The following is a 72089-nucleotide window of genomic DNA, read 5'->3' on the forward strand; positions in this document are numbered from 1 at the left end:
TGACCCAAAGGGCTTAAGACACCCTGTACACACGTAGACACACACAGTGTGTGTGTGTGTGTCTGTGTGTACAGGTGTCTGCGCGTTTGTGTGTGCTTTTGTGTGTGTGTGTGTGTGTGTGTGTGTGTGTGTGTGTGTGTGTGTGTGTGTGTAAACAGAGCAATAATCACCGCTAGCTGAACAGTCATTGTAAAGGTGTATAATAATCGTCATGGCTAAGAGTTAGGTATGTGAAAAGTCCCCTTTTGGAAAATTGTACATGACTGTGCTTAAACTGACACACCATATTTTTAGCGCAACGCAATCTGACTTTCAAAAATCCCTACAAAAAATAGCCCTGACTAACATTAACCTATGCGTTTCACAAATCGCTTACCTCACAAAAATCTTGGTTACTCGAACTACTGCAATACAGCGAGCGCCACTACAGCCAGCTAAATAAAAGATTCAAACTACGGAAGGCACTAACTACTGATAGGAATAGTTAGCAAATGAAAGATTTTAATAGAGAACAAACAATGTATTTACCTTAATTGTCATTATATATATACCAGTTCATGACATCCAGTCTTACAAATTTCAAAACTCCGCCATCTCTCTCCCCACATCCACCACTGCTGGCGGCTCACCTCCAACTGCAGAACGCTATGCGCTGTTAACATCCAGCTGCCCAACACTACAATGGCAGACAACAATGCAAACTAGCCACAGACTGCACACAGCACAGCCAGTGATTTTCATACAGAGCGCTACGTGGCGTTACCAATAAGAAAACCTAAACAGCCTACTTACATATGTAACGGCAGTGTAGTGAGTTCTCGGTTACAGTTGCGTACTCGTGTACTCGTCCTTCTTCCTATGTTGATACTGTACAATTGTAAGCAACAATGGGCCCAAGTGATGTTCAACGGGAAGCGTCGAAGACCCTCGAGTCGAGAGTCTCTGGCATAGGGACAGTGAGTTCGAAGATGACGTCATAGAGCCCGCTGATAGTTTAAAGCGAGAATACGTAGTTCATATCTGATCTCTAGTGTTCACCCGTCGAAATATCAGCGTTTGTCGAGGTCGTTACCCAGCTGTATTTCCGCAAGTTATTTGAATATTCGATACGTTGAAAGCAGCTCAATTTAACAGGCGATTTTTTACCGGCTGGGAGTCAGCCCACCTCGAACAATTAACAAATCAGTCCTGCTGACGAAGCCAACAGCTCCCCACATCTTGATTGCAGGAGTTGGAGAGGTATGGGTCTCGAATATCGCTGCTTCGTGTGTCCTTTTCACCAGGTCCCCTACGGACGCGTTGTTGTCGCTCTGACCACCACACACAGATTCCTCACTGAACGTCACAGATCGTTGCGCAGTATGTCAGGTGACAGCGTGCAACTCTCTGTTGTCTGTGCTATAGTATCGGCAGAGTATGACGGGCGACAACTCCAGATCTCAGTGCATCTTCCGTAACGTCTTCCCGACGCTCCGTACTGACAGTCTTCCTCTGCCCGCTCTTCATCTGTTCTTGTTCGAGTTACACTCTACCAAAACTACGGTTCGGTAGTTTTCGTACACTTCATAATCGACGTAGTAAATGGTAGGATTATAAGAAGTACTGGTAGAACTTGTAGGGAAAGAAACAAATGATTGTGTAAGACAGAAAATGAGAGCCGACGACTTCTCTTTGTTTTTTGATTGGTTGTTTGTCTTGCACATAATGAAATGTCCCCTTTGGAAAATTATAAATTACTGTGCTGGTAAACCTCTTACGTTATTTGTTTTTTAAACAGCAAACTGAACTTACTCAGACATTTTGCTCTTTACTTGTTCTGATCATCACTAAACTGACACACAATATTTTTAGCGCAACGCAATCTGAATTTCAATAATCCCTACAAAAGAATGGCCGTGACTAACAATAACCTATACCTTTCATGAATCACTTACCTCACAAAAATCTTCGTTACTCGAACTACTGCAGTACAGCGAGCGCCAATACTGCCCGCTAAATAAAAGATTCTAGCTACTGAAGGCAATAACTACCGATAGGCATAGTTAGCAAATGAAAGATTTTGATAGAGAACAAACAATGTATTTACCTTAATAATGTTCAAAAGTCATCATGTATATATATCAGTTCATGACATCCAGTCTTACAAATTTCGTTTTTCTGACGGACACACGTCCAGATCGTCCGCTCTCAAAACTCTGCCATCTCTCTACCCACATCCACCACTGCTGGCGGCTCACCTCCCAACTGCGCAACGCTACACGCTGTTCACATCCAGCTGCCCAACACTACAATAGCGAATATTCCAACAATGCCAACCAGCCACCGATTGCACACAGCACAGTCAGTGATTTTCATACAGAGCGCTACGTGGCATTACCAACATAAAAACCTAAACAGACTATTTACAATAATTACAACCACACATCATTCAGTGTATCCATTGTATATTTTATACTCTTACAGAATATAAATTGCATTTTATAAGGAATAAAAATTAGTTGATCGCATAACTTTTGTGCTTTTATGTAACCAAAGCAATTACCTTTGATGCAAGTACAGTTTACATTGCACAAACATCATTTTGTTGTCATTCTGACCTCAGATGTTAAGTCCCATAGTGCTTAGAGCCATTTGTCATTTTGTCCTCAATAGAACGTTCTTCATCATCATGAGAGTTAAGGGTGTTCAGTTATTACTGATAAATGCGAAACTTGTGGAACAACAGAAACACGTTGTTTTTACCCTGAAGCGCCAAGAAAAAAAACTGGTATAGGCACGCGTATTCAAATACAGAGATATGTAAACAGGCAGAATACTTCCCTGCGGTCGGCAGCAAGTGTCCGGCGCAGTTGTTAGAACGGTTACTACTGCTACAATGACAGGTTGTCAAGTGTAAGTGAGTCTGAACGTGGTATTATAGTCGGCGTACGAGCGATGGGACACAGCAACTCCGAGATAGCAATGAAGTGGGCATTTTCCCGTACGAACACGTCACGAGTGTACCGTGAATATCAGGAATCCGGTAAAACATCAAATCTCCGACATCGCTGCGCCTGGAAAAAGATCCTGCAAGAACGAGAACACCGACGACTGAAGAGAATCGTTCAGTGTGACAAAAGTGCAACCCTTCCGCAAATTGCTGCAGATTTCAATGCTGGGCCATCAACAAGTATCAGCGTGCGAACCATTCAAAGAAAAATCATCGATAAGGGCTTTCGGAGCCGAAGGCCCACTCTGGTATCCTTGGTGACTGCACGACACAAAGCTCTACGCCTCGCCTGGACCCGTCAACACCGACATTGTACTGTTGATGATGGGAAACATGTTGCCTGGTCGGACGAGTTTCGTTTCACATTGTATCTAGCGGATGGACCTGTACGGATATGGAGACAACCTCATGAATCCATGGGTCCTGCATGTCAACAGGGGACTGTTCAAACTGGTGGAGGCTCTGTAATGGTGTGAGGCGTGTGCAGTTGGAGTGATATGGGACCCCTGATACATCTAGATATACTCTCACAGGTGAAACGTACGTAAGCATCCTGTCTGATCACCTGCATCCATTCACGTCCATTGTGCATTCTGATGCGGAATTGGGCAATTCCAGCAGGGCAATGCAACACACAGTAGTTCCAGGGTCACTTTCTGAATTTAAACACTTCCGCTGGCCATCAAACTCCATGACACTTGCAACGTGCTGTTCAGAAGATATCTCCACCCCCTCCTACCCTTACGGATTTAGGGACAGCCCTGAATGATTCATGGTATCATTCCCCTCCAGCACTACTCCAGACATTAGTCGAGTCCGTGCCATGTCGTGTTGCGTGCTAGCGGGGGCTCTACACGATATTAGGCAGGTGTACCAGTTTGTTTGGTTCTTCAGTGTAGTTTCGACGAAGTATTGGAGCGGTGTTCGATTTATCTTTGTTTTGCGTTTTTTTTTTACTTTTTGTTGAGAAAATCGCGTTTTATAGCGCTATATAATAAAATTTTATTGTTTTCTTTATTTTTGCTACAACATCACTCTGTTTCTCATTGCAAATCAACAATTTCTATGTAAAACTTAATTAAATATTGACAACTTCAGTTTTGCTATAAATACCGTTATTCTTAAGTACCAGACAGAAGCACAGAGACGAAGAACAAAAATGTTCTGTAGGCTACGATGCCCTTCACATATTCTCACTCAGTTTCTAGACGGTTAACCGCTTCTAGTTTCTAGAAGAATCTGCGAGAGTTATTCGGAAAGTAAGGAACGATCGGTCGCGAAATGGAGACCACAGTGAAAATCCGATGAAGTTTTGCACAGGTGTGTTGGGCAGTGTCTCTACTATGCTCGTCGATCGCGTTACGTCGTTCGTTTCAGTTCTGAGCACACAGGGAGCACATCAAGATACCTAGGACAATAGTGTCTCCCGCCAAGTACGAAGGCCTGGTGAGAAATTTCGTCTGAAGCTATGCAACCAACATTACATAACTGTCGTGCGTTTTCTCTTCAAGACAATTTTCAGCCGTATTCTGCAGGGGCAATGAAGATTGTCCTGCATTGTTTTCAATTGGAAACGTATGATTACCCACAATACAGCCCGTAATTGTCTCCCTCGGAGTTTCGCCTCTGCTTACATGAACCGCTGGCTATGAAGACAACAGTTTGGCTCAGACAACGAGCTGTAGGCCAGCACAGAGAATTGGCGGAAAGCACTGGCGGCTGCCTTCTATAACGAGGGTTATTGGAAAGTTGGCACAACTCCACGACAAACGTCGAAGTCGGATCGGAGACTATGTTTAAGTAGCTGGAAGTTGTAGCTTACTGTTTCAAATAAAACACTTTTGATTTTCACTGAGGTTTCCATTTCGCGACCTATCGTTCCTTACATTCCGAATAGCCCTCGTAGTAAGACACTGATCTCGTACGCAGACAAAGCAATCGAAATAAGGCCCGACAGATACGCAACACACCTAAAGTACAGGGGATGCGATTAAGATCGTATCTGACCAAAGCTACTAGAAAAACGACCGTAGTCTACACTTGCTTACCACGCCCTTCTCATGGGGTAGCCCTTCTAGAAGGGCCAGTGCTTACTCTTCTTCCTGCACTGTCGCCGTGAATCCACGTTGTCACCATTCACTCTGCAGGCATTGCGCTGCAGTCAATTGTCTGTGGTATGTACCAGTCTGACGCTCCCATGACACCGATGCCTATCGCTCGATTCTTCTCAAAGTTCGAAGGACGGCGACAAGCTGCCCATGCAGACCTCCGCGTATCCCGTGCTTCGATATCTTCCGCCGGCCGCGATGGCCGAGCGGTTCTAGGCGATTCAGTCCAGAACCGCGCGACTGCAACGGTCGCAGGTTCTAATCCTGCCTCGGGCATGGATGTGTGTGATGTCCTTAGGTTAGTTAGGTTTAAGTAGTTCTTAGTTCTAGGGGGACTGGTGACCTCAGACATTAAGTCCCATGGTGGTCAGAGCCATTTTATCGATATCCTCCTGAAAAGTTCCAGTAACGTTGCACAAGCCCCATAGCCACTATGTAATGACACTATTCTTAATATGTACCAATGGTTTTTTTATTCACTAAAAATAAGCTATCATAAGTATGAAATTTCACAGATTCCGAATTAATTTCCACTCTGCAGTGGAGTGTGCTGCGCAGGTATGAAGGTTCCTGGCAAATTAAAACTGTGTGCCCAATGGGACTCGAACTCGCAGGCAATTACTCTACCAATTTTTCTTTTTTTTTTTTCTTTAAATTTTCAGGCATCCTACAGCCCGTCCTTGCGCTTGCCAGATTATGCCTCCATCGGCTAGCTTCCATAATCGGGCTTCGTCTTTATTTCATTAATTAAATTCTTCTTCTTAAAATCAATTAAAATTTATTAATTCCTCCGTTCACGGACATGAGTATTGTGTTCTGAAATGGAAAATAAGGTAATATAATCGGCGCCTTCTGCCAAATTAAACAGCTGAAAAGACACGTGTGACTAAAACCGAAAGGCTTTCCACACAGCTGCATAAATTATGGCATCTTCCATCACTGCACTAAATCCTGTGTGACTGTTAAAGTCACTTTATGTTGTATGCTACAAGGCTTCTTATACACTCCTGGAAATGGAAAAAAGAACACATTGACACCGGTGTGTCAGACCCACCATACTTGCTCCGGACACTGCGAGAGGGCTGTACAAGCAATGATCACACGCACGGCACAGCGGACACACCAGGAACCACGGTGTTGGCCGTCGAATGGCGCTAGCTGCGCAGCATTTGTGCACCGCCGCCGTCAGTGTCAGCCAGTTTGCCGTGGCATACGGAGCTCCATCGCAGTCTTTAACACTGGTAGCATGCCGCGACAGCGTGGACGTGAACCGTATGTGCAGTTGACGGACTTTGAGCGAGGGCGTATAGTGGGCATGCGGGAGGCTGGGTGGACGTACCGCCGAATTGCTCAACACGTGGGGCATGAGGTCTCCACAGTACATCGATGTTGTCGCCAGTGGTCGGCGGAAGGTGCACGTGCCCGTTGACCTGGGACCAGACCGCAGCGACGCACGGATGCACGCCAAGACCGTAGGATCCTACGCAGTGCCGTAGGGGACCGCACCGCCACTTCCCAGCAAATTAGGGACACTGTTGCTCCTGGGGTATTGGCGAGGACCATTCGCAACCGTCTCCATGAAGCTGGGCTACGGTCCCGCACACCGTTAGGCCGTCTTCCGCTCACGCCCCAACATCGTGCAGCCCGCCTCCAGTGGTGTCGCGACAGGCGTGAATGGAGGGACGAATGGAGACGTGTCGTCTTCAGCGATGAGAGTCGCTTCTGCCTTGGTGCCAATGATGGTCGTATGCGTGTTTGGCGCCGTGCAGGTGAGCGCCACAATCAGGACTGCATACGACCGAGGCACACAGGGCCAACACCCGGCATCATGGTGTGGGGAGCGATCTCCTACACTGGCCGTACACCACTGGTGATCGTCGAGAGAACACTGAATAGTGCACAGTACATCCAAACCGTCATCGAACCCATCGTTCTACCATTCCTAGACCGGCAAGGGAACTTGCTGTTCCAACAGGACAATGCACGTCCGCATGTATCCCGTGCCACTCAACGTGCTCTAGAAGGTGTAAGTCAACTACCCTGGCCAGCAAGATCTCCGGATCTGTCCCCCATTGAGCATGTTTGGAACTGGATGAAGCGTCGTCTCACGCGGTCTGCACGACCAGCACGAACGCTGGTCCAACTGAGGCGCCAGGTGGAAATGGCATGGCAAGCCGTTCCACAGGACTACATCCAGCATCTCTACGATCGTCTCCTTGGGAGAATAGCAGCCTGCATTGCTGCGAAAGGTGGATATACACTGTACTAGTGCCGACATTGTGCATGCTCTGTTGCCTGTGTCTATGTGCCTGTGGTTCTGTCAGTGTGGTCATGTGATGTATCTGACCCCAGGAATGTGTCAATAAAGTTTCCCCTTCCTGGGACAATGAATTCACGGTGTTCTTATTTCAATTTCCAGGAGTGTATCTTCTATTTCTTCTTCGTTGACAGCAGAGGTGCTCTGACTTGCGCTAAATTAAATCATCTTCTTGATCGAGAGAAATATATGTAAAATTAAGTTGGAGGACTGATATTTTAAAATGTAAAGCAAGTAGAACTGAAATTAAAAGAGTACTTCTAATCTGCCACCATATTTGCAGTTTCGTTATCTTTGCACCTTTGTAGTAAAAACAATAACGTCCTGTCTAAGAAATTTGCAAAGTTCTCTTTATAGTTCCCAGCTTGAGCAAATGAAGTTCTGCTGTTAAATATCGTAAGAAACCGTGCTTAGCTGCTGCCTTGGAAGTAAAATAATCCATAATGGACGAAGCACGGAGCACATAAGAAGCGGACTAGAAAAGGCAAAAAAAGAGCCTATTCTCGGCGAAAAGAACAATACTAATATATAACACCAGGTTTAATATGAGGAAGAAATTTTATGAAAGCCAATCATGAACTGTTGGAAAAGAAGGCAATCGAAGCTTTTGAGATGTGGTGCTACAGAAGGATGTCAAAAATTAATTGGACTTACAGGATAAGCAATGAGAAGATTCTCCCATAGTTGTCACGCAGAGGAACATCGGAAAACATTGACAAGAAGACGGAACATTATGGTAAAACATACTGTGTATTAGGCATCTAGCGACAGCTTCCGTAGCACTTGAGCGTGCAACAGACGGTAACAACTGTAGAGGAAAACAGTGATTGGCATACATCCAATAAGTAGTGGAGACGTTGGGCGTTAGTGCTATTCTGTACCGCAGAGATTGGCATGGGAGAGAATTTAGTGGCAGATCGCACCATACCAGTCAGGAGCCTGATGACAATTTCGTAGCTTGTAGAGACAACTGAATACGACAGGCTGTTAGTTTCAGACCGGGTGATTGGCTGCTTTAGGTACAAACTAATCTGATACCTATTTTCATTTTTTGGCGAGTACTGTTTCTCTGAACACTATCTATAGGAAATAGAAAAGCTGCTATTCGAAAGAGTATAGCCACAGGGAGAAGTTTACACAAATACATCATCACTACACCATCGACATCAAGGATTATATCTGCGGCGAAACAAGGCCCGGAGAGTAGACAACATTCCGTTAGAAGTACTGATAACCTTGGGAGAGCCAGCCATGACAAAACTCTTCCATATGATGAGGGAGATGTTTGGGACATACGATATATTGTCAGATTTCGAGAAGAATATAATAATTCCAATTCCAAAGAAAGCACGTGCTGACAGGTGTGAAAATTATCGAACTATCAGTTTAATAAGTCACAGCTGTAAAATACTAACACGAGTTCCTTACAGACGAACGGAAAAATTGGTAGCAGCTGACCTCGGTGAAGATCAGTTTGGATTTCGTAGAAATGTAGGAACACGCGAGGCAATACTGACCCTACAACTTACCTTAGAAGGTAGTTTAAAGACTTAGAGAAAAATGTTGATAATGCCGACTGAAAAACATTCTTTCAAATTCTAAATGTCGCTGGGGTAAAATACAGGGAGCGAAACGCTATTTGCAATTTGTACAGAAACCAGATGGCAGTTATGAGAGTCGAAGGGCACGAAAGGGAAGGAGTGGTTGGGAAGGGAGTGAGACAGGGTTGTAGCCTATCCCCAATGTTATTCAATCTGTATATTGAGCAAGCAGTAAAGGAAACAAAAGAAAAATTTGGAGTAGGATTTAAAATCCATGGAGAAGAAATTAAAACTTTGAGGTTCGCTGATGGCATTGTAATTCTGTCAGAGACAGCAAAGCACCTGGAAGAGCAGCTGAACTGAATGGACAGTGTCTTGAAAGGAGAATATAAGATGAACGTCAGCAAAATCAAAACGAGGATAATGGAATGTAGTAGAATCAAATCAGATGATGCTGAGGGAATTACATTAGGAAGTGAGACACTTAAAATAGTAGACGAGTTTTGCTATTTGGAAGCAAAATAACTGATGATGGTCAAAGTAGGGAGGATATAAAATGCAGATTGGCAATGGAAAGATCAGCGTTTCTGAAGAAGAGAAATTTGTTATCATCGATTATAGATTTAAGTGTCAGGAAGTCGATTCTGAAAATATTTGTATGGAGTGTAGCCATGTATGAAAGTGAAAAATGGACGATAAATAGTTTAGACGAGAAGAGAATAGAAGAGTTGAAATGTGGTGCTACACAAGAATGCTGAAAATTAGATGCGTAGTCACGTAAGTAATGAGGAGGTACTGAATAGAATTGGGGAGTAAAGAAATTTGTGGCACAACCTGACTAGACGAAGGGATCGGCCGGCAGGACACATTCTGAGGCAGCAAGGGATCACCAGTTTAATATTGGAGGGAAGTGTGAGGGGTAAAAATCGTAGAGGGAGACCAAGAGATGAATACACTAAGCAGATTCAGAAGGATGTAGGCTGCAGCAGGTACTGGGAGATGAAGAGGCTCGCACAGGATTCAGTAGCTTGGAGAGCTGCATCAAACTGCTTTTGGACTGAAGAGCACAACGGTAACAACTTCTTGGCCGGTTCCAACTCAAAATTGTTTACGGCATCTTTTAAAGAGTCACCAATATTTTCATTTCCCTTTCGGATTATACCGCAAAGCAGTCTGAGTGGTTTCTTCGTCTGCCATGCGTTGACCGCGATCCTCCACATTTAACCCCCGTCCAGTGTTAATAATCTTCATATGATCTACGAGCATAGTAGAGAAATCTCGTTTCAGGCGATTCGATTTGTCGTACTTCATCTGATGTTAGCAGTTCTGCTTCCGCAGCCGTATAACAATGAAAGAAGAGTTGAAACTTCCTGGCAGATTAAAACTGTGTGCCCGACCGAGACTCGAACTCGGGACCTTTGCCTTTCGCGGGCAAGTGCTCTACCATCTGAGCTACCGAAGCACGACTCACGCCCGGTACTCACAGCTTTGCTTCTGCCAGTATCTCGTCTCCTACCTTCCAAACTTTACAGAAGCTCTCCTGCGAACTTTCATATCAGCGCACACTCCGCTGCAGAGTGAAAATCTCATTCTGGAAACCTCGCCCAGGCTGTGACTAAGCCATGTCTCCGCAATATCCTTTCTTTCAGGAGTGCTAGTTCTGCAAAGTTCGCAGGAGAGCTTCTGTAAAGTTTGGAAGGTAGGAGACGAGATACTGGCAGAAGTAAAGCTGTGAGTACCGGGCGTGAGTCGTGCTTCGGCAGCTCAGATGGTAGAGCACTTGCCCGCGAAAGGCAAAGGTCCCGAGTTCGAGTCTCGGTCGGGCACACAGTTTAAATCTGCCAGGAAGTTTCATATCAGCGCACACTCCGCTACAGAGTGAAAATCTCATTCTGGAAAAGAAGAGTTATAACTTCGTATAGTTTGGCTAACTTCCTTCCGAACGTTACTTTTTGTTGCGTATATCTTTGTAACTTCAGCACCGTTTCTTTCTGTGTGTGTAAGATGATACTAGGACTATTAGCTTTCACTTACTTGTGCGATTGTTAATCCATTTGTTATAATTCGTTCTAATCCTTGAAATGCCAATATCTGTGGAAACTGTCGTTCCACATGTAACACCGACCTGACTCAATTTGCGGCATGTACTTCATTATCGCTATTGCCTATTGTGACCTGGTCGTCAGCACAGTGCCTGACAAAAACGGTGGAGCACCGAGACGTGGTGGGATGTGAGGTGAACACGCACCATCATCGGATATTTGAATCATTACAGTTAACCCCCACCCCCCTGCCTCCTTCCCATCCCACATCGCCACCATCCGCCCCTTGCAAACCCCTATGGGCACAGCAGTTCCTCCTGGCGTCGTGATGTGGGAAGCCATCGGGTCTGTCTTCAGTTCTCTGCTGGTAGTGATCGAGGGAACCTCTGAGGGCTCAGCGGTACGCCACGGACATCCTGCGTCCTCATGGTATCTCTCGTTGTGCCATTTTCCAAGAGGATAATTCTCGTTGACACATGGCACGTGACACAGTGAACTGTCTGGGTGATGTTGATGTATTCCTATGGCCAGACAGATTCCCACTCTGTCCTAACTGAACAGTTATAGAAACAGCTCATCTAGCAACTGCATGCCGGTGTCACTATCCGAAATATCGAAGACCAGTCACAACAGCTGTGGACCAGCTCCTTGAGGGGAGGATACAATGGCGTTATGACATACTTCCCAATCTTATAACTGCACGCATCCATGCCAGAGGAGGTGTAACGTCATACCGATACATGCGCTCTTACTACTAAGTTATTTGTAAATTTGAGTCGATATTGTAATCACTGAAATGACACCACATTCCCTTCCAACCTGTGAAGTTACATTTTGTTTTCTCGCCCCTTTCGGTGTGTTCCATTTTTTGTCAGGCAGTGTAGCTGTAGAATTTACATTGTTAATAATAAAACTGTTATTTCCGTTTTAGGTCAACTTTGTAGGATCGCGTCATTGTAAACATTAAAAAGTGCTGGCGGATAGTTTCTGTTGACGTTGATTCACTTTTCAGGGAATGAATCATTATTTTATTATTCACGCATGGGGATTGAGAATCTGAGATTAATTGCTCCAGGGTTTCTATATTGTGAATACCTTCCCACAATAAGCTTCGTTTCATTCTTTGAAATCCCTTCTCGCAGTCTATGAACAAGTAGTACGCATTCGAAACGACGACGGCTCTAATCCGCGCTCAGCCATCCGGAATTAGCGATTTCACGAAACCGTTTAAGGCAAATGCCGGGATGGGCCCTTCGATACGTCTAGGCCCCATTCTTGCAATCAATGAACTCATTGTTAAGTGAATAAGCAATTCTCTTCTTATTTCGGATTTTGTGCCAGTGCAAAATACGGCCGGAAACACGCGTTGTAACTTTTTTTTGTACGGTTTCTTAAGCTTTTATACGCATCAGGTTACCTATCAAAACGGACTTACCTTCCGGGAATGAAAATGCAGTTGACAAAGGTCATAACTGAGCTGAACATCAAACGACAAAGGAAACTGCGTACGTCGAGGTAATTTACGGGATATTCATTCTCAATGGAAAGCTCAACTCGCGTAGTGCGTCATCTGCACAGAGCAACGGCAGCAGCATCTGGTAAGACTCTTACGATGATGAGGTCATTATGCTCGCACGTGCGCACCACTTCCTCGCAGCTGTCGTGTCTTTGATCTTCGTAATGACCTTGTCACCAGAGAAAGCAACAACTGTTAACTCTTAACAGCTTACAGCAGTTGCAATTAAGGATACCTGCACAGTTCGTCCGCATCCGTTTGTTCTCTACACTCGCAAGAGTTCCTCAAATCATTGTTTCACTTTATTATATACACTGTTTCCAGTACTTTGAGTATGGTAACGAAACAATACCAAGTCCTCACGTGGAAAATTAGAAATTTGTTGTAAGGACTATGGGGCCAAATTGCTGAGGTCAATGGTCCCTAGGCTTACGCACTACTTAATCTATCTTAAACTAACTTACGCTAAGTTACCCATGCGCGAGGGAGGACTCGAACCTCCGACGGGGGGGAGTCGCGGGAACCGTGACAAGACGCCCCATACAGCACGGCTACCACGCACCGAGCGAGGTGGCGCAGTGGTTAGCACACTGGACTCGCATTCGGGAGGACGACGGTTCAATCCCGTCTCCGGCCATCCTGATTTAGGTTTTCCGTGATTTTCCTAAATCGTTTCAGGCAAATGCCGGGATGGTTCCTTTGAAAGGGCACGGCCGATTTCCTTCCCAATCCTTCCCTAACCCGAGCTTGCGCTCCGTCTCTAATGACCTCGTTGTCGACGGGACGTTAAACACTAACCACCACTACCACGGCTACCCCGCGCGGCAGTCCTCACTTGTTCTTATGGTACAATATGTACATTATACTCTGTACTGCGTAAGAAATTCTCATTCTCAGTCTTCTATTGTTCCCCCACTGCCACCCCCTCCCAACATAACATACCGTCACCCCAAATTTTAGCTTGTCACGGATGTTTACTATGTTAGAAATAACTAGCCAACCGACTCTGCTACAAACGTGTGACAGTAAATATCTACAGCCCGACGAATTGTCAGGCTTAGTAGAAATAAATTATATTCAGAAATGGTGTGTGATTATATATGTATCTACCACAGCATCACCTTAAACAGTGGACCGGTTTCAAACAAACTGTGGCGTATGCATAAGCGGGCGAAGCTGCAGGCGAAACGTTAGTTTGGTTCAAATGGGTCAAATGGCTCTGAGCACTATGCGACTTAACTTCTGAGGTCATCAGTCGCCTAGAACTTAGAACTAATTAAACCTAACTAACCTAAGGACATCACACACATCCATGTCCGAGGCAGAATTCGAACCTGCGACCGTAGCGGTCGCTCGGTTCCAGACTGTAGCGCCTAGAACCGCACGGCCACTCCGGCCGGCAACGCTAGTTTGTATAAAAATCTGAAAAGTAATGTCACCGAACTCATAGAGCTTCTTAAATAGAACAAACGTTATTATCATTCAAAACGATTATTATTTCTCAACATAACCACACTGGCGAACACATTTCTCCCAGTGAGAGATCAATTTCTTGAAACGGTCACACGATATACTGCGAACTATTGATGAGGGGCAACATGCGGATTCCATATTTCTAGATTTCCGAAAAGCATTTGACGCGGTACCACACTGCAGATTATTAACGAAGGTAAAAGCATTGGGAATAGGTTCCCAGATATGAGTCTAATAGAACCCATTCGACGGTGAATGTTCATGAAGGACAAGGGAGTCGTCAAGAGTGCCCTAGGCGAGTGTGATAGAGCTGCTATTATTTTCTGTATTCATACGGTTGTTTGCTGATGATGCTGTGGTGTAAGGGAAGGTGTCGAAGATGAGAGACTGTAGGATGATACAAGATGACCTAGACATACTTTCTAGTTGGTGTGATGAGTGACAGCTGGCTCTAAATGTATAAAAAAATGTAGGTTAAGGCGGATAAGTAGCAAGAGATTAGTGTTTAACGTCCAGTCGACAACGAGGTCATTAAACATGGAGCACAGGCACGGATTAGGGAAGGATGGGTAGGGAAATCGGCCGTGCCCTTTCAAAGGAACCATCCCGGCATTTCCCTGAAGTGATCTAGGGAAATCGCAGAAAACCTAAATTAGGATGGTCGGACGCGGGATTGAACCGTCGTCCTCCCGAATGCGAGTCCAGTTTGCTAACAACTGCGCCACCTCGCTCGGTCGGATGAGTAGGAAAAACAGCATTGGTAGTGTCCTGCTTGAGACAGTGACGCTGCAAAGCGATATGAAATGGGATGAACATGCGAAGATTTTGGTAGGGAAGACGAATCGTCGACTTCGGTTTATTGGGAGAATTTTGGGAAAGTGTGGTTCATCTGTAAGGGAGACCGCATGTAGGACGATACTGCGACCTATTCTTGAGTACTTCTCGAGAGTTTGGGATCCGCCCCAGATGGATTACAGGAAGACACCGAAGCGATTCAGAGGCGAGCTGCTAGTTTTGTTACAGGTGGGTCCGAACAACACGCAAGTGTTGTGGAGATGCTTCGGAAACTCAAACGGGAATCCCCGGACGGAAGGCGACGTTCTCTTCTAGGAATGCTGTCGAGAAAATTTAGAGAGCCGGCACTTAAAGCTAACAGCAGAACGATCCTACTGCGGCCAACATTCACTTCGGGTAAGGACCACGAAGATAAGATACGGGAAATTAGGGCTGAAACGGACGCATTACTTCCCGCGCTCTATATGCGAGTGGAACAGGTGGGGGAATGACGAGTAGTGGCACATTGTACCCTCGGCCACATACCGTACGGTGCCTTGCGAAGTACGCGGTTCGTTTGAAAAGTCCGTGCAAAAATAAAAGCTACTTACGTGTTTGGGGTAAACCTTTTTTATTTTTCGACATAGTCTCTTTTTAGACTTACACACATCGTCCAACGCTGTTCTAATATGTTGATCCCTTCCGAATAATAGGAATTGTCCGAGTCTGAAAAATAGCTATTAGTTGCTGCAATCACCTCCTCGTTTGAATAAAATCTTTGTCCCTACAGCCATTTCTTCAAATTGGGCAACAAGCAGTAGTCCGAGGGAGCCAAGTCAGGGGAATAGGGGGGATGTGAAACGAGTTGGAATCCTATTTCCATCAATTTTGTAACCACATCTGCTGAGGTGTTTGCTGATGCATTGTCGTGATGGAAAAGGACTTCTTTGCGGTCCAATCACCAGCGTTTTTCTTGCAGCTCGGTTTTCAAACGGTCCAATAACGATGAATAATATGCACCTGTAATAGTTTGACCCTTTTCCAGATAGTTGATGAGGATTATCCCTTGCGAATCCCAAAAGACAGTCGCCATAACCTTTCCGGCCGAAGGACTGATCTTCGCCTTTTTTGGTGCAGATTCTCCCTTGGTAAATCATTGTTTAGATTGTTGTCTGGTCTCAGAAGTATAGTAATGTATCCATGTATCATACACAGTGACGAAATGACGCTTAAAATCCTGCGGATTCTTGCTGAACAGCAGCAAACCATCCTTGCAATACTTCACACGATTCCGTTTATGGTCAAGCATGAACAATCGTGGAACCCATGCTGCGGATTCCTTTCTCATGTCCAAATGTATATGCAAAATATTATGTACCCCTGCATTCGAGATTCCCACAGTACTAGCAATCTCACGCACCTTAACTCTTCTGTCATCCATCACCATATCATGGATTTTATCAATGATTTCTGGAGTCGTAACCTCCACAGGGCGTCCAGAACGTTCAGCATCACTTGTGCCCATATGGCCACTTCGAAAATTTTGAAACCACTTATAAAGTATTCTAATCGAAGGTGCAGAGTCACCGTAATGTTTATCAAGCTTCTCTTTAGTTTCCTGAGGCCTTTTACCTGTCATAAAGTAATGTTTAATCACCACAAGGAATTCTTCTTCGTCCATTTTTTGACAATCACTCAACACCCTTGATTCACACGAATGCCAAACACAAAGAAATAGACCAATATGCCTGAAACTTTGTGTGCTTTCTTTCCAAAGATGTTACTAACTAAATATGACCTCGATACGCTCCGGTGGTGCCATCTCTCTGACTTTGCATGGACTTTTCAAACGCCCCAAGTATGTTTGGGGATGTAGATGTAGACGCAGAATGACTGACTTTGTTGACGGGGCCGCAACCTCAGCTCTGTTTGCACCGCTTCGTCACTATAAAAGTAAAGTCTTTGAACATGTTCTTCAAGCTTTGGACACATATGACTATATGGAGTCGGGACTGTATGGAGGATAACTGATGAGAGTGAAGCCAAGGCGTCGGACTGTTGCAGCTGTCGCAGCGCTCGTGTGCGGTCAGCCATTATCATGCTGAAGGGTGCTCCATGTGTGAATGAACTCTTCGAATTCGAAATACGATTACAGCATGCTGTTTCTCACGCACCGTAATAGTAACGTTACCTGCCACCACGTTACATGCTGCACTTCGGAGCCCTCTTGCAGCAGAGGGCTTCAGATATGTGGACATGAAGAAGAAAGATATAGTATCATAAAAACATTTGTTTTATTCAACAGGCTTGAAGAGTATTCACATAAAAACATCGAATGCAGCATTTTTCAGTAAGCCGTCGTATTACGTTGCTGTAAATACAGAATGAGGAGCAGAAATGTTTTGGAAATAGTAAATATTTCTTTTGGTCAGTCTCTGAGGATTAAAATCAGTTTATGGGTGGTATTAGCTTATCGAAGAACGCTGTAAATGCGTTGAAGATGACAAGCGTCTTTGACGCCCCAGCACATCATAAACTGATGAAATCGTGGAAAAAGTGAAAGAGCTGATTACCAACTGTCGCCGAATAACAATCATAGAAGACGCTGATGATGCAGACGTCTCAGTTGAGTCATCCTTTGATATTTGTACAGATGTTTTCGGAATGAAACCTGTGACTGAATATGTGTTACAAAATGGCTGAATTTCGAACAAAAACATTAGCATTTGCAAGTTGCAAAGGAGTTGCTAGATTAAGTCAACAACGATGCAGAACTACCGAAACGTGTTATAACAGGTGATGAAACTTGAGTTTACGGATGCGCTGTTGAAACTATGATTCTGTTGTCCCAGCGGGAGCATTTTTGGATCGCCAGGACCGGGAAAAGCTTGACAAATGCGGTCAGATCTGGATGTGAATGTTATGCTTATTGCATTCTTTGATTTTAACAGCGTAGTGCATAATGAGTTCTTGCAAATGGCGTGCCACACTCTGGCGTGCCACAGGGTAGTGTTATGGGACCATTGGTTTTTACAATATATATAAATGACCTAGTAGATAGTGTAGGAAGTTCCATGCGGCTTTTCGCGGATGATGCTGTAGTATACAGGGAAGTTGCAGCATTAGAAAATTGCAGCGAAATGCAGGAAGATCTCCAGCGGATAGGCACTTGGTGCAGGGAGTGGCTACTGACCCTTAAAATAGACAAATGTAATGTATTGCGAATACATAGAAAGAAGGGTCCTTTATTGTATGATTATGTGATAGCGGAACAAACACTGGTAGCAGTTACTTCTGTAAAATATCTGGGAGTATGCGTGCGGAACGATTTGAAGTGGAATGATCATATAAAAGTAATTGTTGGTAAGGCGGGTGCCAGGTTGAGATTCATTGGGAGAGTCCTTAAAATATGTGGTCCATCAACAAAGAAGGTTGCTTACAAAACACTCGTTCGACCTATACTTGAGTATTGCTCATCAGTGTGGGATCCGTACCAGGTCGGGTTGACAGAGGAGATAGAGAAGGTCCAAAGAAGAGCGGCGTGTTTCGTCACAGGGTTATTTGGTAAGCGTGATAGCGTTATGGAGAGGTTTAGCAAACTCAAGTGGCAGACTCTGCAAGAGAGGCGCTCTGCATCGCAGTGTAGCTTGCTGTCCAGGTTTCGAGAGGGTGCGTTTCTGGATGAGGTATCGAATATATTGCTTCCCCCTACTTATACCTCCCGAGGAGTTCACGAATGTAAAATTAGAGAGATTCGTGCGCGCACGGAGGCTTTCCGGCAGTCGGTCTTCCCGCGAACCATGCACGACTGGAACAGTCCGCCACACACCGTTGGGTGGCTTGCGGAGTATAAATGTAGATGTAGATGAAGAGCGCTAAGGAGTGGTACTTATTAGTTTAACGTCGTTTTCATGAAGCAACCAGGAAATATATAAATAAAACTCCCGGATTTGTGGCGCGCATACCATTGGATTTTGCACCACAATAATGCAGCTCCTGACACTCTGTTCCCTGTTCTTCAATTTTTGCCCGAACATAATACTGTAATAATGCCCCAGACTCCATATTCGCCAGACATGGCCGCATGTGACGTTTTTCTGTTCCCAAACCTTAAAAGGCCGTCATATTTTACAAGCACAGATGAGATTAAAAACTTACCGCTGGGAGAGCTAAAAGCTATTTCAAAGATGGAACCCCAAAAGTGTTTCGGACAGTGGAAAAATTCTAGCATAAAAGTATAGTATCTAATATGGCGTGTTTTGAAGAGAATAACATTCATGTAGGTGAATAAATAAAATTCTTTCCAAAAAACGAAAATTCCCGTTATTTTCTGATCTTGTATGCGAAATCGCAAATGCTTCTACAAAAAGTAATAGGCGGAGGCTGGTGGAGGTGGGTCATGAAACCATCATGACCTCTCCCCCCCTCCTCCCTTAATCCGTGCCTGATCTCTAATGTCTTTCATATTGACTCCAATTTCTTCTTCCATCATGTGATCAGACAGTTCCTACCCCTCGTAAGGGCCTTCAGTACACTCTCCCCAATACAATGTCCTCTACATTTAACAGTTCTCTCTGTCCTCTACATTTAATAATGAATTTCATTTTGCACTATTAATGCTGAGGGCAACGGCCTTGCCGCAGTGGATACACCGGTTCCCGTGAGATTACCGAAATCAAGCGCTGTTGGGCGTGGCCGGCACTTGGATGGGTGACCATCCAGCCGCCATGCGCTGTTGCAATTTTTCGGGGTGCACTCAGCCTCGTGCTGCCAATGGAGGAGCTACTCGACCGAATAGTAGCGGCTTCGGTCAAGAATACCATCATAACGACCGGGAGAGCGGTGTGCTGACCCCACGCCCCTCCTATTCGCATCATCCTTTGAGGATGCCACGGCGGTCGGATGGTCCCGGTAGGCCACTCGTGGCCTGAAGACGGAGTGTACTATTAATGATAACACCTTTCACTTTAATTTCACTAGAAGTTGTTTTGACTTTTTCATATGCTGCAGCACTCCTTCCACTTATTTTTCTATTTCTTGTCGTTTTTCCTGAAGACATTTCACCCCGGCTTGCCTGACTTGCTATTTATTTCATTCTTCAGTGATTTATACCGCCCCATTCCTGTATCTTCTGAACATTTTATACGTCATCGATCAGTTGAAATAATTGTTCTGTTACCCAAGGTTTCTTCATAGTTACTTTCCTTGTACCTATATTTGTCTGCCAAACTTCTGTGACTGCTCTTTTTTTTAGCGATGTCTCTTCGCTTTCAATTGAGCGGCCTGTTGTGGTATTCGTTACCGTAGTATCCATAAATTAAGAGAATTTCAAACGCTCCACGTCATCCCTCAGTAACCCAGTATCACACTTGTTTCCACATTCATTCTTTCAGACGATTATTTTCTGTTAACTCTTCAGCGTTACTAAATCAAGAACTGAGTCTGTATCTTCTTCTGGATGCGCCTTCCAGTCGAATATTTGATTTCAAGTTTTCTATCTGACCTGACATAATCTCAGTTGCTGCATAATGGAGTGACAACAATGAATATTTGTTCCGGACCGGTATTCGAACCCGGATGTTCTGCTTATCCCGAGCGGTCGCCTTACCATTTGGCTATCCGTGCACGTCTCACGGCCAGGCCCAAACTTTCAATGTCGTCAACTAAGTCTGTAAAACCTGTACTCATACATCCATGATCTATATTCCCGTACATATTAGTTATATAAACTCTTGGAAATTGAAATAAGAACACCGTGAATTCATTGTCCCAGGAAGGGGAAACTTTATTGACACATTCCTGGGGTCAAATACATCACATGATCACACTGACAGAACCACAGGCACATAGACACAGGCAACAGAGCATGCACAATGTCGGCACTAGTACAGTGTATATCCACCTTTCGCAGCAATGCAGGCTGCTATTCTCCCATGGAGACGATCGTAGAGATGCTGGATGTAGTCCTGTGGAACGGCTTGCCATGCCATTTCCACCTGGCGCCTCAGTTGGACCAGCGTTCGTGCTGGACGTGCAGACCGCGTGAGACGACGCTTCATCCAGTCCCAAACATGCTCAATGGGGGACAGACCCGGAGATCTTGCTGGCCAGGGTAGTTGACTTACACCTTCTAGAGCACGTTGGGTGGCACGGGATACATGCGGACGTGCATTGTCCTGTTGGAACAGCAAGTTCCCTTGCCGGTCTAGGAATGGTAGAACGATGGGTTCGATGACGGTTTGGATGTACCGTGCACTATTCAGTGTCCCCTCGACGATCACCAGTGGTGTACGGCCAGTGTAGGAGATCGCTCCCCACACCATGATGCCGGGTGTTGGCCCTGTGTGCCTCGGTCGTATGCAGTCCTGATTGTGGCGCTCACCTGCACGGCGCCAAACACGCATACGGCCATCATTGGCACCAAGGCAGAAGCGACTCTCATCGCTGAAGACGACACGTCTCCATTCGTCCCTCCATTCACGCCTGTCGCGACACCACTGGAGGCGGGCTGCACGATGTTGGGGCGTGAGCGGAAGACGGCCTAACGGTGTGCGGGACCGTAGCCCAGCTTCATGGAGACGGTTGCGAATGGTCCTCGCCGATACCCCAGGAGCAACAGTGTCCCTAATTTGCTGGGAAGTGGCGGTGCGGTCCCCTACGGCACTGCGTAGGATCCTACGGTCTTGGCGTGCATCCGTGCGTCGCTGCGGTCCGGTCCCAGGTCGACGGGCACGTGCACCTTCCGCCGACCACTGGCGACAACATCGATGTACTGTGGAGACCTCACACCCCACGTGTTGAGCAATTCGGCGGTACGTCCACCCGGCCTCCCGCATGCCCACTATACGCCCTCGCTCAAAGTCCGTCAACTGCACATACGGTTCACGTCCACGCTGTCGCGGCATGCTACCAGTGTTAAAGACTGCGATGGAGCTCCGTATGCCACGGCAAACTGGCTGACACTGACGGCGGCGGTGCACAAATGCTGCGCAGCTAGCGCCATTCGACGGCCAACACCGCGGTTCCTGGTGTGTCCGCTGTGCCGTGCGTGTGATCATTGCTTGTACAGCCCTCTCGCAGTGTCAGGAGCAAGTATGGTGGGTCTGACACACCGGTGTCAATGTGTTCTTTTTTCCATTTCCAGGAGTGTATTTGAAAAACAGAAATGTATGATAGTGTAGCATGGATTGTGGGAAACCTAGTGAAAAAGAGAATCGAAGCGTTTGAGATATGGTGCTACGAAGGAATGTTTCAAATTAGGTGTACCGATAAGGAATGAGGAGTTTCTCGACAGAATCAACGAGGTGAGAAGTATTTGGAAAACACTGACAAGAAGAAAAGACAAGATGATAGTGCAGGTGTTGAGGTATCAGAGAATAACTTGGACGGCGCTAGAGGAAGAACTATAGAGGAGGACAGAGACTGAAATGTATCGAATAAATAATTTAGGATCTAGGATGCAGAAGGTGCACTGAAATTATGAGGCTGGCACTAGTAAGAAGACTGACAATTTAAATAAAAATAGTAGAAATAATAAGCTATATCGACGGAGATGACCGAACTATCTCGAAAGTACGTCCTGCACGTGTAGAAGGGAAACAGTCCGTATAGTCTTATATCAGCCACCAGTCACTGTTATGTGAACACGTAACACTCACGGTATAATACCTATTTTCATTTAAGTGAAAGTGATATAAATGATAATGTTGCCCTGGGAAAAGTTAATTTGGTCTTAAAGTAGCCGAATTTAAAGCGATTCAAGTTTTGTTAAATACGATGGTCACTATAAAAAGAAATGCACACTATCTTTTTTAAATCCATCTTTTACCCTACATGTCTGAAAGTCTTACAGTGTGTAGATACATCCTTTAGGAACAATATTTTCATTTCTACACCTAATTTCCATCCCTCTCAGCTGCCTTGGAACCAGCGTCTGTATACCCGCACGGTAAAATTGTGGACCAACCTGTTGGAGCCACTGTTTGGCAGCGTGCATAAGGGAGTCATCATCTTCAAACCTTGTTCCACGAAGAGAGTCTTTCAGTTTCCCAAAGAGATGATAGTCACATGGAGCCAGGTCAGGACTGTAAGGCGGGTGTTTCAGTGTTGCCCATCCGAATTTTGCTATCGCTTCCATGGTTTTTTGACTGACATGTGGCCGTGCATTGTCGTGCAACAACAAAACATCCTGCTTTTGCCGATGTGGTCGATCACGACTGAGTCGAGCTTGAAGTTTCTTCAGTGTCGTCACATATGCATCAGAATTTATGGTGGTTCCACTTGGCATGATGTCTACAAGCAAGAGTCCTTCGGAATCGAACACCATATTCATAACCTTTCCAGCAGAAGATGTGGTTTTGAATATTTTTTTTTTCTTGGGTGAATTTGCATGCTGCCACTCCATTGATTGCCTCTTCATGATGGAGCCATGTTTCATCACCTGTCACAATTCTTCCAAGAAATTCATCTCCACCATTCTCGTACTGTTCCAAAAGTTCGCTGCACACCGTTTTTCTTGTTTCTTTGTCAGCCACTGTCAACACCTGGCACAAACCTTTTCTAACGCCAACACTTTCAGTATTCTGGAAACACTTCCTTCCCCTATCCCAATGTAGCGTGACAATTCGTTCACTGTGATGCGTCTGTCAGCAGGCACCAATTCGTTAACTCTCTGCACATTGTCTGGAGTGCGTGCAGTACGAGGCCTGCCCCCTGCGAGGACAATCCTCAATATTGCCGTGCCCGCTTTCATCACGTAACCTGCTTGCCCATCGACTAGCTGTATTGCGATCGACAGCAGCATCTAAATACACCTTTTTCAACCTCTTGTGGATGTTTCCCACTGTCTCGTTTTCACAGTACAGGAATTCTATGGCAGAACGTTGCTTCTGACGAACGTCAAATGTAGCAGCCATCTTGAAGATATGCTGTGACGGCGCCACTCACGGAAACAGGTTGAACTAACAAGGGGAGGCCGCCAATTGTGAAATTCAGATTCGATTCATACTGCGCATAATAAAAGCTCATGACCAGAGGTGTAATGTGGCAAAGCACCAAGATGCACTTCTCAGCCGTTGTCGAGAAAATCGACAGTTAAAAGAAAACGTTGCGGTGAAATACTCTCTACGATTAATAATTTTCTACAGCGTCATAGCGCAGCGGTAAGCGCTGGGGTTCGTAATCCGTAGGTCGCCTGATCGAATCTCGTGCCACGCAATATTTTTTTATTATTAGTTTTTTGCAATTCAAATATATATATATATATATATATATATATATATATATATATATATATATATATATATATATACTATTGATGAAATGCTTATGCATGTTGGTGAAGGCGGATCGCTCTCCAATTGTACCGCCTCCATATTTCCGTTTGTTTAACAGGGTGTACCAAAGCTGTCCCGTCCGCACTGATTTTCGACGATCTTATAAGTTGCGCTAGGGACCGCATCTACCTTCTTTCGAAGTTAGCAGGCAACTACGCTGTTATGGGGCGGCTCGTTTCGGCCCATTCAACATCTGTCCTTCAAGAGTAACGAGCGAGTAACGGAGTTTATATTTCATACCTGCCACAGCAAGTTTGTGTTCGTGGGGTCTCTATTCTAATTCGAACGTTTGACTTGCGCTATACGTATTCGTTTCTACGTCTTCCGTTAACTATACGTGGTTAACATTATGAAGACAATTAATAACATTTGTGAAATACAACTTTGTTTGCGGAAAACATAATGATCTTCGAAGTCGCCAGTTTTTCCACGACAAACGACTTTCAACAACTTATTATATGCATAATTGTTGCAACTGATTGCCGGGAATTATATATATATATATATATATATATATATATATATATATATATATATATTACAAAAACAAATACTAAAAAAAAAGTTGCATGGAGCGAGATTCGATCCGGCGACCTTCGGATTACGAACCCGAGCGCTTACCGTTGCACCACCACGCTGAAGAAAATGACTAATCGTAGAGAGTATTTCACCGCAACGGTTTCTTTTAACTGTCGATTTTCTCGACAACGGCTGAGAAGTGCATCTTGGTGCTTTGCCACATTACACCTCTGGCCATGAGCTTTTATTACGCGCAGTATGAATCGAATCTGAATTTCACAATTGGCGGCCTCCCCTTGTAAGTTTGAAAACAAGCGGGAAGGATGTATCTACACACTGTAAAACTTTCGCAGATGCACAATGAAAACTGTATTTTACAAAAATAGTGTGCCTTTCTTTTGGAGTGACCCTCGTATTTGTCATGCTCAAGATAGTACTGACAGTGATATCTCAGGTTTTGTCTGCGAGATTGATTAATGGTGTGCTTTCGGTTGTTGTGCTGAGTTGTTTCCATTTTCTGCACAGCATTTCGAGGACCGCCCCAGCCGTCTTCTTCGGGTACTGCGAGTCTTTCTGTTGTGTGTCCTTCTCGTCCTGGACTCGAAACGGTTCAGATACAGCAACTGGGTTGGTTGGATGGTTCATTTATTCGGGGGAGGGGACCAAACAGCGAGGTCATCGGTCCCATCGGATTAGGGAAGGATGGCGAAGGAAGTCGACCGTGCCCTTTCGTAGGAACCAACCCGACATTTGCGTGAAGCGATTTAGGGAAATCACAGAAAACCTCTATCAAGATGGCCTGACGCGGATTCGTCCTCCCGAATGCTGGTCCAGTGTGCTGACCTCAGCGCCATCTCGCTCGATCGGCAACTAGGCAGAACATCCGAAAACGCGTCATTAACATTGGCAGACCTCGCGATCATTACATTGATTTATCAATTTCGACTGGCCCTCATGTAGAATCTGATTGTATTGTATTGTATTGTCAGACACATGTTTTTTCTTTTTCACCTGGATAGTGGTATCCATTTTCTCTTAAAATAAATACTTGGTTTATTCTAGACACATTCCAAATGCCTCATGGCATTCACAGTTGTGTTAGAAGCCTCAAACTATGGAGAAGAATTCCAGTGGAGGCAGCAGTACATCTTTGGATGATTTGAGGTAAGCAGTCCTCTTCTTGAACGATCACCGAATCACAGAGTGTAGATTGTTACGATTTACTCTTGCAGTTTATCCATTGTATCTCTTCATGTATATGCATATATGATTAAGTGTAATTGCATGAGTCGGACTAAAAATAATATGTTCATCAATATTAACACTAACGTTTGTACATAACTGGTAAACTGACTCATTCCATATCATTTCGATAAAAGAATCATTCAAATGATATACGGAACTTGTAACTAACTAAGACAGAAAGCGTAAAGGGACACTTCATGCAAAATTTTGGAAAATTTCTAAAAAAAAATATATTTCTATCTCTAAATTTGAGTCATTTACGACAAGTTAAGTATAGATGATGGAAAATAGGTGTTTTGAGGTAATGCGTTTTAACGTTTCACTCTGTTACCATTGTTATTTTGATATATTTAAGAAACAAATTGTGCCTATGTTAGCCTCAAACTGCCCTTTGTCAACTGGTACAGAATTTTTAAAATTTACATTACACGTTAACCAGTTAACTCCTTCAGACGTACAGCATATCATAGTGTACAAAAACGTAAAACCGAATAAATTGGTCCCAAATTCAGGAAAATTAGCGCACCGCACACAGCTATTTTTTTTTTTGGCAAATTATCGGTATTTTTAATCTGTGTTATGGCGTCTTTTAACAAAATTTTAATTTTGACGCCTTTAACAGGACCAAAACAACCTAAACTCTTGCATGCACAAATTCCCCAAAATAGATTACTGAGAGCCTATATTTTATAGTGGTCAAAGGACTTGATTTTCTGCTTCTAAAATTCTTGCGCCTAAAGGGGTTCAGGTTCGTTCAGGAAGAGCATTTTCGCCTCATCTTCTCTGGTTCTGGAATATCTGGCTGGTCAGGTTCTTCCTCAGGATCATCGTTGTCGCCGACTTTAGAATCTGATTCCGGTTATGGTTTTATTTCAGGACACAGACTGTCTTTTCATTCCTCTTTGCAGTAGATCATGAGGTTTTTAAAAACATAATCTTTTCGTTGTTTTGTCATGCCTGCTCGAATTACTGTACTAGGAAACCCGACGGGTCCATTTTCCTCGGCAATGATGCGGTATGGAAATTCAGTTCCATTAGTGTCTATATTGCATTGAACAATACCTTGTAGCTAACGATGAACTCAAAGTGGATTTATTTTGTTATATAAGGTACCTTGTTGACTTTACTATTCTTCAAGACACTTAGGCGGCTATATGTAATCACAGTAACTTTCCATTTTTAGTACCTAGCAGCAGCAGTAGAGTTAACATGTGTGGTAGTGTAGGGTTCTGTTACTACAGTCAGCTATCTGGATTTTAGGGCTGCCAACTGCAAAGTGGTAAGATCTCCAGGCATTTACAAATCCCGTGTAAAAAAGGCAACACTTGTCTTGTTTTGCATTTTTGTATTCAAAAACCATTCTCCTTTTCTACAAATCTACTCTTAGCTCCTTAAAATACGTATAAAATTTAGAAAATACTATTTTGTGAAGCAATGCATAGGCAGCTGCGAGATTTAGGAAAGGGGCATCTTGTCGGGCCGGTGTTATTTGCCCATAACGACAAGAGGTCATTTTCTAGAATAATATCGACTGCTTTAAATGATATTATTGACTCCTGTTAGATTCATACAAAAGATTCTAATCGATAGGAGAGTGTGTGCAATGAAGGTACATTATTACAATATACAAATAAAAAACGAAAATAGATATTGTAGACATCATCGAACGTTTTTTCTTGCACTGGAAGTTTCACTTCTCCGACAAATAGTCCGTTTTCGCTTTCAGTCCCATTATGCAGCCTCAAAAAACGTTGGCATGTTTAGATACAGTAATGCATCGCGGGAGGAAGATACCCTAATTGTCACTATCGATGCAATTCCCCAACAGCCGTATAACTAAGATGTTATTTTATTGTATTTTGATGACAACCAGTTTCGGCATTCCACTATGTCATCTTCAGGCCCCATACACATACCTCAAAATAAACGATAATGCCATACAGTACCATATATCTAGATTTCGTGAATTCAAATCATTCCACAAGTGCTTCATTCGAAGGCTTTGTAGCAACAAAGTGAATCGGTTTGTATTCACGAAATCCAGGGATATATGGCACCGTTTATGTTGAGAGATGCATGTGGGGCCTGAAGATGGCAGAGTGGAATGCCGAAACTGGTTGTCGTCAAAATAAAATAAAATAACATCTTAGTTACACGGGTGTTGGAGGATTTCATTGATATTGGCAATTACTTAACCAGCTGATGTTCCCTGACCATGATGGATCAACAGAGACTGAAGATTCCCTATGTCGATCATTTCCAGTATAAGAGTCCTGTAAGGGAAACCGCTACAAGGGTACCATGGCAAACTGACCTCCGCCCTGCGCCATTCAGACTTGGCCGCGCCGGCCGCGCTCAGGCTTAGACGCCGGCGACTGGCGGGCGGTGCCAAAATTTGTCCTCAAGGCGTCCGTTATTCGGCTGAAGGTCGGCGGCTGCGCGAAGCCACGTCCAGGTAGGCGAGCGGCGAACAGCGTGGGCAGCGCCGAGCAGGTCTGCGTGGCTCCGAAATAGCCCGGCCATCCTTGATGAGAATAGCAGACCGCCGCCGGATAGGGCGCCTCCGCTATGAGGGACTCAGCTGGCAGCCAGCTCAGCTGTCATCGCGCGCTGACAAGTTACTTCTAGACGGCGCAGGGTGGAGGCGTTGCAGTCCGCGTCTCTTGTTCTGGAGCGGACGCCCAGCCCAAGGGCGTGTCTTTAAATAGCAGTATTCCTAGAATCGGAATTCAAAACAGCTGTGGACGACTTAAGATCAAATAAGGTAGAAGGGGTGGATAACATTCCATCGAAATTTCTGAAGCGCATTTGGCGGAAGCGACAACAAAACGACTGACTCTTGAAGTTTTCCCGGCGTATCGAATATTCCACAAGATTTCGGGATTGCAGCCGGATCTCATCGACTTCTTTTGGATTCATTGTCACTTATCGGCAATAAGTTTGCGGCCGATATAACGGCGCTGTTTCACCATGCCCTGTCCTCTACTTACTTCTATTTAATAATGAATATTTTGAGCAACTTGACGGTGTTGCCATGGGCAGTCCTCTGTCCCCTCTGGTGGCAATCTTTTACATGGAAGACTTTAAGGAGAGGGCTCTCGATTCGGCGATGTTGAAACCAACAGTCTTCTGGTGGTACGTGGACGATACCTTTGTAGTGTGGCCTCACGGTGAAGAAGAGCTTTCACGGTTTTTACAACATTTGAATTACATCCACACAAACATTCAGTTTACGATGGAAGTTGAAAAGGATGGTTGCTTACCATTTCTGGACGTCATGGTTAAACGCAGGGTGGATGGGTCATTGGGGCATTCGGTCTATCGAAAACCCACGCATACGGATCTGTACCTGCAGGCGTCAAGCTGTCATCACCCGTCACAAACTATGGGCGTCCTTCGAACGTTGGTGCATAGGGCACATGTCGTGTCTGATAAAGACAGCCTTGCAGACGAATTAGAGCACTTGAAATCGGTATTTCAACGTAATGGATATTCTGCACATCAGGTCAGTACTGCTTTAAGGAGGAAAAAACGTGACCACCAACAAGATCAAGAGGATAAGGAGGTGTTTAAGTCCAGAGCATTTCTCCCATATCTCGGGAACATTTCATCGAAAGTAGGCAGAATTTTAAAGAAACATCGTGTGAAAGCAATCTTCCGGCCACCTACAAAGACTCGTGCTCTTCTGGGCTCAGCCAAGGATGACCTGGGATTACGGAAGGCTGGAATTTATAAAATACCTTGCGAGTGTGGGAAAGCCTACATTGGTCAAACCATACGCACAGTACACGACCGCTGCTTTGAACATGAGCGCCACACTCGCCTTTTACAGCCAAGTAAGTCGGCTATAGCCGAACATTGTATTTCCACAGGACATACTATGGATTATTCAGCCACGAAAATCTTGGCCCCATCGAGATCCTTCTGGGATTCAGTTGTGAAGGAATCCGTGGAAATACGTTTAGCGAATAATCTCATTAATCGTCATGGCGGCTTTTTATTGAATAAGGGCTGGGACCCGTTGATTTCTTTAATTTCAACCAAAAGAAAACTTTTTATGGCTTCTGACACATCGAGCGACAAGTAATTTTAATATTGAAATTTTATTGTTTTGGACACGTCTGCGTGCATGTTTTACTTTTTTCACGCATTCGATTGCGCTCCATAGATGCAGTAATATTGTAGAGGGCCTTGGAATCGACAGGTGTCGCGCATGCTACGGTAACTTGCGCATGCGCGCCTGCGGCACTTTTACGTATAAATAGAGCGACTTGCACTAGCAATCTCTGCCAGTCCTGCCTGGATATCTGCCCCCCCCCAAATTCTATCAGTCCCTCCAGATCCTTGAGCGTCATGCACTCCGCCTCGCCTTCCGTATCCGCCTCCCGTCCCCCACGCGGATCCTCTATGATCTCATTCCTTTCCCCCATCTGCTCCTATTCCTCGAACATATCCGCATCCTCTACACCTCCCGCCGTCTTGAACCCCCTCACCCCTTGGTTGCTCCACTCCTCTCCCGTCCCCGCCCCCTGCCACGTCTTCACTGTTGTGTCCCCCCTACCCTCCATCTCTACACCCTTCATCTCCTTTCCCAAGGTGGCTTCCGTCAACTCCCCCTCCCGGATGATGTCCTCTCTCCCTCCATTTATCCTTCCTATCAACTCTGATCCTCACTCCCCCTCCTTTCCTCTGTCGTTTCCCTGGGCTCCCTCTTCCCCCCCCCCCCCCCTTCCGTCCTGTTTTTCCTCCCCACTAAACCTCTCCCTACCTCCCTTCTCCCCCCCAGTCCTTTTGTATTCCCCTCCTCTGCCTACCCCACTCCCTGTCGCGTCTGCCCCCCACCCCTCTTATGGGTCCTCATCCTACTTCAGCTCCTTTCCTGGCTCCCCCCTTCGCTTTTACTCTCCTTTCCCCCCCTTTTTTGTTTTCCCATCTTCTGTCCAGTTTCCCCCCACCTGCTCTCGACTGTGGTGTCACATTTGCCAACTTTTTAGTGCAGTGTTCCAGTGACTATTCAGTGTTGTTTGTCTTTCTCGTGTTGCGAACAGAAACCATGCTGTCGCTCGGTGTGAAGTTTATTTCCTTTGCGAACAGAATCCAGACTGTCGCCGTGTTTTTTTAATTGTCTATTGTTTTCCCTGTCTACTTCGTATGTATTTCTATTAGCGTCATCATCCCTGTGTTGTTGTTTTAAGTTCCACGATTTCTTTTCGCCTTGTTACTCTCTAAGTCTCCGATTTTATCGCCTGTTTTTTATTATTTGTTCTCTTGATCTTTGTCACAAACTCTGTCGGCTGAAGAGCGGCGTACTAAGCTGCTGCCAGCCCGCCCCCTTCGGGGGGAATTGAAATTCAATAAATGAAAAAAAAAAAAAAAAAAATAGTAATCTCCAGTGTCAAACACTCGCCTGAAGATGGCTGTAAGGTTGTCAGCCGAAATATCGTGGAAAGAAGTCGATGAGATCCGGCTGCAATTCCGAAATCTTGTGGAACAAAAAGACTATTCACATTGGTGTGTAGAATCACATCATCCGCACAAGTCCGGAGATTGCAAGAGTCGACAAGAGCTAGAAGAAGAGTACGGGGAAATAACCACATTAGTTATGAATGCCGATATTCGATTGGAAAAGTTAAAAAAAAATTTCATACATAACTTATTAATAGTTTATTATTTATGCAACTGGAAGTCACTGTACAACATCTTAAGCACACAAATCAATGGAAAAATACAAGCTTCGAGTTGATAATGTCCACAGCTCCAAATTTGTCGAGCTGTGGCGAACATATGTGGCATACCATTGTTTTCCTGCAACAAACGCAGGACAACTGAAAATTCTCACATTTCGTCTGCAGATGCATCAACATACTTGTCCTAATTTGTAGATGTCTTGTTAGTTTTTATTGCTTTGTAGAATCTGTGATAGACGGGTGGTATCCAGTTCAGTGCAGATATGAGGTCTTGTTTCTTCCATAATGAATTTCCACTCTGCAGCGCAGTGTGCGTCGACGTGAAACTTCCTGACAGATTAAAACTGTGTGCCGGCCCGAGACTCGAGCTCGGGACCTTTGCCTTTCACGAGAAAGTGCTTTACCATCTGAGCTTCCCAAGCAGGACCCACGGCACCTCACGGCTTTACTTCCGCCAGCATCTCGTCTGCTACCTTCCAAACTTCACAGCAGCTCTCCTGCGATGTTGCAGAACTAGCACTCCTGGGAGAAAGGCTACTGTGGACACACGGCTTGCCACAGCCTGGGGGATGTTTCCAGAATGACATGTTCACTCTGCAGCGGTGTTGAAACGTCCCCTTTGAACAATTATACATGACTGTGCTTAAACTGACACACAATATTTTGTTAGCGCAACGCAATCTGACTTTCAAAATTCCCTACAAAATAATGGCCCTGACTAACATTAAACTATACCTTTCACAAATCACTTACCTCACAAAAATCTTCGCTGCTCAAGCTACTGCAATACAGCGAGCGCCACTACTGCCAGCTAAATAAAAGATTCAAACTATGGAAGGCACTAACTACTGATAGGGATAGTTAGCAAATGAAAGATATTAATAGAGAACAAACAATGTATTTACCTTAATAGTCATAATATATATAGCAGTTCATGAGAAATTACAAAACTCCGCCATCTCTCTCCCCACATCCACAACTGCTGGTGGCTCACCTCCAACTGCGCAACGCTACACGCTGTTCACATCCAGCTGCCTAACCCTACAATGGCGAGTATTACAACAATGCAAAGCAGCCGCAGACTGCACACAGCACAGCCAGTGATTTTCATACAGAGGTGGCGTTACCAATAAAAAAACCTAAACAGCCTACTTACAGTGTGTGCGCTGTTTTGAAACTTCCTGGCAGACCGGGCCTAAGTCTTGCTTGGGTAGCTCAGTCGACAGAGACTTGCCCGCGAAAGGCAAAGGTCCCGAGTTCTAGTCTCGGTCTGGCAAACAGTTTTAATCTCTCAGGAAGTTTCACGTCTTGTTTCTTCTTCAAGACAATTGGAACTGACCTGGAATACTTCTTTTGAAGACTGATTCCTTTTAAGGTTATAGGGCGACCTCGTCTGTGTAAACTGACTTTCTGCCCCACGAAATGTATTTGATACAAAGAAGATTCCTGGGTCATTTGCATCGAGGAGGAGCCGTACAGCATCTCGCAATAAAGCTTTGTGCCCTTCTACTGTGATATTCTTTTGACTAAATATCACTGATGCATACAAAACCTTCTGATGACATAACATGGACACAAAATGGTCGCTTTGGCCATACTTCTTCATGATGTCCACCCAGTCTTGAGGGACATATACAAACTGCACATGTCGGCGAACATACTGCTCCACAACAGCAAAATTTCGATCGCTTGGCAACGTGGACTGTCCAGGAAGTGGGAAGTGGTGCTCAATGGTGGAAAATCTTCCTTTTGCTATAAGCCCAGAGCAGTTGTCTGAAACTTCAGTCAACTTACTCCCTCGTATATTGTGATCTTCAAAATAGTTCAGTAAGCAGCTGCCTATTTCCTCTGAACCACTTGATGCTACCGTTTCATCCCAAACAAAGAAATGACCTGGTGACGAATTAGAGAGATGAATGGTGAAGTAATATGGCCACAGTTTCCTCTTATAGAACATTGGACCTGTAAAGAGTTTAGGAGTGGGCAATGCCTATTGTAGATCGAAAGTTACTACATGAACGTCTTTATCAAAAACTGCCTTCTCTGTTTGCACTTTTATTTTATCTTGACGTGACTGGGCTTTTCTGAGATGTAACTCCTTCTGTATATTTATTTCTCTCAGTTTTTCCAGGTCGTTTCTTGCTTCTATCAGTTGCATTTCATTTGAATAGCATGTTGGGCAAGTATCTGATTTTGACAGTTTCAATGAAATATTGAAATCTTAAACGAAAATGCGATGATACTTATCAAAAGATACAGGCTTCGCTGTGATATCAGGACAGTAGTTATCTTTATAATGCTTGTAGTAACTTTGTATGGAATATTCCATGGACACACAGAACTTTTTTCTTTTTCTCGATGTTTTCATTGTGACATTTTTATTCCCAGGTTCAGTTCTGTTGTGATCCTCTTCATTCAAAAAAATATTTTTGTGTGGATAGTGTAATATTAAAAAAGTGCTGATAACCAATAAAATGGTAACCTCATCAATGATAAGATGAATAAAATGGTAACCCACAAATATGGGAATATTTCTATTTGTAAACATTCCATGATTTACAGAGGCCAATGTAGTTGCATTAAAAGATGTGTTGACTCTTATCTTCGTATCAAGATATTGTAAAACCTTTGAATATGGAAATAAAATACGTAGCCTAACTAGCTAACACAAAGATAATGGTAACCAGCAAATAACAACATGACGTGGGAAACAAAACTTACTTGACTTGCAGTAGAATTAATATACGTAGAATCTTCCATCCCCTCGTTTAAATTGAAATCTGGATCATTAACGTCATCATTAAAACAGTCGCAATCACTGGAATCACCACACAATTCATTTAAAACTACAAAAATATCACAACTTCCCTCACTGCAATCTGCTGCTGACGCCATTTTAGATTTGGGGGTACTATTGTTTCCCACCACCGTATGTGAGTTCCCACAGAAACAAATCAACATTCTGCTGCCGTCTGTCATCAATAAGATGAACTCGTTACACCACCTAGCGTAGATCAGGGTTACCATTGTCTTAATGTATTTGGTTTGAAAAATTCAAATTTGAGGGTTACCATTGTCTTTTCCCATACACTTCAATTATCGTACAGTCACCTTAACAACTCATGCAGCCATGTTGCTAACAAGAGTAATACGCAGAAGAACCGAAAAGGAAACTGAGGATCTGTTAGATGGCGATTAGTTTGGCTTTAGAAGAGGTAAACGCACCAGAAAGGCGATTCCGACGTTGTGGTTGATAATGGAAGCAAGAGTGAAGGAAAATCAAGACACGTTCATAGTTTTTGTCGACGATGTCAAATGGTGCATTCGACATTCTGAGAAAAATAGGTGTAAGATACAGGAAAAGGCGAGTAATATATAATACGTAGAAGAATCAAGAGGGAACAATAAGATTGGGAGGTCAAGCAAGAAGTGCTCGGATTAAAAAGGGTGTAAGGCGGGGAAGCAGTATTTCGCCCCCACTGTTCAATCTATAAAGCGAAGAAGCAATGACGGAAACAGAAGAAAGTTCGAGAGTGGGATTAAAATTCAAGGTGAAAGGATATCAGTGACAAAGACTTGCTGATGACATGGCTATCCTCATTGAAAGTGGAGAAGAATTAGAGGATCTCTTAAATGGAACGAACAGTCTAATGAGTGCAGAATATGAACTTCAGTAAATCGAGGAAATGAGAAGTAATAAGAAATAGCAGCAATGAGAACAGATAGAAACTTAACACAGCATTGGGGATCACGAAGTAGACGAAGTTAAGGAATTCTGGTACCCATGCAGCATAATAATCTATGACGATCGGAACAGGAAGGACATAAAAAGCACTTGCAAAAAGTGCATTCCTGGCCAAGAGAAATCTATTAGCTTCAAATATAGATCTCAATTTGAGAAAGAATTTTCTGATAATGTATGTTTGGATCACAGCATTGTATGGTAGTGAAACACGGACTGTGGGAAAACCTGAACAGAAGAGGATCGAAGCATTTTAGATTTGCTGCTACAGAAGAATGTTGAAAATTAAGTGCACTGGTAAGGTAAGGAATGAGGAGGTTATACGCAGAATCGGCGAGGAAAGGAATACCTAGAAAACACTGGCAAGAAGAAAGGACAGGACGAAAGGAAATATGTTAAGACATCACAGTACAATGTCCATGGTACTAGAGTGAGATGTTGAGGGTACCCTCCCGCCGGAGTTTCGAGTCGTCCCTCGGGCATGGGTGTGTGTTGTTCTTGGCATAAGTTAGTTTCAGTAGCGTGTAAGTCTAGGTTCAAAATGGTTCAAATGGCTCTGAGCAATATGGGACTTAACTGCTGAGGTCATCAGTCCCCTAGAACTTAGAACTACTTAAACCTAACTAACCTAAGGACATCACACACATCCATGCCCGAGGCAGGATTCGAACCTGCGACCGTAGCGGTCGCGCGGTGCCAGACTGTAGCGCCTAGAACCGCTCGGTCACTCAAGCTGGCGTACGTCTAGGGGTCGATGACCTCAGCAGTGTGGTCCCTTAGGAATTCACACACATGTGAACACACTTGTTGATGGAAAGAACTACAGAAGAAAACCAGAGATTGGAATACATCCAGCAAATAATTGAGGACGTAGCGCCCGCATCTCGTGGTCGTGCGGTAGCGTTCTCGCTTCCCACGCCCGGGTTCCCGGGTTCGATTCCCGGCGGGGTCAGGGATTTTCTCTGCCTCGTGATGGCTGGGTGTTGTGTGATGTCCTTAGGTTAGTTAGGTTTAAGTAGTTCTAAGTTCTAGGGGACTGATGACCTAAGATGTTAAGTCCCATAGTGCTCAGAGCCATTTGAACCATTTTTGAGGACGTAGCTTACAAGTGCTACTCTGAGATGAAAATGTTGGCACAGGAGAGGCATCAGGAATTCATGGTGGGCCGCATCCAACAAGTCAGAAGACTGATGACCCAAAAAAAGTAAAAAATAGAAATATATCATAGAACTTTGTTTACAATTGATACGGGCAATAAAATCTGCATATTTCCGAGAGTTAGTCCGGCAAATTTGTTTGGCAATATCGCGGTGTCACAAATTTCAGCCAAATGCCACTGCCTGCCACTGCTGCCCGGTAAACGTTTGCGGAAATAGATCTCCGAGCCAGAAGTGTTAACACGACACACATCATGACCGCGGATTGGGCGATATGAAGAGAGTGGATGTGAGTCCAGTGATACTGCAATTACATTCCAGGAAGAAAATAATTACAAAGAAAAAGATAGGTTGTGCGTCTTAGATGCGTTCTTTTTAAAGGCAGCGAACTGTTTACTGCTTCTGAAACTTTAACTCGTGAACTGATATTAGATACATACTTTTATCAGAATGCTGAAACACTATTTTGAATACATATAACTAATGATCGCTGAAGTAGAGAGAATATTAGTTACAGACTGGCAAAGGCAAGGAAAACGTTTGTCAAGAATAAAAATTTGTTTACTTTTAAGTGTTATGTAATCTTTTCTGTAAGTATTTGTATGGACTGTAGCCACGTATGGAAGTGAAACGTGGCACGATAAGCAATTTAGGCAAGAGGAGAGAAGAAGCTTCTGAAATTTGGAGCTGCTGAGGAATGCTGAAAATTAGGTGGGTAGATCACGTAACTAATGAGGAGTTACTGAACAGAATTGGAGAAAAAAGAAATTTGTGGTACAACCTGACTAGAAGAAGGGATCGGTTGATAGGACACATTCTGAGACATCGTGGGATCACGAGTTTAGTACTACATGAAAGTGTATGTGGTAAAAACCGTAGAGGGAGACCAAGAGATGAATGCAACAATCAGATTCAGAAGGATGCAGGTTGTAGTAGTTATTCGGAGATGAAGAAGCTTGTAGAGGGCAGAGTAGCATGAAGAGCTGCATCAAACCAGTCTTTCGATTGAAGACCGCAACACCACATTGTTTAAAAACAATTCGTACGAGAAACTGTAAGACCAACATCAACATGAAAGACTGTATACCGTTTGCAACCACACTGGCGATAGCTCTTCCATTTTTTTAGCTAGTGGTGATTCATACAATAGTTTAATTTACTTCTTTAAAGTGCACTTCTCATCGATAAGCCTCTTAGTCCAAGGTGTTCGCAACTCTTTGGTAGAAGTACTCAAGGAATTGGTTGAAATAACACTCATATGTTTGTATTAATATTTTACTGAAATTCACCAGTACATTAAGACTACTATTAACTTCATAAATGCGATACATCTTCGACCGAAGTTACAGGACATGAAAAAGTAATATATGGAATCACCATTCTAATAATAATAAAGAAAAATGAAACAAAACGCAAGCTACACCCATGAAACTCTCGTGATGAAGCTTCGAGAAAGCGCAGACTTCTTAAGAACCTATGTACAGTAACATAATGTCTCAATACTGCAGTAGCAGCGAGAATGTCTTTGTTTTCAGATTGCGGTCTTTGTATATATTTTGTTCTGTGTTCCATAACTCGTCTCGTCCAGAGGATGGACGAAAACACATAACACAAAGAATATACCACGTTAGAACGTCTAATACGGTGTAGGAAAACCCTTAGCATTCGAAACAGCTTCCACTCACCTCGGAATGGGTGAATGCAAGTCCTGCGTGGTTTTCAAGGGAGTCGTATGCCATTCTTCCCGCAAAGTAGTGGCAAGTACAGAGGAAGCGACGATGGAGGTGGACAGCGATCATTACTCTTCTCTCCGAAGTAGACGACAAAGGCTCAGTAATAGTTGTAATGAGATCTGGCAACTGTCACGGCGAGGGCAGATGCGACAATTCATCCTCATGCTTACAGAACAAGTCCTGGCCGCTGTGAGCTGTATAAATGCAGAGCCTGTTGACTTCGAAGACGGCGTCATCATTGGGGAACATACATTGGACGGAACGCACATTGAACCATGGAATAGATCTGATCAGCCAAATTGGTCATATCATCCTTGGGAAAAGCACGTTGCAGAGCACCTTTGGGGTCTATGGAAGACAAAGACATGGCTGATGTGGCACTCCTGAGGCGGAAAGTCGGCCAGAAGTTGGAAGCACTGTGCAACAAGACTCATCCCACCAAATTACTTTCTTCCATTTCTCCATAGTTCAGGTTTGATTGCTTCGGTACCCCGTTTTTCAGTTACAGGCATTTTTATCATCCATGAGTAGCTTTGAAATTCCAGCTCGCCCTGCGTTTCTCTGCTTGTGGGGCTTCGCCCGTGTTGAAATGGTGCTGAGAGGGTTCGTAAGTACGAAATACAGATGTGTGCAGTGACTTCTGCAGCTGTCGTCCTGTCGTCATCTCCCACGATCCTCTGTCACGGTCACTCAACACGCACTTTCGCCCACGCTATTGACTTAGCGGACGATGTTTTCCCGCTTTTCCTGTATGCGGTATAAATCTTCGAAAGGGTACATCTTGAAACACCAAACACATCGGCTACCTTGCTTAAATAGCCACCGCACACTTCGAGCACCAACAACGAATCCACTTAGTTGCGACATAATGCAGGCCCAACTACAAAGAACACTGCTCTGACCACAATCATATTTGCAGCTTATTGCGGACATTACACAAGTACCGCTCTTGGTCAAACAGAGCAGCGTCACCGGCATCTGCATTTATGTTCAAGCATGTACGTAGGTTGGAACTTAAATAGTGGCAACACTGCTGTGGAGACACTGTGCAATGGAATCTACTATTGTCGCTGGTAGCACACGTTGTTGACGTACCTACCTTACCTCCGAGCAAATGGACTCGCCCGTCCCACGTCACCGGCGTGCGCACAATCGAGGGAAACACAGTCACTTGTGAGCGAGCGGTCTAACGTAACGGTGTCACTATGTTTTCGAAACAGAAGCAACGGTTTTGGATCAAGATTGAATGTGCCAGAGGTCGTACAGCACGACAGTGTCATCAGGGTCTTCAAGATGCGTGCGGGGAATCGGCACTGTGTAAGGGATCCGTGATCCCACGAACACAGATATTAGTATCCGACACCCAGGTCGAGAGCAGACAGGAGTCGATTGTCGAGCGCTGCAGGAGGCAGTGAGATTAGTGTCGAGTGAAAGCAGTACTGGGAACACGGGCAAGAATGGTGGTCGAACTGAGTACGGGTGTCAATAGCGGATGTGCCGAGTGAGGAGTAAACTATAAATTCACCGGAGTGTGACAAATGAGCGCGTCCCCTTATCGTCGCGGGGTTGACTCTCATAAATACCGATTCGCGAGTGATATAGAACCAAAAGCGACATGTGCCCGAATTACGTGTTTCGCGTCAACCGCGTCGGCCAGCAACAACCATGGATTGCAGTAAGGATTTTTGTGCATGTTAACCGTCATCATTTCGTGTGACGAAGTACATAAAATCAACAACCAATAAAAGATATAGCCGTAATCAAATGTGTATGGCGAAGGTAGCAACTGCATCAGAATTTGTGTGTTAGTAGAAAATACATATCAGTTTGTATATCGCAACCTTTTTGGTCTTTAATAATAGAAAAACTTTCAATCATCAACTATTCCGTCTCAGAACACTCTGCTGAAATACCCCCGAAACCACAGCAGAAAAACGATGGACTTTCATCCATTAAGCACACGATCATATATTCTTAATAACAGTTTGGCGGCTTCGGTAAATCACACAAAACCCAATAAAGGACATAGCGGGGGTGTTTCAGTTGCCGAACAGAACAGTGGCACGTTGGGTACAAACCTTCAGCGAAGGTCGGCAAATTGTGGCAGTTATGCATCGGGCAGTTCGTCCTAGCGTCTCTGAAGAAGTGCATGCTGTTGCCGCCTTAGTGGACGGTGATTGATGTCATACGATTCGTGAGCTCACCCACGAAACTGGATTAGCGCATACGACTGTGCTTCGCATCCTGAAGGAACGCCTAGGCATGCGAAAAACTGCATCACGGTGGGTTACGCATGACCTGGGGGAAATGCAGAAATGGGTGCGTTACGACGCTGTTCAGAAGCACTTGGAGCGCCATGAGCGCGAAGGAAAGGCTTTCTTACGCCGTATCGTAATACTGGGTAAGACATGGGCCACATCCTAAGAGCCAAAACTGAAACGCCAATCCGACGAATGGCGTCATTATGCGTCGCCGCGAAAGTTGAAAGTGCGTCGGAGCCCCAGTATGGTGACAAAAAAATGGTTCAAATGGCTCTGAGCACTATGGGACTTAACTACTGAGGTCATCAGTCCCCTAGAACTTAGAACTACTTAAACTTAACTAACCTAAGGACATCACACACATCCATGCCCGAGGCAGAATTCGAACCTGCGACCGTAGCGGTCACGCGGTTCCAAACTGACGCGCTTAGAACCGCACGGCCAAACAGGCCGGCCAGTATGGTGACAGTTATGGTGATTCTCGCGTACGACTGTGATGGTGTTATCCTAACGCATTACGTTCCTCCACGGCAGACCGTCAATGCACACTATTACTGTTCGGTTTTGGAGCATCACCTGCGACCAGCTTTGCGAAAGAAGCGGCGACACTTTCTGCACAACCCACCATCACTTTGCACGACAATGCGCGGGCGCATACAGCGCAAGCTGTGGCTGCACTGTTCAAAAATGGTTCAAATGGCTCTGAGCACTATGGGACTTAACATCTGAGGTCATCAGTCTCCTAGAATTTAGAACTACTTAAACCTAACTAACCTAAGGACATCACACACATCCATGCCAGAAGCACGATTCGAACCTGCGACCGCAGCGGTCGTGCGGTTCCAGAGTGTAGTGCCTAGAACCGCTCGGCCACTCCGGCCGGCTGCTGCACTGTTCGGTCGATGGGACTGGGAAGTACTGTACCACCCACCATACCCCCCCGTACTTAGTCCTTGTGACTTTAATTTTATTCCAAAGATGAAGGAACCACTTCGTGGCTTTCGCTTCAGAACTGTTCCAGAGATTCGACAGGCAGTAGACCGCTCCATTCGCACCATCAAGAGAACAGGCTCTGCTAACGGTATACTACGTCTTCCACATCGCTGGCAACGGGTTCTACACAACGCTGGTGACTACTTTGAAGGACAGTAACAGGTGCAAACATGTAACCATTTTGTACCGGCTGTGAATAAATAGTTGCCACTAAGTTCCAACCCTCGTATTTCTCGCGGTGTTTCCATACTTTTGTCCCACCCCTGCAGCGGTACGTATCACATTTATAGAATTCATGCTTTCCCGATTCTACATTCTTCTGGACGACAAACAAATCGAGCGCCTCTGCTTTGGCGCGCCATTTTTCTGACTCGAGCCGAACAATACTGTTCCGCGTGACTCTGCACTGCAGCGCTGTCGCTGTGAGCAGACGAAGCAAGGCGGATTTTGAGAGTGAGAGGGAAGCATATACAGCAAGGACAGAGACAGCTCTTGCTGTGTCGTGCGAACAAGACACAGCCAGGGAAAAAGCGCCACAGCCACAAAGTTGCGAGCTGGTGCCACTGCCATAGATACTCGCCACTTGCGCGGGTTCCACCAGCGCCACAGGCGACGCTGAGGACGAAGATATCGACTCCGCCTCGGCCAATAGCCCGCCGAGTACAATCCGCTAATGACCGGACGACAACGGACAGAAGCCTACTCGGAAGACAGAAGATCAGCTCTCGCCACTTGGCTTGAGGTCATCATCCAGGGTTGACTTTGCGAGGTGCCGGGGTTAGCAGTGTCTTTAACACTAAATTCTTCTAGAATCTACATATGTAAATGATGCTCTAAGCCTGCCCTATTCAAACTCCGACTTTTGCTGTTGCACAAGGATTAAAAAAATACGCGAACTGACTCTAATCAACCCTGCCGGTGGAGTAGAAGAGAGTTTGGCACCTGCAATAATTTAATTTGATAAATAAGTTAAATAAACGAAGGTTTCATTAACATAGTGAGGAATGATAGGGTTGCTCTACCGATTAACAGAATGAAAGTTCTGTCCAAAATAGCAATATGATTTATTAAGACTAAACACAAAATAATAAACAAAAACACATGAAACATTTATAATACATCAAATTGGCTCAAATTGGATACTCAAACAAACGCTGTGAATGTGAAGTTGTCCCTAAACTAGATTGTGAGGATTATGACGAAGTGGTATGTGGAGCCAATTCCTTGCAACTCAAATCTTAAGAGAAAACATGTAGCCAACCCAACATTAATTGCTGCTACCCAAGACAGAACAAAGTTAGAAAAAGACGAACAGGCGCGCTCTGCTGAGCTCTGATTATCACCAAGGAAAATCCCTGTCTGCCGGTGCCGCGGACATACCTTACCAATCTGTCTTCTTAACTGCAAGAACACGATCTGGCGTACCGGAGACGATGGCTGGCTGCTTCGACGTCCTCGACCGAAAGGCGAGAGCCGACTACCTAGAGCACCTGTAAAGGCCGAACACACCACATTCCCGCCCCCACGACAGTGGCCATGGTTAAACGTTCCAATCAGCAACTCCAAAACCGGCGGAAAATTCCACTACCATTCCACCAATGGAGATTCTTGGCGCCAATTTCTGCGCTGATTTTGCTAAGTCACGGAGCTATGCCCTGAGCAAGCCAATCACAGTTACTATTTTGCAGAAAGCGCGGGAATTTTCCCGCCACAACTGCCTGGGTACACAAGTCATTTCCACGCCTCGCTGGTAGCCCGCCAGAAAGTGTTTTCGCTAAGTTTCTGCGAAGTAACGGAACCTCTAGCCCAGCCGCTACTTCAGACCCCTCCGGGCGTGTCTTTTGACAATGCCGGCGTCTGCAAAGCATTCACTCAACTTCCTCACACCCGTCGGCTTAACCCTTTCCAGATCAGCAGAGCCCGCCTGTCACCGGACCACCCGGGTGACGAGAGACGCTGCGTGGGAAGTCCGCGTGTGAAGGAATAGCGACTTTTCACTGCATGCAATTAGAGAGGAAAATCGTAAGATAGAAATATGAGAGGGGGCTCATGCCACCTCTCGACTTAGACAAGGAAGGTCGTTTAGTGAACTGAACACACAGTTGATGTAAATTGCATTTGCTATGTACTGTGGAGTTTACCTACGATTATTTGCACTTAGTCATTGAGGGCCTTTTTTATGTTATATTACATGCAGTGTTGCAGACTTCAGTGCTCGACAAGGCACGAAGGTAGGTAAACCTTTTTAAATCATTTGGGTGACTTTGTTACTAATTTGTTGGAGTGTTGTAGGACCTTCGTCCTCATATCCTGTTACCTGACCCTGGGACAAAGCTGTTTAATAGTGGCAGGGAGTTGTCTTAGCGGTGAACTGCACCAGAAGCCGTTTCGCGAAGTCACAAACTCGGCCTACCGTTACAACAATGGCAACTCGGCCCCCACAGCAGTAGCGACGAGGCCTTTACAAAACTGGCGACGGGGTTTACAAAAGCTATGGCTCGGCCATACGAAATATTTTTGGCCCTTGGTCTACAGATTCTTCAACACCTTGGCAATACGTCGACAACTAGCTCAACTAGCTACTATAGCCTGTTCCGACAGCATAATTGCCCGCTCTTACCAAGAGATTGCTATGATTGACACTGCAGCGAATTTGGTGGCAACATTGTCGAAAAATAAGGTCCGTATGAACTCAAGCCGTTCGTTGCGTCTTTTACAGACCACCTAAATGCTACCGGTCTACCCAACGAGAATTTGCTCCAGTAAAGCAATGAAAAGAGAGATAATGCAACTCAGTGGCCGAGAACAGTGATTACATAGGAAAATTGCGGCTTCATGATGAAGTGATAGCGGATATCCTTTGCATTGTTTTTCTCTGTCCTTATTTATGATATTTCACACACTGTGTCCCATAATTTTAGATATACGACTTCATCTGCATCAATACCCTGCAAACCACCTAACGACGTGTGCCGGCGTATGCTGGAGCTACTATCATTTCACACCTTCCCCGTTGCCTCCCGAAATGATTCAAATCTCTCTTACTCATGATTCGGGGTCACTTTGCGAGACTTATTTGGAAGGAAGTAATATGTTGCCTGAATCTTCTTGGAACGTAAGCTCTCGGGATTTCTATAGTACACCTCTCTACGTTCGTAGTAGCGTCTGCTACTGCATTCCTTCTAGTGGTTACTAAACGATCCCCTGACGTAACGTGCCGCTCTTCACTGAATCTTCTCTACCCCTTTTACTAATCCAGACTGAAGGGCAACACTCAATAACTGGTCTTACGCTATGTATACCATTTCTTTCGTGGCTGAAATCAATTTCCTTAAAAAAAAATCTGATAATCGCGGGTGACTGTAGCGCTGTACTAGGAGAAAGAATAGAAGAATGTGGGATCCGTAGTATGAATGAAAAAGAACAAAGACTATATTGCGTTCTCTAATAAATTTCGGCCAGTAGCACAGGACCGCCGTTCTTACGCCGTGCTACAACGCTGTGAGTGGTGCAGCATTCCTTGAAGACACGCTAGCCAGTCCGCTTCATTCACGGCGTCATTATGGAAACGTCCGAACACGGTACTTCTCCAATCCTGTCTCGTCTCCACGTCGACTCATCTTCGCGCGCTGATTCCATACAACCAGCTGGCACATACACATCACTTCACTGCCATAAGATGCGTCATGCTACAGCATCACGTGACCACCCTACTTCAGTTCTATTTTGTCTACAGCGCTCCAAAGCGCTTTTTTTTGCGAGTTGAGTAATGTTTTTGTCCTAAGAGCTTATTTAAGATCTCTAAGATAACCTGTATGAACAACTTGTATACATCTCGCGCGCAGTTTGTTTCCCAACATGATCCCCCAATGACTAAAAATACTACTACTATAGATTTATTTTTCAAACTACGAGTAACTGAGTACCCGGCGTAGCCCGGTGTGTATTTCTTTCAGTTATATCCGTCCCTCCCCTCCTTCTTCCCCTCTTTGTCTATTTTCTTCTCCCTCTTCTCTCTGTACACCTCCTCACCCCCCTCCCCCATTCTCTGTCGATCTCCTCCAGCCTCTGCCTCTGTGCCTCTGTCCATCTCCTCCTGTTCCTGTTTCTGTCCATCTGCTACTCCCCCCCCCCCCCCACTCTCTGTCCATAACGTCCTCTTTCTATTCTATGTCCATCTCTCCTCTACCCTTCTCTGTCTATCTCCTTCTTCCCACCATCCCGCGGCACTTCTCAGTGTCGTACAATGATGTAAATGTGGGCACTGTGTGAAAAATGTGCTGCGCATAGAGTCAATAGCAAAGAAGTAATAAAATTAAAAGTCGTGCACGATGCGCCAGTTTTTCACGCATCTCAGTGTTTATGAGGAATCTCATGGACTATGACCCACACAATGTAATAATTTTGCACTTATATTCAGCGCCATATGTGAACACTATCTACAAAATGTGCCATGAATACAGCTAGTAGTAAAGAAGTAATAAATTTAAACGTCGTGCTTGATGCGAAAATGAACGGTGAAAATGCAGTAAGTGATAAACTTCATTCCTTTCATCATTATGTAGGCCGTGTTAGTGAGAAAAAGTTTCGTAAAGGTTTGAAATTACGTGTAAAAAAAGGTTTGAAATTATGTGTAAAGTTTGTTGAAAGTCACGAAGTGCTCTCGTTCTCAAACACTGGATGCATAAAATCTGGATATTCGCGCGTCGTGCGTGGCCTGCACTTCTTTCTCATCCCCCACGATTATCCCCTTCATAAGTAGGTGGTTCTTTTCCCACGATTTTTTTTCCAGACGGTAAGTGATATGGGTACCAAGTTTGGTTGAAATTGGTCCTGTGGTTTCAGAGTAGATGTGGAACATACAATCATACATTTTTATAATATGTATGAATACCTTTCTTTCGTTATCCAATTTTGATGGAATATAGCCCATACGGTGCTCCAAGTTACGCTGAAGTTAGCACTGAAAACCTCACAAAAATTCGTCAAGTATTTTTGGAAATTAGCTTGTTCAGACAGACAAACAGAGCAAGTAGTAGTAAAACTTTACTCAGTTGCTCAAGACGAGCAAAGAATACATCTGAGAAACTGCCAACAAGCATTCTCTTGCTTATAGTAAATCACCAAATTTTATTCTTTACAGAATAATTTACAGTTTTATGAAGTTCTCATGACGCTGCTGTAACAGTTCGTAAGGAAATATTCTTTTTAAGGGAATATTAAAAATATACTGTGCCTGTAAACCATACGTTGTGAAAATTACACCCCACTAAAAATAATTTGTTTCTAGATTGACATGGCTTATTTGAAAGCCCTCGTTCTCTCATTTCAAGCGAGTGTATTAGTTTTCCTGAAAACTTAATATTTCAAAAGTTACTCGCGTGTAAAATTTTTCATTTTGCAGAGTCATCCAACCCATAAATAATATTCTTTCCAAAATTCAGTGCCGTAATTTCGTAGCCCCGGTTTTTCTCTTTTCAAAAATGTGCACTGTTACTTGAATAACCCGTTAGTTTGTTAATTATTCCAGTTAGAGAGTTTCACTTCCTCGAAAATTCTTGGCGGACGTTGGGAATCCACATGCACATTAAAACTTCCGTCTCATAGCGTAGTAGGACCTATACGATATTTATATCAAAGTAAAGGGAATCACATTATTATTTCTAAGAAAAACGAATCTGCGAAAAGAAAATTAATCTACTAATGTCTCAGTTCACGAGAATTAATGCGGCCTATGCACTAGTGGAAGTTAATGTTCCAAGTATTTGTCGTAATTAGCAAACCAAAACCAGTCGGACCACCGCATCACCTACTCATTGTTGAAATTCGTTTGCATCAGAGCAAAGAGATACAAGTCACGAGCAAAACGAAGGTAGCTCACAAATGATCAAAAAAGTCCTGCTAGGATTGTTGATAATAATGTTGGTGATATGGAATCTGCTTGCCTGACTACCAAGGAGAAGTTTGGAATTGAACCCAGGATATTGGCACCAAGTTTGGTGATCTGAAATTGTGCGCCCGAACTTATCCATCTTGCCAGCAGAATACTAGGGACGAAAATTTGTGAATGCCAGACAGAATACTGTATTCCCTTTGTATAATATCGTTTGCGATATGCAAATTGTCCATTGCGCTTTACCTTCAGTTAAAGCCGGCGTGTTCCTTTGAGTGATTAAAATCTAATTTTTTTCTACGCAATTACTATTTTGGCGAATATATTGTACATTACGGAGAGGAGGTTCATAGATCTATCGTTTTTTACGTCTTATCATACACGCCTTATTTCTTGTGAAGTAGTTATATTGAGTTTTGTATCTGTATTGGAGATTTATCTACATCCATAGACATTCTGTGAAAAACATTGTTCGTTCCTCTAATATTGCTGTGCCTCCATCTTTAACCACTTCCACTGAAACACCATAATCTCTACGTGGCGTACTTTCTTCATGTCTCGAAGATAATTGTGCACTTAACTGGCATGTCCTAGAGAATATTAATTGCTATTATTCGCACTATATCTTTCTGATTCTTGTCATGAAGTGTGCGAACATACAAACAAACCTTGGAATACTTGTATAGTATGTGTAATAATTTTAATACACATTGTAGGTCCTGTCGTGTTTTATCACCTATATCCTTTCTCAAATATCTCAAAAGTTTCGTTAGTCTACCCTAATGTCTAGTACATTAAAATATAGTGTTATAGGTTTTTTCGGTCGTATGTTGCGTGTTTTTGGTTTTGTTATGACCATTAAAACATTCCTTATAAATTATTGAAGTTGACATCCCTGGAAGATTTTCCAATTACCAGTGACGGAACGACTGTGTGCAGTGCGGATGGACTGAGGAACTTCGAGGACTTAAATGCATCGTGAGAAAGCGCAGCCTTGGGAACACCCGACCGTGCTGCAGCTGACGCCGTAGCGACAGATGGCGCACTACAGTGTGTTATTCCGTGGATCTGCAGACCAGTACAACAGCAAAACAAGTGCAGCCCTACCTGCTACAGTAAGTAGTGAAACATTATGCACATCAACAACGAAAATTAAAAAGCAAATAAAGAAACAACAGCGAACACTGACGCAAGTCATTGCATTTAATGTAGACACCTACCAGTAGCCAGTTACAAGTGCGCTCGAGAAGTAGTCACAAACATTTAGTTGTCACTTCGAAAAAATGAAGTTACGTAATTAAAATTTTATTTCCAGTTAGTAGTCCTTGTACAGAGTGCCACAGTACCGTTACACTCTGCAAGAAAACAAAATAGAGCAGCCCATTGATTTAGTGGACGTCGTGTGGCAGTTGGTTTTCTGCATTTGTAGACGAAAAACGTTGCACCACTTTTACTTATTTGCTTCTGCTATAAATATGACCTGCCACCTAATTACTAAGACAAGTCGTAATTTGTTGTTGTTGTGGTATTCAGTCCAGAGACTGGTTTGATGCAGCTCTCCGTGCTACTCTATCCTGTACAAGTTTCTTAACCTCCCAGTACTTACTGCAACATATATCCTTCTGAATCTGCTTAGTGTTCTCATCTCTTGGTCCCCCTCTACGATTTTTACCCTCCATGCTGCCCTCCAATACTAAATTGGTGATCCCTTGATGCCTCAGAACATGTCCTACCTACCGATACATTCTTCTAGTCAAGTTGTCCCACAAATTTCTCTTCTCCCCAATTCTATTCAATACCTCCTCACTAGTTATGTGATCTACCCATTTAATCTTCAGCATTCTTCTGTAGCACCACATTTCAAATGCTTCTATTCTCTTCTTGTCCAAACTATTTATCGTCCATGTTTCACTTCCATACATGGCTACACTCCATACAAATGCTTTCAGAAATGACTTCCTGACACTTAAATCTATACTCGATGTTAACAAACTTTTCTTCTTCAGAAAAGCTTTCCTTGCCATTGCCAGTCTACATTTTATATCCTCTCTACTTCGGCCATCATCAGTTATTTTGCTCCCCAAATAGCAAAACTCATTTACTACTTTAAGTGTCTCATTTCCAAATCTAATTCCCTGAGCACACCTGACTTAATTCGACTACATTCCATTATCCTCGTTTTGCTTTTGTTGATGTTCATCTTATATCCTCCTTTCAAGACACTGTCCATTCCTTTCAACTTCTCCTATTACAATGACATCGGCGAACCTCAAAGTTTTTATCTCTTCTCCATGGATTTTAATTCCTATTCCAAATTTTTCTTTTGTTTCCTTTACTGCTTGCTCAATATACAGATTGAATAACATCTGGGATAGGCTACAATCCTGTCTCAGTCCCTTCCCAACCACTGCTTCCCTTTCGTGCCCCTCGATTCTTATAACTGTCATCTGGTTTCTGTAAAACTTGCAAATAGCGTTTCAATCCTTGTATTTTACCCCTGCCACCTTCAGAATTTGAAAGAGAGTATTCCAGTCAACATTGTGAAAAGCTTTCCCTAAGCCTATAAATGCTAGAAATGCAGGTTTGGCTTTCCTTAATCTACCTTCTAAGATAAGTCGTAGGGTCAGTATTGCCTCACGTCTTCCACTATTTCTACGGAATCCAAACTGATCTTCCCCGAAGTCGGCTTCTACCAGTTTTTCCATTCGTCTGTAAAGAATTTGCGTTAGTATTTTGCAGCCGTGAGTTATTAAACTGATACTTCGGTAATCTGTCAACACCTGCTTTCTTTGGGATTGGAATTATTATATTCTTCTTCAAGTCTGAGGGTATTTCGCCTGTCTCATACATTTTGCTCACCAGATGGTAGAGTTTTGTCAGAGCTGGTTCTCCCAAGGCTGTCAGTACTTCTAATGGCATGTTGTCTACTTACAATATGAAATTGTACATGTACCGAGTTTTAAATTTATTTGAAATTTCTTATTTGTAGTAGGGATTAATAACATTGCAGTTTGAAGTACCTATAGATTTTAAAGTAGTTAAAGTAAGAGTGACAAAATTAGAAAGAGAACAAATGTCTTGCTGTACAAGACAGTAGTAGAGAGTTTGACCACATACGACACTGAAACATGGAAGATAACGAAAAAAGAGAACAATTAACTGACGTGCCTCGAGTGGGATTTTTGACGAAGAAGTTGTCGGTTTTCCAGACTAGACCGCATCAGCAACTACAGAATACGAGTAATTATAGGAGAAAGATAAGAGAAGATACTATTCTGTAAGCCAAGTAAACTAAACTAAACTCCTCCCAAACAGGCCATGAAGGCCCAAAGGCACCGACCGGCCGCCGTGTCACCCTCAACCCAAAGGCGTCATTGGATGCCAATATGGAGGGGCATGTGGTCAGCACACCGCTCTCTCGTCCGTGTGTCAGTTTCCGAGACCGGAGCCGCTACTTCTCAATCAAGTAGCTCCTCAGTTTGCCTCACAAGGGCTGAGTGCATCCCGCTTGCCATCAGCGCTCGGCAGACGGGATGGTCACCCATACAAGTGCTAGCCCAGCCCGACAGCGTTTAACTTCGGTGATCTGGTGGGAACCGCTGTTACAACTGCGGTAAGGCTGTTGCCATTCTGTGTGCCGTAGACAGCAAAATACACTGCTGAAAAAAAATTAGTACACCCTTTTAAAGCTTTCCCGTTCACTTACGATTTATTGTTGCAACAGTGTATATGGCGTACATGAAATGACTGCATTTACAGATCAATAGCACAAGCTGCTCTGAGGTACCAGTTATTGACCAATGCTGAAACACCCATATTAGTACGTGGTGTACCCTCCACCGGCGCCAATGCAGGCGCTGACTCTGGCACTTAGTCGATCGTGTAGACGGTATATACTGTCCTCGGATTCTTTATTCCACGCCTGATCGATCCGTTCACGTAGCTCTGTAAGAGTTGATGGCTGATGAGTCGTACGAGTCATCTCTCGTCCCATCACATCCCACCGTGTCCGACTGGGGACAAGTCCGGAAATCGTGCTGGCCAAGGAAGTTGCTGCACGTCTTGCAGGGCACGTTGAGTTTCACGTGCAATGTGTGATCGACCATTATCCTGTCGGAGCAACACATCACCTTCCTGTTGCAATAAGAGCAGAAGAACGGATCTAACAACATTCTGCTCATACCGAGCGCTGGTTAGCGTCCCCTCGAGAAACATCAAAGTTGAACGAGAGTTGTGGCTTTTCGCACACCAGACAATAAGGCCAGGTGTGGGGCCAGCGCACAATGGGTCTACGTCGTACGCACAAACGACCATCTCTTGCGTGCAGGCAGAACCTGCTTTCATTGCTCAAGACCACTGCGCGCCATTCCATCTACAATGCCATCCTCTGAAGGCACCAGTCGATCCGTGCTCTGGCGGGTGTGGAAGTTGGGCTAGATGTATGCATGCCCATAGTCTCACTGCTAATAATCGGTTCGCACAGTTTATGTTCACACGTCAAGGCTGTGGTAACTGTGCTGTGGTATCTCTACATTCTGCCACTGCTGGTCTTACAAAACGACGATTCTGGTGGGCGTCTGTGCTGCGTGGATGACCAATGTCCTGAAGCTTGCCTATGGGTGTGAGGATGTTCACATGACCACTGATACCGGCATCGTTGCATAACTGACGCAGCATGTCCAGTATGTGTGGTAATTCTCCAAAAGGACCATCCCACTAATCGGAATAGAACAATTTGACCCCATTCAGGCTCTCTTAGTTGGCTCATGGTTGCCTACTTGCTTCACACGGTTGCCCCACTCTGAGTCTTCTGGCTGTGAGCATTCCCCGTTAAAGGGTAGCCACAATGGCTCCTTAGCACCTGTCTGCTGGGGTATGACGTTGAAAGTATCATCAGTACATCTGCTACCCCCAGGTGGCATATGCCGTCATCGGATCAAAGTCGACGTCGTCTTTCCTGGTGCACTAATATTTTTTTGGCAGTGTACTAACTTGGTATGGTCACCTCCAAAGAGTGGACGATAGTCGATCTACAAGACGAATCTATGAATGGACACCAGCTGAGCGAAGAAGACGTCGAAGATCACCTAGAAGGTGGGTGCAAGACGTTAAAGACGCGATAAATTCAAGGGATCTTCAGGAGGAAGATTGGACGGACAGGAAACTGTGGGAGCTGATAGGCGGGAAACGAAGAGTGTCGTACCCGTATGTGTATAAGTCCTAATATCCCACTACCAGTATTTTTTCCAAAGTAGGCAAAGTAAGTGCACACAGGCAACCCAGGCGGAATCTGTCTAGCGTCAGTCGAATACTGATGTAAATTTTGTTGCTGATGACATAGAGTATCCAGACCCACTGATTTCACATGCGGTACCATACACAGCACGATCACCTGTGTTTTGCATAGCTGGTAATTTGAACAGCATGCCGGTAGTTGTGCCCAATATTTGCAGTCTTAATTACGTTGTCTTTCAACAAGATAGCACAAGACAGCCTATTGCCCGTGTTGCCCTCATCGTATTTCGATGCAGAGGCATTCCGCCGTTGCCCTGGCCACCACGTCCTCCTCATCTCTCACATTTGGTCACGGGTCTCGCCCCATCATTCGCCAGCCTCTGCGATTGTTGTCCTCTAACGTAGAACTGTACCACTGATCATCTGAGCTCACAAAGATATCACAAGCAACCATTTTTTTGTAATAGCGTCAGATTTGCACTGGGTGGTCAAAATTGGAACTATTTATTTTTCCAGCGCAAATCGGTTTCGTCTTAAAGCAACAGCATATCTACCAAGCTTCGCTACTATGCTATAATTGCAGCCACCACTGGACCAATTTAATCATAATTTATGGTAGGTGAATTTCGTAACCCAAACATCACTATCCCGAAGCAGATCAATGACACTCTCAAAAATTGTCGAGAAAATCGACTTTCAACTTTTCAGAGTGTCCGTAACGTCCTGAAGTTAGACTGATGTATCGACGGGCAGCTTGGCTGTGTGCTGGACTGCTTGGTCCTGATGTAGGAGGTCTGGGTTACATTCCCAGCCAGTGGAAGTCTTATAAACAAAGGTGCATAGTCTATGAACAATTACAAATCTTTTATAAAAGATTGTTAATAAAGATTGTTTGAATTAAAAAACGTTGCAAATTAATTTTTTCATCTTTACATATTTTACGCTGCACGGAATTGCTTGTGAAACATGCAGCTCTGCTTAAAAATTTGTATGGCCAGAAATCGAATCCATTCTGCCCCATGGTAGGCGAGCATTACCACAGAGCCACCCTGCCACCCAATTTCGGAGTATTAAACATACTCGAGAAGCTGTAACGTGAGTGCTTGTGGTCGCCACAATCTCAGCTACGCCAGCGAGGAAGGACGCAGTGGGCCGCCTGTGGCTCACACCGAGTGGCGCTGAGTCGGCAGGCACGCAGATCGCTGAGTCGACTGCCAGTATTCTGATGATGCCGCAACTCTGAACTTCACATACTATAAAATTCTTTTTTTTTTTTTTTTTGTTTCAGCACTTGTCTTCTGACTGATTTGGAATTCCTCTCCTGTGCCATCCTTTCGATGTCAGAGTAACAACTGCTACCTGCGTCCTCAGCTACTTGATGGATGTAGCCCCTACAGCTTCCTCTAGTACTGTGGAAGTTATTCCCTAGTGTCTTAACAGATGTCCTGTCGTCCTGTCCCCCCCCCCCCTTTTCTTGTCAGTGTTCTCCATATATTGCGTTTCTCCTCGATTCTCTGGAGAACCTCCTCATTCCTTCCCTTATCAGTCCATCTAATTTTTAGCATTCTTCTGCAGCACCACATCTCAGATCTGTAGCGATACCACCGTTTAGGATAGGGAAAGCTAGTTTTGTGCAACATTTCTGAGCACACAAGTTACAACCAGGCACGGGCCAGTTGACAGAAAGTTACGCTGACCAGCGGTTGCGACGTGGAATGGAAGTCACAGGGCCATCGAACTGCTGAAAGGAGTAAATGCAGCGGTTTTGCACGGCGCAAGTTACAGGCAGAAGGGGTGCACTGGCGCAACCTAGGTGTTATGAGTACGTGACTCAGAGTGGCGCGTTAGCAAAACAGAGTCGCACAGCCGCATATAAATACAGGGTGTTTCAAAAATGACCGGTATATTTGAAACGGCAATAAAAACTAAACGAGCAGCGATAGAAATACACCGTTTGTTGCAATATGCTTGGGACAACAGTACATTTTCAGGCGGACAAACTTTCGAAATTACAGTAGTTACAATTTTCAACAACAGATGGCGCTGCAAGTGATGTGAAAGATATAGAAGACAACGCAGTCTGTGGGTGCGCCATTCTGTACGTCGTCTTTCTGCTGTAAGCGTGTGCTGTTCACAACGTGCAAGTGTGCTGTGGACAACGTGGTTTATTCCTTAGAACAGAGGATTTTTCTGGTGTTGGAATTCCACCGCCTAGAACACAGTGTTGTTGCAACAAGACGAAGTTTTGAACGGAGGTTTAATGTAACCAAAGGACCGAAAAGCGATACAATAAAGGATCTGTTTGAAAAATTTCAACGGACTGGGAACGTGACGGATGAACGTGCTGGAAAGGTAGGGCGACCGCGTACGGCAACCACAGAGGGCAACGCGCAGCTAGTGCAGCAGGTGATCCAACAGCGGCCTCGGGTTTCCGTTCGCCGTGTTGCAGCTGCGGTCCAAATGACGCCAACGTCCACGTATCGTCTCATGCGCCAGAGTTTACACCTCTATCCATACAAAATTCAAACACGGCAACCCCTCAGCGCCGCTACCATTGCTGCACGAGAGGCATTCGCTAACGATATAGTGCACAGGATTGATGACGGCGATATGCATGTGGGCAGCATTTGGTTTACTGACAAAGCTTATTTTTACCTGGACGGCTTCGTCAATAAACAGAACTGGTGCATATGGGGAACCGAAAAGCCCCATGTTGCAGTCCCATCGTCCCTGCATCCTCAAAAAGTACTGGTCTGGGCCGCCATTTCTTCCAAAGGAATCATTGGCCCATTTTTCAGATCCAAAACGATTACTGCATCACGCTATCTGGACATTCTTCGTGAATTTGTGGCGGTACAAACTGCCTTAGACGACACTGCGAACACCTCGTGGTTTATGCAAGATGGTGCCCGGCCACATGGCACGGCCGAAGTCTTTAATTTCCTGAATGAATATTTCGATGATCGTGTGATTGCTTCGGGCTATCCGAAACATACAGGAGGCGGCGTGGATTGGCCTCCCTATTCGCCAGACATGAACCCCTGTGACTTCTTTCTGTGGGGACACTTGAAAGACCAGGTGTACCGCCAGAATCCAGAAACAATTGAACAGCTGAAGCAGTACATCTCATCTGCATGTGAAGCCATTCCGCCAGACACGTTGTCAAAGGTTTCGGGTAATTTCATTCAGAGACTACGCCATATTAGTGCTACGCATGGTGGATATGTGGAAAATATCGTACTATAGAGTTTCCCAGACCGCAGCGCCATCTGTTGTTGACAATTGTAACTACTGTAATTTCGGAAGTTTGTCTGCCTGAAAATGTACTGTTGTCCCAAGCATATTGCAACAAACGGTGTATTTCTATCGCTGCTCGTTTAGTTTGTATTGCCGTTTCAGATATACTGGTCATTTTTGAAACACCCTGTAGGTGCAAGAGGTGCAGGTTTCTAAAGAGATTTATTCAAGTGTGGCAGCTCTCCTGGATAGTGGGGCGTATCACACTACCAGCTACATGCAGCAGCAGATGGGGCTCCAGCATTCCAGTCCATGGTGGGTCGCTGCTTCGACCCTGTGTGGCCGACGTGGGGTCCATAGTCAGCCAGCCAGCGGTGGGCCACTCTTCGGCCCGCTACCGTGGGCAGACGTCCTGGCTTCCAACACACACCAGAGGCATCCCAAGGTGAGGGCCGCAGATTCAGACGCTGTATTGTGAGTGCTTGTGGTCGCCACAATCTCAGCTATGCCAGCGAGGAAGGATGCAGTGGGCCGCCTGTGGCGCTGAGTTGGTAGGGACGCAGATCGCTGAGTCGACTGCCAGTATTCTGATGATGCCGCAACTCTGCTGGCATATGATGCTGGCTCGACACAGCAAAGCATTGCACGGGCTGCTGGGGTGCTTCCTCAGCACTGCAGGGCCCTGTGACACAGACCGAGGCGTACAAGGGCACTGTAGTTGTAAGCAATAAATCACTTGGAAAGCTCGGACGAGTGTTAATACGGTGCCTCCTACCTCTTCCCGCTACTTTGGTCATCCTGATACATTCAGTGGCAGAAGCCGCCACTACAGATGTTTTTATCCCCTTCTATAAAAGGTATATTTACAATTAAGGTGTATCTTTACAATTAATTTGAATATGGGGCGTAAAGTAAGGCCTCAATACAACTGTCACGCAAATGGAATGCAATAGGATGTGCCATACATCAGAGCTGGATGACACTTGGAGTGGAATTTTAGCAGTAAGAGCGCAAATAAAAATCCTGCCTAAAGAACATTTATTAGATCGATAAATTCAATTGCACACATGAATATGTATAGTGAGTAATATGATGGTTGCTGTTGCCTGCAATCTATTACGTCGCATATTAATTAACCATAGACCTTTACTTCGGGGTCCACTGCAAGGTCTATGATCAATGGAAGAGGAATGATCAAAAGATGGTTTAATCACGAACATTTACATTCACACACACTTGAGAGACTAACAGGAAGGAAAAGAACTAAAAACCTCCACCACAGATGTGGGTAGCAAGAGGGGCTGTTCCCTTGATTTTAACATGCGGGATAAATGAATAAAATCTCTGTTAAAGTGAATTGGCATAAAAATGAAGCATAAATAAGAATCAAAATTAATTGAGATATTAGATATTCTGCAGTGGAAGATCACTGTGGCCTTGGGACTGTAGGCTTTCTCATTAGATCACGACCACGTGGCCCTAACAAACAAAAGCTTGCACAAAGAAAGTTATCAAGTGAGACGAATTGCTCAAAATTCGGTCATAAAATTACGGAAATAATACTCAATATACAGGGCTATTACAAATGATTGAAGCGATTTCATAAATTCACTGTAGCTCCATTCATTGACACATGGTCACGACACACTACAGATACGTAGAAAAACTCATAAAGTTTTGTTCGGCTGAAGCCGCGCTTCAGGTTTCTGCCGCCAGAGCGCTCGAGAGCGCAGTGTGACAAAATGGCAACAGGAGCCGAGAAAGCGTATGTCGTGCTTGAAATGCACTCACATCAGTCAGTCATAACAGTGCAACGACACTTCAGGACGAAGTTCAACAAAGATCCACCAACTGCTAACTCCATTCGGCGATGGTATGCGCAGTTTAAAGCTTCTGGATGCCTCTGTAAGGGGAAATCAACGGGTCGGCTTGCAGTGAGCGAAGAAACGGTTGAACGCGTGCGGGCAAGTTTCACGCGTAGCCCGCGGAAGTCGACGAATAAAGCAAGCAGGGAGCTAAACGTACCACAGCCGACGGTTTGGAAAATCTTACGGAAAAGGCTAAAGCAGAAGCCTTACCGTTTACAATTGCTACAAGCCCTGACACCCGATGACAAAGTCAAACGCTTTGAATTTTCGGCGCGGTTGCAACAGCTCTTGGAAGAGGATGCGTTCAGTGCGAAACTTGTTTTCAGTGATGAAGCAACATTTTTTCTTAATGGTGAAGTGAACAGACACAATGTGCGAATCTGGGCAGTAGAGAATCCTCCCGCATTCGTGCAGCAAATTCGCAATTCACCAAAAGTTAACGTGTTTTGTGCAGTCTTACGATTTAAAGTTTACGTCCCCTTTTTCTTCTGCGAAAAAAACGTTACAGGACACTTGTATCTGGACATGCTGGAAAACTGGCTCATGCCACAACTGGAGACCGACAGCGCCGACTTCATTTTTCAACAGGATGGTGCTCCACCGCACTTCCATCATGATGTTCGGCATTTCTTAAACAGGAGATTGGAAAACCGATGGATCGGTCGTGGTGGAGATCATGATCAGCAATTCATGTCATGGCCTCCACGCTCTCCTTACTTAACCCCATGCAATTTCTTTCTGTGGGGTTATGTGAAAGAATCAGTGTTTAAACCTCCTCTACCAAGAAACGTGCCAGAACTGCGAGCTCGCATCGACGATGCTTTCGAACTCATTGATGGGAACATGCTGCGCCGAGTGTGGGAAGAACTTTATTATCGGCTTGATGCCTGCCGAATCAATAAAGGGGCACATATCGAACATTTGTGAATGCCTAAAAAAACTTTTTGGGTTTTTGTATGTGTGTGCAAAGCATTGTGAAAATATCTCAAATAATAAAGTTATTGTAGAGCTGTGAAATCGCTTCAATCATTTGTAATAACCCTGTACATGCTCTCGCGAAAGGGATACTAAACAAAATGACTGAATCACAGTAACTCAGCACGGCTCCATGTGCTTGATTAACAGTTCAACTGAGCAATAGCCTACACTGTCCCTGCATTTTAACGCATTTAACACTCGCGAATTAGCAAATAAGATTTATCACACACGATAATAAATTATGAACGATGAAAGAAATCATTTAATTTGACTAGCTTTGAAAAGCTTAGATTAAACACAACATTAACCTCTCATCGAAAACGCACACTTAACGCCAGTAGGTCTCACCCTTCTCGCGTCCAACGGAACACTCCACGAGTATTCACTCTACAACCAAAACGGCTCCCCGTACCTACGGAAGTGGCCAGAGGAACCCCTACTGCGGTGCCAACCTTTACAAAAGGATCCTCCAAGGCAAACGCAAACCTTTTTGCTACCTGGTACGTGTTTCCTACAGTTGGATGTGCTGACACAGTGGCAGGCTACTACACTCTCGCGCATCGACACACTGAAATTCTTGCACACCCTCGTTCATACATTCAACTGATCGGACAAGAAGAGGAAAGAATAGAGACATTGAAATATGGCACTTAAATGTATCAGACATGCGTGTGGGGCTCCGACAAGTATCAGTAACCCAGTGAAAAGTTAAAACTAAATGTGGATAGTATACTGTGGCCACCACAAACGCACTCAGCTGCTCAATCTTTACCCTTTTCTTCTTTACGTCTAGGGTAATAGACCATTTGCACCAGCAATTGAGGTGCCAGAGGCAGACAAATGAAGCTGTGTGGTATGCCAAAATCATGGAGAGGCTCATGCAGAGACCCTTCGCTATCCCCTTCTCTTCCGGTTTTCCCACAGTCCACATTTCACTACCAGACAATGCTGTGCTGCAAACGTACATTCTCAGAAATTTCTTCCTCAAAGTAAGACCTGTGTTCGATACAAGTACACTTATATTGGCCAGGAACGCACTTTTTGCCAGTGCTAGTCTGCTTTTGATGTCCTCCTTCCTCCGACCGTTATGGGTTATTTTGTTGCCTAAGTAGCAGAATTCCTTAACTTCATCTACTTCGTGACAAGACGCCAAGTAGCGCAGTGGTTAGCACACTCGACTCACATGCGTGAGGACGACGTTTCAATCCCGGGTTGGTTTAGGTTTTCCGTTACTTCCCTAAACTGCCTAAGGCAAATGCCGCGATGGTTCCTTCAACAGGGCACGGCCTCTTTCCTTCTCCATCCATCCTTAATCCGAGCTTGCGCTCCGTCTCTAATGACCTCGTTGTTGACGGTACGTTAATCACTCATCATCTTCTCCTCCTCCTCCTTCCCACTTCTTGATCACCAATCCTGGTGTTAAGTTTCTCACCTCATTTCTGTTACTTCTCACCACTTTCGTCTTTCTTCGATTTACTCTCAGTCTATGTTCTGTACTCATTATACTGTTCATTCCATTCAACATATCCTGTAATTCTTCTTCGCTTTCACTGAAGATAGCAATGTCGCCTGCGAATCTTATCACTGATATCATCTGACCTTGGATTTTAACTCCGGTCTTGAACCATTCTTTTGCTTCCGTCATTGCTTCTTTGGTATATAGATTGAACAGTATGAGCGAAAGACGATAACCGTGTGTTACATGCTTTTTAATCTCAGCCCTTTGTACTTGTGGTTCCACTCTTATTATTCCCTCTTGGATCGTGTACATATACAATATCACCTGATTTTTCAGTATAGCTTACTTCTATTTTCCTCGGAACTTCGAACATCTTGCACCATTTTGCAGTGTCGAACGCTATTTCCATGTGGACAGATCCTATCAACGTGTCTCGATTTTTTTCACTCTTGCTTCCATTACCACCGCAACAGCAGAATTGCCCCTGTTTTGCCTTAACCTTCCCTAAAGCCAGACTGTTGGTCATGTAACGGATTGTTAGTTTTTTCCATTCTTCTGTATGTTATTCTTGTCAGGAAGTTGCATGCATGAGCTGCTAAGCTGACTGTGCGATCTACATCCACATTTATACTCCGCAAGCCACCCAAAGGAGGTGTGATGCGGAGGGCACTTTACGTGCCACTGTCATTACCTCCCTTTCCTGTTCCAGTCGCGTATGGTTCGCGGGAAGAACGATTGCCGGAAAGCCTCCGTGTGCGCTCGAATCTCTCTAATTTTACATTCGTGATCTCCTCGGGAGGTATAACTAGGGGGAAGCAATGTATTCGATACCTCATCCAGAAACGCACCCTCTCGAAACCTGGACAGCAAGCTACACCGCGATGCAGAGCGCCTCTCTTGCAGAGTCCGCCACTTGAGTTTGCTAAACATTTCCGTAACGCTATCACGCTTACCATTTAACCCTTTGACGAAACGAGCCGCTCTTCTTTGGATCTTCTCTATCTCCTCTGTCAACCCGACCTGGTACGGATCCCACACTAATGAACAATACTCAAGTATAGGTCGAGCGAGTGTTTTGTAAGCCACCTCCTTTGTTGATGGACTACATTTTCTAAGGACTCTCCCAATTAATCTCAGCCTGGCACCCGCCTTACCAACAATTAATTTTATATGATCATTCCACTTCAAATCTTTGCGTACGCATACTCCCAGATATTTTACAGAAGTAACTGCTACCAGTGTTTGTTCCGCTATCATATAATCATACAATAAAGGACCCTTCTTTCTATGTATTCGCAATAGATTACATTTGTCTAGTTTAAGGGTGAGGTGCCACTCCCTGCACCAAGTGCCGATCCGCTGCAGATCTTCCTGCATTTCGCTACAATTTTCTAATGCTGCAACTTCTCTGTATATTCCAGCATCATCCGCGAAAAGCCGCATGGAAATTCCGACACTAGCTACTAGGTCATTTATATATATTGTGTTAAGCAATGATCCCATAACACTCCCCTGTGGCACGCCAGATAATTGTCGCACTAAAACGTACAAAAACCCTATTGTCGTGTTGTCTCCTTGTCCGACTGACTCAACGTCCAAGGGGATTAGAGCTATTTCTGCTGCCAGAGATGGTGGCTCTGTGTGCTAAATTTCGCACACAGTGTATCCCTAATTCACAGTGCTTTGTTAATCATGGTCCATTTGTAGATGGCATGGCTTTGCCTCCCTCCGATCGCTGTAGTCACGATCTACCCAGTCAGTTATAAGGGGCCTAGAGTTTAACGCTAACTCAAAACGACAATGCAACAAACATCGCCAGAGAGTGGAAAACATTCAAAATGGTTCAAATGGCTCTGAGCACTAAGGGATTTAACATCTGAGGTCATCAGTCCCCTAGAACTTAGAACTACTGAAATCTAACTAACCTAAGGACGTCACACACATCCATGCCCGAGGCAGGATTCGAACCTGCGACCGTAGCGGTCGCGTGGTTCCAGACTGAAGCGCCTAGAACCTCTGGGCCACACGGGCCGGCTGGAAAACATAATCCACAGGTAAAAATGCTAGGGCCAGTCGAGGATAGAACCCGAGACCTTTGCTTCCGATTCACCAACCGACCCACTGTAAAATTTGGTTATTTCTTATTGTTCATGATGTTGCGTTGTTAGTGGTCAGCAGGATGCTTTTAAAGCACTTTTTACGACTGGCTTTTCCCGATAGTAACTGAAGAGTGCTCGCCACCGCCTATATCTTTTTAATTCTCGGTCTGTAATGGGGACCTCTGTCTCGCGCAGCCAGCAGCGAGAACCCCCCTGGCCCCTCGTCTGCTGGGCGAGTCGTTAAAGCGCTGGCCACGATACCATCTCCGCAACGCCCCCAGGCGAGCGCTTCCAGACCCTCCCTGACTGTCTCTCAGCTCCCACGAGAAGAATTCTGCTTTCTTAGCAGCTGAGGCGAGCTACAATCGATTACTCCGCGCCTCTGCCGAGAGCTTTATCTCGCTAGCTAAATCTGCAGTAGCAAACTCTTGCAAATGTCACGATTATCCACTACAAAATCCCCCGTCAGCGAGCAGAAGGTTCGCACTGTGAACGCCATCACAGAAACGTATTGCACGGTCTTCCTTCGTAGTTAGGAAGACAAACCATCCTTTAGAGGGACATTAATCTTTGCGTTATCAAAGGCGAATAACTTACTCACCTGTAGATGAGAGAACAGAGACAGTGGGTATCACAAGAGACTCTGCAGAAGAGGAGAAATCTACGAACACACGAAACAATATTGACCCTCCGACTTACACTACGTGATCAAAATTATCCAGATACCTGGCTGAAAATGACTTACAAGTTCATGGCTCCCTCCATCGGTAATGCTGGAATTCAGTGTGGTGTTGGCCTGCCCTAAGCCTTGATGACAGCTTCCACTCTCGCAGGCATACGTTCAGTCAGGTGCTGGAAGGTTTCTTGGGGAATGGAAACCCATTTTTCACGGAGTGCTGTACTGAGGAGAGGTATCGATGTCGGTCGGTGAGGCCTGGCACGAAGTCGGCGTTCCAAAACATCCCAAAGGTTTTCTATAGAATTCAGGTCATGACTCTGAGCAGGCCAGTCCATTACAGGAATGTTATTGTCGTGTAACCCTCCGCCACAGGCCGTGCATTATGAACAGGTGCTCGATCGTGATGAAAGGTGCAATCGCCATCCTGAATTGCCCTTCAACAGTAGGAAGCAAGAAGGTGCTTAAAACATCTATGTAGGCCTGTGCTGTGATAGTGCCACGCAAAACAACAATGGGTGCAAGCCCCCTCCATGAAAAACACGACCACACCATAACACCACAGCCTCCGAATTTTACTGTTGGCACTGCACACGCTGGCATAAGATGTACACCGGGCATTCGCCATACCCACACCCTGCCATTGGACCGCCACATTGTGTACCGTGATTCGTCTCGCCACACAACGTTTTTCCACTGTTCAATCGTCCAATGTTTACGCCCCGTACACCAAGCGAGGCGTCGTTTGGCATTTACCGGCGTGATGTGTGGCTTATGAGCAGCGGCTCTACCATGAAAGCCAAGTATTCTCACCTCCCGCCTAACTGTCATAGTACTTGCAGTGGATCCTGATGCAGTTTGGAATTCTTGTGTGATGATCTGCATAGATGTCTGCCTATTACACATTACGACTCTCTTTAACTGTCGGGGGTCTCTGTCAGTCAGCAGACGAGGTCGATCTGTATGCTTTTGTGCTGTACGTGTCTCTTCACGTTTCCACTTCACTATCACATCGTAAACAGTGGACCTATGGATGTTTAGGTATGTAGAAAACTGGCGTACAGACGTATGACACAAGTGACAGCCAATCACTTGACCACGTTCGAAGTTCGTGAGTTCCGCGGAGCGCCCCATTCTGCTCTCTCACGACGTCTGATGGCTACTGAGGTCGCTGAGATGAAGCACCTGGCAGTAGGTGGTAGCACAATGCCCCCAATATGAAATATATTTGTTTTTGGGGGTGTCCGGATACTTTTGATCACATAATATACCTTAGAGTGAAGGAAGGGAGAGCTACTTTTATAACATTTGTAGTTTTTTTGGGGGGGGGGGGGGTCTTTGAAGTTCTGAAGCTATTAAGAACAAATTTTGGAGAGCGAAGGGCTACAAGTTGTAGTGAAACCGACCTGCAGTTATAATACGCGAAGGAAACGTAAGGGAGACAGTAGTTAAGAAAGAAATGAGAAAAGATTGCAGTCTATCCTTCATGTTACTCAGTCGGTGCAGGAAAACAAGGAGAAATTTGGAAAGGGAATCAACGCTCAAGGGAACGAAATAAAACTTCGAGGTTTGCTGACCACGTAATTCTACCAGGAACGGGAAAAGTATTAGTAGACCATTTGAACGGAATGTACAGTGTCTTAAAAAGATGTTGTAAGATGAATATCAACAACAGTAAGACAAGGGTAATGAAATGCACAAACGATGAGCTGTAGTGGTTGGGCCACTGCCTCCCAGAGAAATGCTGAGATGGTACACCATGAACCACGATCACAAATTCCTTTCCTGATATACCACCACCAGAAATCCTCCCATCCTCGCTGCTTTAAAGAATCTATCTCCCATAACAGCTAGTTTTCCAAGCATCTCAACGTTTATGACGTCATACCTGTGAACTATATGTCGTGAACTATACGTACGTTCAGCTGTACATGTGGGTAAAGTCCACAAAATATATTGCCAACAGTTCGTGCTAAAGAAAAAATAAATTAAAGCGTAAGAGTTGAGATGTGAGATAAAGCGATTTAGCGTCGATTAGTCACAGCAGAGAAAGTGGATTTTCATTGGTAGCGCGTTTAGACAACGGGAAACCTTTAAATTGAATACATTCGTGCTGAATAAAGATTGTTTAATGTAAAGAAAGTTTCTGATATGAAGATTTTATTGCCTTGATCGCGTGTATGAACACTGGATTACTAGTTTCGACAGGACTACGTAGCGTTTATAAAACCACGCTCTGCGATAAACCGCACGTTTGTTTTAGTACCATTGTAACAGAAAGAGACAGAAGAGCATTAAAAGATGCAACTGTGTCTTCATGGTTAAAGAGAGCCATACAAGTGGGCCACATCAAGAAGTACTGCATGTGTCTTGTGTGTCTCCGGTTACATGGCAACTTATTCACCTCGAAATTAGGAGTTCAGTGTACATAAAGGAGACCAAGGCAATAGAAAACTTCATATCAGAAACTTCCTTTACACTGAATTAACTGATCGCTCTCCAGCCGATAAGTCAGAAATTTATAAGGATAGTTTAAGTTTAAGAGCTTATCACATTTTAGTATTCCAGAGCCATTGAGCGAACATGATTGCTTTTATTAATTCAAGTAAGGGTACTATACGACAAATTCTGGGATTACTCAAATTTTATAAACTTCTTTAGTTGCTTCACAATTAAATACGACAGATTTTTTACTCGTTTCGTTGGTGTGCGATCAAGTTTCTACCTCCCTTGGTAATATTATTCATCAGATTTCACTTTTATTTAGAAGATAAGTTAAATTGTATTGGCTTCTTGCATGAACACGGTTATTACTGGTGGCAAATTTTTTATGGGAGCATCCTGTTTCACTACAGGTGCTATTGAAAGTTGCTGAAAATTGAAGGATTTTTAAGACAAGAATGAAAAGGTTCTCCGTACAAGCGGAGTGAAGGGAACGTATGGAAAACACTGACAAGAAGAAGGGACAGGATGAACTGAAATGTGTTAAGACATCAGGGGATAACTCCCATGGGAGCTGCAGAGGGTAAAAAGGCAGGTGACTCCTATATATAAGAAGTGGACCCACAAAATTATGGACCAACATCCCTAACTTCGGTTTGCTGCGGAATTCTTGAAAATATTCTCAGTTTCAATAGAAGAAATTTCCTTGAGGGGAAAAAGCTACCGTCCACAAATCAGCGCGTACCTGGAAATTCACCTTGCCCTTTTCTCGCTTGATATTCTGCGAACGATGGATGAAGGGCAACAGGCAAATTCCATTTTCCTCGATTTCCGGAAAGCTTTTGATATGGTGTGAAATCTGGGTTCGCAGGACAGAGAGGGTCAGGTTATAGTTGTGGAAAGGGGCCAAAATCAGTTACTGTCTGTTGCACAAAACAAAGAAACTTTATATTCCTAAAAACACTTAATCACACATGCCCTTAAAAGGATTCAAAACAATTGGCTGAAAGCCCGAACACAAGTTATTACAATTGCTTTAAGGAATACACGAGGCTGAAGGCCTTACTTAAAAATATTTGACATAAAAGCTCGACTGAAGGCCACATACTGAACATAAAACACCTCACGGCTTAAGGCCTGGATAACAAGGATTCGCAATAGAGTAAAGTTCCCTTTCTTTCTTTTTCTTTTTTAAAAAAAATGGATCAAACAAGAATTTTCAAGAATGAGATTTTTACTCTGCAGCGGAGTGTGCGCTGATATGAAACTTCCTGGCAGATTAAAACTGTGTGCCCGACCGAGACTCGAACTCTTCTGTAAAGTTTGGAAGGTAGGAGACGAGGTACTGGCAGAAGTACAGCTGTGAGTACCGGGCGTGAGTCGTGCTTCGGTAGCTCAGTTGGTAGAGCACTTGCCCGCGAAAGGCAAAGGTCCCGAGTTCCAGTCTCGGTCGGGCACACAGTTTTAATCTGCCAGGAAGTTTCAAGAATTTTCAAAGTTTTAACTTAAGACGGCTGAAGGCCTTATTTTAAAATTAATAGGCGGCTGAAGGCCGCGCACCTTACGTGAGACAGAAGGAAAATCACAATTTAAAACAAAAAGAACAAGTTGTGCTCAGAGGTGTTCCAAGAGTGGGCCTGAGGAGGTAACTCTAACGTAAGGTTACGTGAGATAGGCAGCCAGGAATAAGATTAAGTAATGAGATGGCAACCCGACCCAGGGACGGCTGAAGGTCCGACCAACGACCTAATCAATTCCCTTCCACCGACCAACGGCACGATAACCGAAAATGCGAGCCGAGGAAGGAGATAGCAGCAGCACTACGTCTTCAAAATTGGCGTCTAAAAACAGTCAAGGCACAATAACCACTCAAATATATGAACAATACCAAAGGCTGTCCAACTACGCGCGGTACGGACAGCATCAAAACGGCGAGGAAAAACACACTGCCGGAGAACTACGCTAGTGCCCTCGCCGCGGAGACTTCCTCGCTCCAGTGTCCCAACAGACCGACTGCCTACTCCAGTACGCAGACAGCATTAACGTAACTGCCCAGTCGAAATAACACACGCTAGACACAGTGCCACTAAAACACTTCCACAAGAACTCGAATAATCCTAAAGGCAATCACTGTGGAACAACCAGTACGAATGACAAGTCGACACACACAGAGAACCCGAAGCGGTCGGCCACCAAATATACGTCGTCTGCTGACAAGGGAACCTCCCCATCGCACCCCCCTCAGATTTAGTTATAAGTTGGCTCAGTGGATAGGCCTTGAAAAACTGAACACAGATCAATGGAGAAAACAGGAAGAAGTTGTGTGGAACTAGGAGAAAAATAGGCATAATATACAAACTGAGTAGTTCATGTGTAACATAGGCAGCATCACGGATAGTGTGAGCTGAGGAGCGCCGTGGTCTCGTGGTTAGCGTGAGCAGCTGTGAAACGAGAGGTCCTTTGTTCAAGACTTGCCTAGAGTGGAAATCTTAATTTTTTATTTTCAGTTCAGGCACTCACACAAAATCAACTTCGATCTCCAAAATTCCAGGACATGTTCAGATTTGCTTGGACATATGCAGGATTTGACTGTCTACACACGGAAAAATTTGAAAACGTTAAAAACATATGTTTGACAGAGCACAGGGAAAACTGAGCGACTGTGAAAAAAAAATGGCTCTGAGCACTATGGGACTCAACTGCTGTGGTCATAAGTCCCCTAGAACTTAGAACTACTTAAACCTAACTAACCTAAGGACATCACACACATCCATGCCCGAGGCAGGATTCGAACCTGCGACCGTAGCGATCGTGCGGTTCCAGACTGTAGCGCCTTTAACCGCTCGGCCACTCCGGCCGGCTAGCGACTATGAAACTGTTGCATTCATTTGTTGCAGTTTATGTGACAAACTCTTATGTTTTCATCACTTTTTTTGGGAGTGATTATCACATCCACAAGAAAACCTACATCGGGCAAGGTAGAAGAATCTTTTTACCCATTCGCCAAGTGTACAAGTTAGGTGGGTCGACAACATATTCCTGTCATGTGACGCACATGCCGTCACCAGTGTGGTATAGAATATATCAGACGTGTTTTCCTGTGGAGGAATCGGTTGACCTATGACCTTGCGATCAAATGTTTTCGATTCCCATTGGAGGGGCACGTCCTTTCGTCTACTGATCGTACGGTTTTGCGGTGCGGTCGCAAAACACAGACACTAAATTTATTATAGTGGATAGAGACGTCAATGAACGAACGGACAGATCATAACTTTGCGAAAATAAAGAAAGTGAAATTTTCCCTCGGCGGAAGACTTGAACCAAGAACCTTTTGTGCCGCAGCAGCACACGCTAACAACGGGACCACGACGATCCCGAGCGTACATTATCCTTTATGTTGCCTATCTTGCGGATGGACTAGTCAGTTTGTATATTTTGCTTATTTTTTTTATAGTTCCATACAACTTCTTCCTGTTTTCTCGAGTGATCTGTGTTCAGTGTTTCAAGGCCTATCCACTGTGACAACTTATAACTAAATCTGAGGGGGGTGCGATGGGGAGGTTCCCTTGTGAGAAGACCGATTGAACGACCAAACAAGGTCGTCCCCAGTCAGGTCATGTGTGTCAGCAACCGTCGGGCGAGTCTTGGCTGTCCGGACCTCACTGCAGCTCCATGCCGGCTCATCTCGATGTCCGCTCGGAACTCGGAGACACGACGATCCGGGCACACTGCCTAGGACCCAATCATGCAGAGGGAACACTTGCCCATTGGTCACCCGTCATCTCTGCACAAGGAAGAAACCGACCCACGTCCGGCAAGATGACCAACTGACGAGGCCCAGAAACGGTCAAAAGACCAAATATACGTCTCCCGATGAGACGACCGACCTAACGACAAACCAACGCTCGTTCCCGCTCCAGTCTCCTTCCGTTGGACAGTGCATGTGTGTCGCCAGCGATCGGCGAGTACTGGCTGTCCGGACCTTACTGGCGCTGCGTCCCGACTGAACCCCCGACACACGACGAGCCGGAAATACTAGCAGTCCCTTCAAAGATAACACGACAGCGCTCTTATCAACAGCGCTGTTGTTGCCACTCACGGGCAGGCAGGCCAGCAACGCAGTAACGCCAGTAAATCGAATAAGAAACGGGACGGCGGTACTGCAAAGACAAGATGTCAAGTAATAAACGGCACGAACATGAGTCACACAGGACTCACGGTGCTCCACTGCAACCTGTTAACGAAGATACGAACGTACTGATTAGGTTCCAGATATGTAAATGGCTCGAAGACTCCTTAAGTACCTAATAGAAACTAGTTCGCTGTCCTCGACGGTGATTGTTCATCAGAGACAAGGGTATAGTTAGAATTGGCCCAGGGGAGTGTGACAGGACCGGTATTATTTTCTACATACATAAACCATCTAGCGGACACGGTGAGGAACAATCTGTGGTTGTTTGCTGATGATGCTGTGGTGTATGGAAAGGTGGCAAAGTTGTGTGCCTGTAGGAGGCTACAAGATAACTTAGACGAAATTTTTAGTTGGCGTGATGAATGGTAGCTAGCTTCCGATTTAAAAGAATGTAAGTTAATGCAGATGAGTAAGAAAAATAATCCCGTAATTTTGGAACACAGCACTAGTAGGGTGCTGCTTGTCGGACTCACGTCGTTAAAATATCTAGTCGTAACGCTCAAAGCGATATGAAGTGGAACGAGCACGTTGGAGGGATGGCGAATGGTCGATTTCGGTTTACAGATAGAATTTTAGGAAAGTGCTCTTCATCTGTACTGGAAACCGCGTATAGAGCACTTGTGCTGTCCATTCTCGAGTAATGCTCGAGTATTTGGGATCCCCATCACATCAGATTGAAGAAGGACGTCGTAGCAATTCAGAGGCGGGCTGCTAGGTTTGTAATCGGTATTTTCGATCAACAAGCAATTATTACGGAGATGCTCGAATAGGAACGTGTGGAAGATAGGCGACATTCTCCTCCGGAATACTATTGAGAACAGTTAGAGAAACGACGTTTGAAGTTTACTGCAGAACGATTCCACTGCAGCCAACGTACATTTCATGTAAGTGCCACATAGATAAGAGCAATTAAGACTCATACAGAGGCATGCATTTACTTATTGCTTATTTAGCCTGAGCAGTTTGGGCCGTAAAGACCACTCTTAATCTGATCAGAACACAGAGAAAAAGCCGGTCGAAGTGGCCGTGCGGTTAAAGGCGCTGCAGTCTGGAACCGCGAGACCGCTACGGTCGCAGGTTCGAATCCTGCCTCGGGCATGGATGTTTGTGATGTCCTTAGGTTAGTTAGGTTTAACTAGTTCTAAGTTCTAGGGGACTAATGACCTCAGAAGTTGAGTCCCATAGTGCTCAGAGCCATTTGAACCACAGAGAAAAATATTACATAACCCACAATAATAACAATTTGCATTATTAATCAAAATTGTAATTGGCGATAATAACGCTAATAATAATGAAAAATGATGTACAAATTCAGGATGGTATTTGTAAGTTATTGTACAACAAACTCAACAACAACGATAATAATAATTTGCATTATTAATTAGAAGTAGTAATTGTTAGTAATAATAATAACAGTATTAATAATAAAATAATGAGGGTATTAAGAATGATATTGATCAGTTTAGTACTTTTGAAGCCTTGTTTGGTATTAGAAGAAGTGGAAGGGATAATGAAAGAGGAGGAGATTGAAAGGAAAGTGACAATGGTTGTTAGGAAGGAAAAGAATTTCAGTGAAGAACTCTGTAGCAAAGGGGAGGGAAAAAGTGGTGGGCAAAGGGCGGAGGGGCGGTGTTGACGAGAGTGAGCTGCAAGGAGAGATAGCTATTGTGATAGAAGGTGGGCCATTAGCTGTCTTTTGAAGTTTGAAAGAATTTTAATTTCTCTAATATTTTGAAGAAGATTGTTCGAAGGTCGGGTTTCTCATACAGAAAACGATTTAAAGAACAATGTGAAACGCCCCTTTAAAAAATTATGAGTGGCTGTGCTGGTAAACTTCTACGTTATTTGATTTTCAAACAGCTGAGCGAAACTGAACGTACTCAAACAGTTTTCTCTTTACTTATTCTGATCATCACTAAACGGACACACAATATTTTTAGCGTAACGCAGTCTGACTTTCAATGATCTACATCTACATCCATACTCCGCAAGCCACCTGACGGTGTGTGGCGGAGGGTACCCTGAGTACTCTATCGGTTCTCCCTACAAAAGAAGGGCCCTGACTAACAATAACCTATACCTTTCATGAATCACTTACCTAACAAAAATCTTCGTTACTCGAACTACTGCAATACAGCGAGCGCCAATACTGCCAGCTAAATAAAAGATTCTAACTACTGAAGGCACTAACTGCTGATAGGCATAGTTAGCAAATGAAAGATTTTGATAAAAAACAAACAATGTATTTACCTTAATAGTGTTCAAAAGTCATCATATATATATATATATATATATATATATATATATATATATATATATATCAATTCATGACATCCATCTTTACAAATTTCCTTTTTCTGCCGGACACACGTCCAGATCGTTCGCTTATAGTAATCTTTCAAAACTCTAGCATCTCTCTCTTCACATCCACCACTGCTGGCGGCTCACCTCCAACTGCGCTACACTACGCGCTGTTCCCATCCAACTGCACAACACTACAATAGCGAATATTCCAACAATGCCAACCAGCCACAGACTGCACACAGCACAGTCCGTGATTTTCATACAGAGCGCTACG

This window comes from Schistocerca americana, chromosome 1, assembly GCF_021461395.2.
Source record: "Schistocerca americana isolate TAMUIC-IGC-003095 chromosome 1, iqSchAmer2.1, whole genome shotgun sequence".
In the NCBI taxonomy this organism is placed as follows: domain Eukaryota; kingdom Metazoa; phylum Arthropoda; class Insecta; order Orthoptera; family Acrididae; genus Schistocerca; species Schistocerca americana.